This window comes from Triticum aestivum, chromosome 5A (assembly GCF_018294505.1).
Source record: "Triticum aestivum cultivar Chinese Spring chromosome 5A, IWGSC CS RefSeq v2.1, whole genome shotgun sequence".
Lineage (NCBI taxonomy): Eukaryota > Viridiplantae > Streptophyta > Magnoliopsida > Poales > Poaceae > Triticum > Triticum aestivum.
This window is the reverse complement of record NC_057806.1, coordinates 204,791,167-204,863,255: the sequence shown is the minus strand read 5'-3', so window position 1 is coordinate 204,863,255 and position 72,089 is coordinate 204,791,167. Positions and strand designations below refer to the sequence as shown.

Below are 72,089 nucleotides of genomic sequence, written 5' to 3'. Positions count from 1 at the left end.
AAGTGCATCTAGTGCCACCCCTAGTTGGTTTTGGAGTATTGACGACAAACCTAGTTGAGGGACTAATGTGTTTGTGAGAATTGCAGGATAACACAGGTAGAAGTCCCTCATTGATTCGGTTTCACTACCAGAGATGACCCCTAAAACTTTATGAAGACATTGAAGTCAAAGGTGGTATATGAAGATATTCACATTGAAGACTATGACAAGAGAAGACACGATATGAAGCCTATGGAGCTCGAAGACTTAGATATTTCGTAGTTCTTTCTTTTTTTGTGTTGAGTCATAGGAACCACCGAACTATTAAGTGGGGTCTAAGAGAACCAGTCAGAATGACTGAAGTGATGCCTAAACCTAAACCAAAAAAACCTATGTCTTCGAGTGAAGACAATGAGAGCGAATCTTGTCCAGAGTCGGACAAGTCAGCTTTGCTTGTAGCCCAAGTAAAGTTGCCATGTGAGTTTGAAATCTGACCGTTGGGACACGTGTCAGTTCCTTAGTGACCCAGGGTCATTTCGGACAAATCAGGTCGGGTTGCTAAGTGGCTATAAATAGCCCACCCCCTACAACCATCAACGGTTGGCTGCTCAGATTGAGAGTACGGCTTTTGTCGTTTGAGAGCAACCCACCTCGAAGCCTTTGAGAGAGAATTCCTTGCGAGGATAAAGCCCTAACCACCCAGGGCCAGAGAGAATTGGGCATCACTTAAGTCTTCTTGTCTGTGTGATCTGAAGACTTATTACACTTGAGGACTGTGCATCCTCCAGCCGGTTAGGCGTCGCGTTCTGAGCATCCAAGAGACATTTTGGATTGCCGGTGAATGAAGTCTGTGAAGGTTTGGGAGTCTACCTTGAAGACTTACCTGGGTGATTGGGCGAGGTCTATGTGACCTTAGCTCAAAGAGAATACGGTGAGGACTGGGTGTCCTGAGCTGCGTGTTCAGGACTGGGTGTCCGGGACTGTGTGTCCTAACGTTTAAATACCTAGCCGCTCCAACCAGACGTACAGTTGTCACAGCAACTGGAACTGGTCCAACAAATCATTGTCTTCAACGAGTCACTGGTTTCATCTTCACTTCACTTTACTTACTGTTACTCCTTGTGAAGTCATTGTATGTTTGCTCTATCATTTGTCTTCACTGAGTGACAGCGTGTTCTGTTTGGCTTCACAATATCTTCCTACCTGATCATTACTGCCTAGCTGCTACTAGTCTTTGTGCTTTCACTTCATTGAATACTTGACTATGGTTTGCCTAGTGTAGCCTACCTTCCGCTGCATGGTAATAGGTTTAATTTTATCGTTTGTCTTCAAAACTCCCATGTTCTGAAGACTTTCATAAAAATCGCCTATTCACCCCCCCTCTAGTCGATATAACGCACTTTCAGATGGGCTTGACTGTTGGTCATCTCCTCGTATGGATGCAGAGCAACAGCGACAGAGGGGGTTCAGGGAACGGCAACGTGAAGCAGAGGAGCGGCGGGGATGGCGGGGCTCGGCGCGGATCCATGGTGTCGAGGCGCGGGGTTCGCTGGACAGAGTGGACCAGGCTAACCCCATCCTGATCAAGTGGTAGAGCGGCTCGCTAGCGGAAGCTCGAGTTCGGGCGTTCATGGCGGGACTTGGGGCTTTGTTGAGGGCTCCAGCGACGGGGACGACGGGAGGCGTTAGATCTGGGGTTGGGGAATCCATTCTCGGTGACAAGATGACCTGGCGCAGCACGGGCTTGGAGATCCGGGCAGCGACGATGAGGTCCAAGGCGGCAGGGGCCTCCTGCTGGTCTTCGGAAGGAGCTTGTCTCCCTGCACCAACGAAGAGAATGGGGAGGCTGCAGAAAACGAAGGACGATGGCGCGAGGTGGTGCGGCAGCGAGGCTGATCCGGCGCGGATCCGAAGGGTGGCGACGAGGACAATCGGTGGCCATGGCAGGTCGGTTCCCTGTGAAGAAGAAGAGAGCAAGGGGAGAGCCGCGCGTAAGAGAGAGAAAGAAGGAAGGGAAAGAGCAGGGGGAGGAAGGGCGCAGGGCACGGACTGGTTTGGTGGTGGTAGTCGCTGTTGGCGTCTGGTACTCGGGCAAGGCGGCGCTGGTGGATCGAGGTGCTCGGGGACGAGCGAGCAGAGGAGGGGATCGATGGATCTGATAGGCTTGGCACGGAAAGCAAGGATGAGGAGGGCATTAGGTGGCAGCGCGGATGAACTGATGGGACAAACGGGCTAAAATCTAGGGATTAGTCTAGGGTTGCCACTATATATAGCAAGCCGGATAGGTTTAGGGGGTATAAGGTCCCTCCGATCGTAATCGGACGGATGGGAAAAATAGCTTAGGTAGCCCAAATATGGAAACGGTGATATTTTGTAGATGTTTGGGGATGATCTGAGTCCAACGGTGACAACTGTCCGGTCGGATCCCGGATAGCTTTCGGACGTGCGCGCGAGGAGGGCCGCGGGCTGACGAGAGAGGTTAGGTTGGGCCTGGCGGTGGTAGTGGACTGTGAAGAAGGCCTCAGGCTGAGAAAAGAGAAGAGAGAGACCCGGCGACTGTTTCCGGAGACCGAAAACGTCCGACGATAGACCGACTACTATTGCCGCTATAGTTTAACGGTTGGGCTATCAAACGAACTCCGAATGCGATGAAACTTGACAGGCGGTCTATCTACACTATAATAAGACCACACGTCAACTCTCATCCCATTTTGAGAACATTTTCCGGCCACTTATAGAATAATATTTCGGACGTGTCGTGGGCGCGTGCAAGTGTGTTTGGGCTCAGAACGGACAACGGACGGAACTGGGGGAACCCGGACGGATGCAAGTTTTGAAAACATGATGATGCAATGCACATGATGACATGGTAAGATGCAACACGCAAGCGAATGACAAGACAACAACAGCGAATGACAAGACAACAACAGCGAATAACTGGAGGACACCAGGCACAACTGTCTCAGGGTGTTACAGTCCATCACATCATTCTCCTAATTATGTGATCCCGTTATCAATGACATCCAATGTCCATAGTCAGGAAACCATGACTATCTTTTGATCAACGAGCTAGTCAACTAGAGGCTCACTAGGGACGTGTTGTGGTCTATGTATTCACACATGTATCACGATTTCTGGATAACACAATTATAGCATGAACAATAGAAAATTATCATGACCAAAGAAATATAATAATAACCATTTTATTATTGCCTCTAGGGCATATTTCCAACAGTCTCCCACTTGCACTAGAGTCAGTAATCTAGTTACATTGTGATGAATCGAACACCCATAGAGTTCTGGTGTTGATCATGTTTTGCTCTAGGGAGAGGTTTAGTCAACGGATCTGCCACATTCAGGTCCGTATGTACTTTACAAATATCTATGTCTCCATTTTGAACACTTTCACGAATGGAGTTGAAGCGACGCTTGATATGCCTGGTCTTCCTGTGAAACCTGGGCTCCTTGGCAAGGGTAATAGCTCCAGGGTTGTCACAGAAGAGAGTCATCGGGCCCGACGCATTGGGAATGACTCCTAGGTCGGTAATGAACTCCTTCACCCAAATTGCTTCTTGTGCTGCCTCTGAGGCTGCCATGTACTCCGCTTCACATGTAGACCCCGCCACAACGCTTTGCTTGCAACTGCACCAGCTTACTGCCCCGCCATTCAAAATATACATGTATCCGGTTTGTGACTTAGAGTCATCCAGATCTGTGTCGAAGCTAGCATCGACGTAACCCTTTACGACGAGCTCTTCGTCACCTCCATAAACGAGAAACATATCCTTAGTCCTCTTCAGGTACTTCAGGATATTCTTGACCGCTATCTAGTGTACCATGCCGGGATTACTTTGGTACCTTCCTACCAAACTTACGGCAAGGTTTACATCAGGTCTGGTACACAACATAGCATACATGATAGACCCTATGGCCGAGGCATAGGGGACGACACTCATCTTTTCTCTATCTGCTGCCGTGGTCGGGCATTGAGCCGTGCTCAATCTCGTACCTTGCAATACATGCAAGAACCCCTTCTTTGACTGATCCATATTGAACTTCTTCAATATCTTGTCAAGGTACGTACTCTATGAAAGACCAATGAGGCGTCTCGATCTATCTCTATAGATCTTGATGCCTAATATATAAGCAGCTTCTCCAAGATCCTTCATTGAAAAACACTTGTTCAAGTAGGCCTTTATGCTTTCCAAGAATTCTATATCATTTCCCATCAACAGTATGTCATCCACATATAATATGAGAAATGCTACAGAGCTCCCATTCACTTTCTTGTAAATGCAGGCTTCTCCATAAGTCTGCGTAAACCCAAACGCTTTGATCATCTCATCAAAACGAATGTTCCAACTCCGAGATGCTTGCACCAGCCCATAGATCGAGCGTTGGAGCTTGCACACCTTGTCAGCATTCTTAGGATCGACAAAACCTTCCGGTTGCATCATATACAATTCTTCCTTAAGGGAACCATTAAGGAATGCCGTTTTGACGTCCATTTGCCATATCTCATAATCATAGAATGCGGCAATTGCTAACATGATTCGGACGGACTTCAGCTTCGCTACGGGTGAGAAAGTCTCATCGTAGTCAACCCCTTGAACTTGTCGGTAACCCTTAGCGACAAGCCGAGCTTTATAGATGGTTACATTACCATCCGCGTCTGTCTTCTTCTTAAAGATCCATTTATTTTCTATGGCTCGCCGATCATCGGGCAAGTCAGTCAAAGTCCATACTTCGTTTTCATACATGGATCCTATCTCAGATTTCATGGCTTCCAGCCATTTGTCGGAATCTGGGCCCGCCATCGCTTCTTCATAGTTCGAAGGTTCACCGGTGTCTAACAACATGATATCCAAGACAGGGTTGCCGTACCACTCTGGTGCGGAACGTGTCGTTGTGGACCTACGAAGTTCAGTAGCAACTTGATCTGAAGTTTCATGATCATCATCATTAACTTCCTCTCTAGTCGGTGCAGGCTCCTCAGGAACAATTTCCTGAGCTGCGCCACTCTCCGGTTCAAGAGGTAATACTTCATCAAGTTCTACTTTCCTCGCACTTATTTCTTACGAGAGAAACTCTTTCTCTAGAAAGGATCCATTCTTGGCAACAAAGATCTTGCCTTCAAATCTAAGGTAGAAGGTATACCCAATAGTTTATTTAGGGTATCCTATGAAGACACATTTTTCTGATTTGGGTTCGATCTTTTTCAGGTTGAAGTTTCTTGACATAAGCATCGCATCCCCAAACTTTTAGAAACGACAGCTTAGGTTTCTTCCCAAACCACAATTCATACGGTGTCGTCTCAACGGATTTCGACGGAGCCCTATTTAAAGTGAATGCAGCAGTCTCTAAAGCATAGCCCCAAAATGACAGCGGTAGATCGGCAAGAGACATCATAGATCGCACCATATCCAATAGAGTGCAATTACGACGTTCGGACACACCATTACGCTGAGGTGTTCCAGGCGGCGTGAGTTGTGAAACTATTCCACATTTCCTTAAGTGTGTGCCAAATTCGTGACTCAAGTATTCTCCCCCACGATCTGATCGCAAGAACTTGATTTTTCTGTCACGTTGATTCTCAACCTCACTCTGAAATTCCTTGAACTTTTCAAAGGTCTCAGACTTGTGTTTCATTAAGTAGACTTACCCATATCTACTCAAGTCATCAGTGAGGGTGAGAACATAACGATAGCCACCGCGAGCCTCAACACTCATTGGACCGCACACATCAGTATGTATGATTTCCAATAAGTTGGTTGCTCGCTCCATTGTTCCTGAGAACGGAGTCTTGGTCATTTTACCCATGAGGCATGGTTCGCACGTGTCAAATGATTCGTAATCAAGAGACTCCAAAAGTCCATCTGCATGGAGCTTCTTCGTGCATTTGACACCTATGTGACCAAGGCGGTAGTGCCACAAGTATGTGGGACTATCATTATCAACCTTAGATCTTTTGGTATTCACACTATGAATATGTGTAACATTACGCTCGAGATTCATTAAGAATAAACCATTCACCAGCGGAGCATGACCATAAAACATATCTCTCATATAAATAGAACAACCATTATTCTCGGATTTAAATGAGTAGCCATCTCGAATTAAATGAGATCCTGATACAATGTTCATGCTCAAAGTTGGTACTAAATAACAATTATTGAGGTTTAAAACTAATCCCGTAGGTAAATGTAAAGGTAGTGTGCCGACGGCGATCACATCGACCTTGGAACCATTCCCGATGCGCATCGTCACCTTGTTCTTTGCCAGTCTCCGCTTATTCTGCAGCTCCTGCTTTGAGTTACAAATGTGAGCAACCGCACCGGTATCAAATACCCAGGAGATACTATGAGTACTGGTAAGGTACACATCAATTACATGTATATCACATATACCTTTAGTGTTGCCGGCCTTCTTGTCCGCTAAGTATTTGGGGCAGTTCCGCTTCTAGTGACCACTTCCCTTGCAATAAAAACACTCAGTCTCAGGCTTGGGTCCATGCTTTGACTTCTTCCCGGCAGCTTGCTTACCGGGCGTGGAAACTCCCTTGCCGTCCTTCTTGAAGTTATTTTTACCCTTGCCCTTCTTTAACTTAGTGGTTTTATTCACCATCAACACTTGATGTTCCTTTTTGATTTCCACCTCCGCTGATTTCAGCATTGAATATACCTCAGGAATGGTCTTTTCCATCCCCTGCATATTGAAGTTCATCACAAAGCTCTTGTAGCTCGGTGGAAGCGACTGAAGGATTCTGTCAATGACCGCGTCATCCGGGAGATTAACTCCCAGCTGAGTCAAGCAGTTATGCAACCCAGACATTTTGAGTATGTGCTCACTGACAGAACTATTTTCCTCCATCTTACAACTGAAGAACTTGTTGGAGACTTCATATCTCTCGACCCGGGCATGAGCTTGGGAAACCATTTTCAGCTCTTCGAACATCTCATATGCTCCCTGTTGCTCAAAACGCTTTTGGAGCCCCAGTTCTAAGGTGTAAAGCATGCCACACTTAACGAGGGAGTAATCATCAGCACGTGACTGCCAAGCGTTCATAACGTCTTGGTTCTCTGGGATGGGTGTGTCACCTAGCGGTGCTTCTAGGACATAATCTTTCTTGGCAGCTATGAGGATGATCCTCAGGTTCCGGACCCAGTCTGTATAGTTGCTGCCATCATCTTCCAGCTTGGTTTTCTCTAGGAACGCGTTGAAGTTGAGGACAGACATTTGATCTACAAGACATATTGTAAAGATTTTAGACTAAGTTCATGATAATTAAGTTCATCTAATCAAATTATTCAATGAACTCCCACTCAGATAGACATCCCTCTAGTCATCTAAGTGAAACATGATCCGAGTCAACTAGGTCGTGTCCGATCATCACGTGAGACGGACTAGTCAACATCGGTGAACATCTTCATGTTGATCGTATCTTCTATACGACTCATGCTTGACCTTTCGGTCTTCCGTGTTCCGAGGCCATGTCTGTACATGCTAGGCTCGTTAAGTCAACCTAAGTGTATTGCATGTGTAAATCTGGTTTACACCCGTTGTATTCGAACATTAGAATCTATCACACCCGATCATCACGTGGTGCTTCGAAACAACGAACCTTCGCAACGGTGCACAGTTAGGGGGAACACTTTCTTGAAATTATTATGAGGGATCATCTTATTTAAGCTACCATCGTTCTAAGCAAATAAGATGTAAAACATGATAAACATCACATGCAATCAAATAGTGACATGATATGGCCAATATCATTTGCTCCTTTTGATCTCCATCTTCGAGGCTCCATGATCATCGTTGTCACCGGCATGACACCATGATCTCCATCACCGTGTCTTCTTGAAGTTGTCTCGTTATCTATTACTTCTACTACTATGTCTAACGCTTTAGCAATAAAGTAAAGTAATTACATGACGTTTATGTTGACACGCAGGTCATAAATAAATTAAGACAACTCCTATGGCTCCTGCCAGTTGTCACTCATGGACATGCAAGTCGTGATTCCTATTACAAGAACATGATCAATCTCATACATCACATATATCATTCATCACATCCTTTTGGCCATATCACATCACACGGCACATGCTGCAAAAACAAGTTAGACGTCCTCTAATTGTTGTTGCAAGTTTTTACGTGGGTGCTATAGGTTTCTAGCAAGAATGTTTCTTACCTACACCAAAACCACAACGTGATATGCCAATTTCTATTTACCCTTCATAAGGACCCTTTTCATCGAATCCGATCCGACTAAAGTGGGAGAGACAGACACCCGCTAGCCACCTTATGCAACTAGTGCATGTCAGTCGGTGGAACCAGTCTCACGTAAGCGTGCGTGTAAGGTCGGTCCAGGCCGCTTCATCCCACGATGCCGCCGAATCAAGATAAGACTAGTAACGGCAAGTAAATTTACAATATCGACGCCCACAACTGCTTTGTGTTCTACTCGTGCATAGAAACTACGCATAGACCTAGCTCATGATGCCACTGTTGGGGAACGTAGCAGAATTTAAAATTTTCTACGCATCACCAAGATCAATCTATGGAGTCATCTAGCAATGAGGGAGAGGGGAGTGCATCTACATACCCTTGTAGATCGCGAGCGGAAGCATTCAAGAGAACGGGGTTGATGGAGTCGTACTCGTCGTGATCCAAATCACCGATGACCTAGCACCGAACGGATGGCACCTTCGCGTTCAACACACGTACGGTTGGGAATACGTCTCCTCCAACTTGATCCAGCAAGGGGGAAGGAGAGGTTGATGGAGATCTAGCAGCACGACAGCGTGGTGGTGGAAGCAACGGTGATCTCGGCAAGGCTTCGCCAAGCTCGGGGAGAGGGAGAAGTGTCACAGGAGGGAGAGGGGGGCGCCAGGGGCTAGGGTGCGGCTTCCCTCCCTCACCCCCACTATATATAGGACCTCTAGGGGGCGCCGGCCCTAGGATATGCAATCTCCAAGGGGCGGCGGCCAAGGGGGTGGAGTGCCCCCCAAGCCAAGTGGGGCGCCCCCCACCCCTAGGGTTTCCAAACCTAGGCACAGGGGGAGGCCCAAGGGGGGCGCACTAGCCCACTAGGGGTTGGTTCCCCTCCCACTTCATCCCATGGGGCCCTCCGGGATAGGTGGCCCCACCAGGTGGACCCCCGGGACCCTTCCGGTGGTCCCGGTACAATACCGATTACCCCCGAAACTTTCCCGATGGCCGAAACTTGACTTCCTATATATAAATCTTCACCTCCGGACCATTCCGGAACTCCTCGTGATGTCCGGGATCTCATCTGGGACTCCGAACAACTTTTGGGTTACCGTATACTAATATCTCAACAACCCTAGCATCACCGAACCTTAAGTGTGTAGACCCTACGGGTTCGGGAGACACGCATACATGACCGAGACGACTCTCTGATCAATAACCAACAGTGGGATCTGGATACCCATGTTGGCTCCCACATGCTCCTCGATGATCTCATCGGATGAACCACGATGTCGAGGATTCGATCAATCCCATATACAATTCCCTTTGTCAATCGGTACGTTACTTGCCCGAGACTCAATCGTCGGTATCCCAATACCTCGTTCAATCTCGTTACCGGCAAGTCACTTTACTCGTACCGTAATGCATGATCCCGTGATCAACCACTTGGTCACATTGAGCTCATTATGATGATACATTACTGAGTGGGCCCAGATATACCTCTCCGTCATACGGAGTGACAAATCCCAGTCTCGATTCGTGCCAACCCAACAGACACTTTCGGAGATACCCGTAGTGTACCTTTATAGTCACCCAGTTACGTTGTGACGTTTGGCACACCCAAAGCACTCCTACGATATCCGGGAGTTGCACAATCTCATGGTCTAAGGAAATGATACTTGACATTCAGAAAAGCTATAGCAAACGAACTACACGATCTTTGAGCTATGATTAGGATTGGGTCTTGTCCATCACATCATTCTCCTAATGATGTGATCCCGTTATCAATGACATCCAATGTCCATAGTCAGGAAACCATGACTATCTTTTGATCAACGAGCTAGTCAACTAGAGGCTCACTAGGGACGTGTTGTGGTCTATGTATTCACACATGTATCACGATTTCCGGATAACACAATTATAGCATGAACAATAGACAATTATCATGAACAAAGAAATATAATAATAACCATTTTATTATTGCCTCTAGGGCATATTTCCAACAGGAAGCATACACCAGAAGGGAGCTATAGTCCCCACTCAATAGTTCCCTGCATTGAATGCGTGTGCCCGACATGGATAGCCACAACAACTGCAGGGCCATCGACAAGTCAGCACATGATGCTCACTCCTATGGATGGCGGCCAGATAGGTTGTACCCTCATCTTACTTGTGTGCAACATTTATGGCTTTGTTATTCATCTAAGCATGGAAAATAGATTATCACATTTCACTGTATATTCATGCTGATCTCTTACGGGTCTTGTTCCGGAGTTAACGTTGTTCCATAGTTCAGCTAAGATACTTGTTCTTTTGGTAACGTTGTTCCATAGTTATCACCCATCAGCCAATGCTATCCCACAGGCTGGTGATTATAGTATTATACCACTTCTAGTATTACCTATGTTGTTCTTTAATACTTTTGTGTGCCATCTAGTTAATCTCGAGTACAAACGATACATATTCTGTAGCTTTCATCTGCGTTCTCCCTTTAGTTATTTAGACCTGTTGCTGCTAGTTAACCCCAGTCCTACTATTTATGTCATCTCCTACAGGCACTCATTACATAAATCTAACTACTAGTTCTCTTACATGCATGTCAGATATAATTGCACACACTAATATATCCACAAGAACCTCACGGAGCAATGTAAAGGCTAATAAACTTGATGTCAATGATACCCAATATGATGGAACATGTAAAGGCACTTCTTCAGAAGACATGCAGAAAGATGTTGAATCCTCTTCACCCCACAAGGTCCTTGCTCTAACTTGGCCCGTGATATGGGTACAACATGCATATAATGTCCTGGAGTGTATCTACTCTGTTGCAATGCCATGTGCTTAGCATGCTGATCATGCATGTAAATATGTCATGCCTTCCTGTTTTTCAGCACCTATTCCATTCATGATAACATGTTTTCAAATTCAAGTACTGTCATTCTACTCTATCGCAATGCCATCTGCTTAATTAGGACATCATGCTTCTGAATATCTTATGCATTGTTATTCATCAGTACGTACTTCATCTGTCTACCATACCATGTTTTTTTACATTGAAGTGTTGTTCTAGTGCTCTGTTGCAATGCCATCTTAGTTTCCCAATCATACACGTGTATGCTGCCTTAGTTTTTTCTATACGTATTCTGCTAGCATACAGTTTTACATTCAAGTAGTGTTTTTTACTGTGTTGTCCTGTCGTATCCCTAGCTCTTACACCATAGTCCCTCGGTCCGGATTACATGTTGCTGAAATGGATAAAAAGGATGTATCTAGAACTGAAATACGCCTAGACCCATCCATTTTTTTCCGCATGGAGGGAATACATGTCAATATGTCATGCCTTTCTATTCTTCAGTACCTATTCCATCTCTCTGCTCTAGCATGTTTTATAACTGAAGCACCATTCTTCTATACAAGGCATGCAAGGGGAAGACGACTATGTTAGAATATGAAGGGTTACAAACCAGGTCTTTGCAAAAGATCCAAATGCCAGGACATAATAAACCAACTCCGGTTTTTATAGATACTGCTCCAGCACAGAGAAACCCAACTCCTATTGATAATAAGCAGATTCCGGTGGCCAAAGAACTAGTCCGCTCCAGTCCAGCAAAAATATGTCAACTCCATTCTAAGAAGCGTGTGCGTATCCTTGCATCATGAAATTTTATAGCATGCTGATCATATTTTCTACAGGTTTCTTACCCATCTCTCTTTTAGAAAATAAGCTTAACAGATAGAAGAATTTCTGCACTGGTATCGTCTATGAGGAAAGATTCTTGCAGGAATTCTCTGTACTCCAACGCAGATGTAAGTACCTGTTGTATATCACTATATTTTTACATCAGCATGTATTTTGTTAATCGGCATGAATCCAACCTTTATCTGATCTAAATTTAGTTGTAGCAAAATGTATGATTAAAGGCCACAATATTGATTTTTGTAAGGAAAACTGCCTGGTAGTTTTGCATCCTGAGCTGCATGAGTGTACTATCTCATATCAGTGGGTTTGATTACTTTGGTTCTGCAGTGGGTTTTTAGTGTTTTTTTACTGTGTTGTCCTGTCGTATCCCTAGCTCTTACATCATACTCCCTCCGCCTGGATTACATGTCGCAAAAATGGATAAAACTAGATGTATCTAGAACTAAAATACGCCTAGACCCATCCATTTATTTCCGGATGGAGGGAATACATGTCAATATGTCATGCCTTTCTATTCTTTAGTACCTATTCCATATCTGTTGTAGCATGTTTTATAATTGAAGCACCATTCTTCTATATAAGGCATGCAAGGGGAAGACGGCTATGTTAGAATCTGAAGGGTTACAAACCAGGTCTTTGCAAAAGATCCAAACACCAGGAGATAATAAACCAACTCCATTTTTCATAGATACTGCTCCAGCACAGAGAAACCCAACTCCCACTGATAATAAGCAGATTCCAGTTGCCAAAGAACTAGTCCGCTCCAGTCCAGCAAAAGAATGTCAACTCCATTCTAAGAAGCGTGTGCGTATCCTCGCATCATGAAATTTTATAGCATTCTGATCATATTTTCTACATGTTTCTTACCCATCTCTCTTTTAGAAAATAAGGCTAAATGATAGAAGATTTCCTTCATTGGGATTGTATTCGAGGAAAACATCTTGTGGGAATTCTCTGTGCTCCAATGCTGATGTAAGTACTTGTTGTATATCACTATATTTTTACATCAGCATGTATTTTGTTAATCAGCGTGAATCCAACCTTTGTCTGATCTAAAATTAGTTGTAGCAAAATGTTAAAGGCGCCAATGTTGATTTTTGTAAAGAAAACTGCCTGGTAGTTTTGCATACTGAGCTGCATGAGTGTACTATCTCATATCATGCACATTACTGAATTGTAGTGCTGCTCTGGTTGCCCATTCATTCATTGTGTCAATGTTGCTTTCGTATTACCTTACCTGGCTGATGATAACTGTGCCATATTGTGTTAATTTGGTGTTGGCTAGTTGCCCAAACGTTCGTTGTGCCAATGTCGCTTTCCTATTATCTGACTTGGCCAATGATAGCAATGCTAGTGTCTTAATTTGGTGCAGGCTGCTGAAGATAAGAAGACAAACTCTAAAAACAGCAAGGCAACCCCATTGTTTCTTTTCAATAAATCTAGGCAGGTAATATGCCAATAACTCATGATTAATATGTTTGTTTCCCTCCTAATTTATGTTATGATGCAGTGGTTGAGACACTCCACTATCAATAATACAAGCCTACCAAAATTGCCATCTGAATCTGTTCAGTATCCTCTGTCTCGAATGCAACGGAAAAAATGTATGTTTGTGAACCAATTAATGGCTGAAGGAATGATGAAAATGGTAGAGGAATCAGAGGTGCAGAGTCGTGCGACACAACAACTGATCAATGTTTTCAGAGACAGTGTAGCAAAGTAGCATGACTTGCCCACATGCTTATGGGCGTCATCCGTGCTGAGGTTGCAGATTGTGACGTTGTAGATCGTTAGGTTCTGTTCATTTATTTGCACTAGCATCAATCTTTGATTGCCCAGTGGATGTAATTTCCTGTAATATATGCTAGATGTGCAATGTTTTTCCCTGTATGTCGTACCTTTGCTTGATCGATTTTGGTCCTATGCATAATTGCTCATCGTAATGGGCTCAAATTATCTAATTTGGCCTAAAGACATGTACGAACTTTAGTGGGCCCATTAAGTTAATGGGCCGTTACCAGACCGAAAGTTAATGGTCGGCCCTCTTAACTCCCAGGTCGTTAATAGGATGACATCGAAGCGGGCAACAAGTGGGCCCAATTGATTTCACGGGCCGTTAACAGGCCGTTACTAAGTTCGGGCTACATATGGCCCAACTATACTGTGGGCCTTTAGCAGGCCGAAAGAGACAGCGGGCTTGTACTGGACCATGAAGAGCATGGGCCGCTAAGAGGCTGAAAGTTGGGTCATATTGTAAATGGCCCAACTATGTTGTGGGCCTTTAGCAGGCCAAAAGAGAAACCGAGCTGGTATTGGACCATGAAGGGCATGGCCAGTTAAAAGGCCAAAACTCAGGTCCGACTACAAATGGCCCAACTCATTTATGGTCCATTAACAGGCTGAAAGGCACACAAGGCCAGGAATTGGCCCAACAATTAAATGGGTCAATAAAGGCCAAAACTCAGGTCCGACTACAAATGGACCAACAGATATATGAGCCGTCACCAGGCTAAAAGACACACCAGGCGGGAAATTGGCCCTACACTTAAATGGGTCGCTAAAAGGCCGAAACTCAGGTCCGACTACAAATGGCCCAACTGATTTATGGGCCGTCAACAGGCTGAAAGACACACCGGGCCGGAAATTAGCCCAATATTTAAACGGGTCGCTAAAAGGCCGAAAGATGTACATTGTGAAAATTGGCCCATCCACTGAATGGGCGGTTAACAGGTGATACGTCTCCGTCGTATCTACTTTTCCAAACACTTTTGCCCTTGTTTTGGACTCTAACTTGTATGATTTGAATGGAACTAACCTGGACTGACGCTGTTTTCAGCAGAATTACCTTAGTGTTGTTTTATGTGCAGAAAGCAAATATTCTCGGAAAGTCCTGAAACTCCACGGAATACCTTAGAAAAAATACTAAAAAATCCTCGCCAAATATGAAGACCAGGGGGCCCACACCCTTTCCACGAGGGTGGGGGGGCGGGCGCGCCCCCCTACCTCATGGGCCCCTTGTTGACCCTCCGACGCCAACTCCAACTCTATATATTTGCTTTCAGAGAGAGAAAATCAGAAAGAAGAAATCATCATGTTTTATGATACGGAGCCACCGCCAAGCCCTAAAACCTCTCGGGAGGGCTGATCTGGAGTCCGTTCGGGGCTCCGGAGAGGGGGATTCGTCGCCATCGTCATCATCAACCATCCTCCATCACCAATTTGATGATGCTCACTGCCGTGCGTGAGTAATTCCATCGTAGGCTTGCTGGACGGTGATGGTTTGGATGAGATTCACCATGTAATCGAGTTAGTTTTGTTAGGGTTTGATCCCTGGTATCCACTATGTTCTGAGATTGATGTTGCTATGACTTTGCTATGCTTAATGCTTGTCACTAGGGCCCGAGTGCCATGATTTCAGATCTGAACCTATTATGTTTTCATGAATATATGTGAGTTATTGATCCTATCTTGCAAGTCTATAGTCACCTACTATGTGTTATGATCCGGCAACCCTGAAGTGACAATAATCGGGACCACTCCCGGTGATGACCATAGTTTGAGGAGTTCATGTATTCACTATGTGCTAATGCTTTGTTCCGGTTCTCTATTAAAAGGAGGCCTTAATATCCCTTAGTTTCCAATAGGACCCCGCTGCCATGGGAGGGTAGGACAAAAGATGTCATGCAAGTTCTTTTCCATAAGCACGTATGACTATATACAGAATACATGCCTACATTACATTGATGAATTGGAGCTAGTTCTGTGTCACCCTATGTTATGACTGTTACATGATGAACCGCATCCGACATAATTATCCATCACTGATCCGGTGCCTACGAGTTTTCCATATACTGGTTTACGCTTATTTATTTTCCTACTGCTACTGTTACAATCACTACAAAATACCAAAAACATTACTTTTGCTGCCTTTACTTTTGTTGTCATTACCACCACTATCATATTACTTTGCTACTAAACACTTTGCTGCAGATACTAAGTTTCTAGGTGTGGTTGAATTGACAACTCAGCTGCTAATACTTGAGAATATTCTTTGGCTCCCCTTGTGTCGAATCAATAAATTTGGGTTAAATACTCTACCCTCGAAAACTGTTGCGATCCCCTATACTTGTGGGTTATCAAGACCTTTTTCTGGCGCTGTTGCCGGGGAGCATAGCTCTATTCTTTGAGTCACTTGGGATTTATATCTGCTGGACACTATGAAGAACTTAAGAGATCCAAAAACCAAGATCTATCCCTCAACTACGAGGGGAGGTAAGGAACTGCCATCTAGCTCTGCACTTGATTCACCTTCTATTATGAGTAAGTTAGCGACACCTACACCTGCTTCTGCTATTCATTCTGATATGTCGCATGTTATTGATGATGCCACTTCTACTATGCATGATACTTATGATGAAACTGCTTCTATGTGTGATACTACTGTGCCCCTTAGTGAATTTCTTGAAGAACAAATTGCTAGGGCTAGAGAAAGAGAAATTGATGAAACTGAATACGATGATGATAGTGATGATGAAAATATGCCTGTTATTCCTGAAGGTTATCTTTTTGATAAAGATTCTTCTTTAGCTATTTTAGCCTGCAGAGACAGATACGAGCGTAAGAGGTTATTGATTAAATGGAACAAAGAATCACTTAGAGATAAAATGAAACCTGATCCTGCTTTTGCTACTTCACCTATATGTGTTCCTGATAAAGATCATGAATTCTCTATTGATCCTGATATAATTACTTTGGTTGAATTTGATCCGTTTTATGGCTATGAATCTGAAACTGTTGTGGCACATCTTACTAAGTTAAATGACATAGCTGCCCTATTCACTAATAATGAGAGATCACGTTACCTCTATTTACTCAAAATATTTCCGTTCTCATTAAAGGGTGATGCTAAGATATGGTTTAATTCTCTTGATCCTGGTTTTGTGCGTAGTCCCCAGGATATGATTTATTACTTCTCTGCTAAATATTTCCCTACTCATAAGAAACAAGCTGCTTTGAGGGAAATATACAATTTCGTGCAAATTAAAGAAGAGAGTCTCCCACAAGCTTGGGGGAGGCTTCTCAAGTTACTTAATGCTTTGCCTGATCATCCTCTTAAGAAACATGAAATACTTGATATCTTCTATAATGGATTAACCGATGCTTCCAAAGATTACCTGGATAGTTGTGCTGGTTCTCTTTTCAGGGAAAGAACACCGGATGAAGCTGAAATTCTATTGAATAATATGTTGACAAATGAAAATAATTGGGCACCTCCTGAGCCAGCTCCTGCTCCAATTAATGATCCTATTCCTAAACCAACTCCGAAGAAGAGAGGTGTTCTATTTCTCAGTCTCGAAGATATGCAAGAGGCAAAGAAATCTATGAAAGAAAAAGGTATTAAAGCTGAAGATGTTAAGAATTTACCTCCTATTGAAGAAATACATGGTCTTAATATACCGCCTGTTGACGAAGTATATGATCTTAATCCTTTATTTACTGAAGAACCTCATGATCCCGATATCCCGACACAGGTAGTAAAGGTAAATTCTCTCTATAGATTTGATGAAGGTGATATCCCTCACCATAAGTCTGCTAGGCAATGCTTTGATGAGTTTGATAACTTTATTGTCAAACAAGAAAATTTCAATGCTTATTTTGGTAGACAATTGAAATATGATTCCGATATAATTAAATACTTGGGTGATTATATGGCTAATATTAGAGGTGAACTTAAACTTGTTAGCAAACATGCTTCTATGGTTACCACTCAAGTAGAACAAGTACTTAAAGCTCAAAAAGAATTGCTCCATGAAATGAATAGTAAGAAAAATGATTATGTTGTTAAAGTGGCTACTAGAACTGGTAGAATGACTCAGGAACCTTTGTATCCTGAAGGCCACCCTAAGAGAGTCGAGCAAGATTCTCAAAGAAATAATATTGATGTTCCTAGTTCTTCTAAAAAGAAGAAAAAGAAAAATGATAGAACTGTGCAAACTTCTAGTAAACCTATTGGTGAACCACCTGATAATCCAAATGATATCTCTATGTCTGATGCTGAAACACAATCCGGTAATGAACATGAACCTAGTGAAAATATTAATGATGATGTTCATGATGATGCTCAACCTAGTAATGATAATGATGTAGAAATTGAACCTACTGTTGATCTTGATAGCCCACAATCAAAGAATCAACGTTATGATAAAAGAGACTTTGTTGCTAGGAAACATGGTAAAGTAAGGGAACCCTGGGTTCAGAAACCCATGCCTTTTCCTCCGAAACCATCCAAGAAAAGGATTATGAGGATTTTGAGCGCTTTGCTAAAATGATTAGACCTATCTTTTTACGTATGCGATTGACTGATGTGCTCAAAACAAATCCTTATGCTAAATATATGAAAGATATCATTACTAATAAAAGAAAGATACTGGAAGCTGAGATTTCCACCATGCTTGCTAATTATACTTTTAAGGGTGGAATACCAAAGAAACTTGGAGATCCCGGAGTACCTACTATACCTTGCTCCATTAAAAGAAATTATATTAAAACTGCTTTATGTGATCTTGGAGCCGGTGTTAGTGTTATGCCTCTCTCTTTATATCGTAGACTTGACTTGAATAAGTTGACACCTACTGAAATATCTTTGCAAATGGCTGATAAATCAACTGCTATACCTGTCGGTATTTGTGAGGACGTGCCCGTTGTGGTTGCAAACGTTACTATTTTAACGAACTTTGTTATTCTTGATATTCCCAAGGATGATATTATGTCTACTATTCTTGGAAGACCTTTTCTTAATACTGCAGGGGCTGTTATTGATTGCAACAAAGGCAATGTCACTTTTCATGTTAATGGTAATGAGCATACGGTACACTTTCCGAGGAAACAACCTCAACTTCATAGTATCAACTCCATTGGAAAAATTCCATCGATTATAATTGGAGGTTTTAAATTTCCTCTTCCTACGGTCAAAAAGAAATATGATATACTTATTATAGGGGATGTGCATATCCCTGTTGAGGTAACTTAGTGTTATTCGAAATTTCTCCGGTTTCATGATTATCGGAATGAGTTTGTTAACAAGACCTGATCAACCTTGTTAGCGGATTCTTTTTGATGAGCATAAGAAGGATGAAACTAGAAGCACAACCTTTTGTACCCTCTTTATATTTTCTGTTAATTAGTAGAAATAAAGTAAAAATAGTATTTTTCTGTTTGTTTCCTGGCTTATCCGTGTAATATAAAAATATCCCGAAAATAAAAGTCCTCAGAATGTCATGCCAATTTAATATGATTTTTTCGGGAATATTTGAGGCTTTACTGTGCAAAAATTACCACGGGAGGAGCTGCCACCTGGCCATGAGGGTGGTGGGCGCCCTCCCCCCATAGGGCGCGCCCCCTGCCTTGTGGGCCCACGGTGGCCCTCCTCCACTTATCCTAGCACCCATATTCTTCCTCTGACTCACACAAACCCGAAAAACCAACTCAAGCACGAGTTCCAGCCACTTTTGCTGTGATTTTCGATCTCCTTACTCAAAGCACCTCTCGCAAAACTACTTGGGGAGATTGTTCCTTGGTATGTGACTCCTCCATTGGTCCAATTAGTTTTTATTCTAGTGCTTTATTCTTTGCAAATTTGTGCTGCATAGGTGACCATGTTCTTGAGCTTGCATGTCAAACTTATATGGTTCCAAGTAGTTCTAATGCTTGATATAGGCTCTAGGCACTTGTAGGAGTAGTTGCTATCAGTTTTATTGAAGTTGGTTCACTTTTGTTTGAAGTTACTAAAAATTTCAGAATTTTTCAGAAAATGATGAGGAGATTATTGAGGGGCTCATCGAGCCAAAGCTCGAAGGAAAAGGCACTAAAGCCTAAGTATAATTTGCCGCGCACCGCGGAGATTCGGGTGTGTGAATGTCCTTCTGATGATTTCTTGAGAGCAGCCAGTATCTATGAAGATTTTCATGAATTGGCTCACAACGCAGGCCTCACCGCTTTCCTCCACGACCAATGCGATCAGTCTCTCTTACTCACAAATACCTTTGTGCAAAACTTTTATTTTCATCCTAAGAACTCACCGCCTACGGTGGAATTTCATTTATATGATGAGCATAAGGAGATGTCACCTTTTGATTTCTGTCGTATTTGTTTAGTCCCTTTTGAGGGCAAGACAGAAGAATCACACCATGATGATGTGGAGGGATTTATTAATAATATCACTGTAGGAGAAACCAGGAAGGTTTCCGATGCACAAATCACTAGCATACATTTTCCTGTTTTACGTTACTTTGCATTATTTGCTAGTCGTTGTTTAATTGGATGCGGAAACTGTGGAAACCTTAGTATCCCTGATATAATTACTCTACTCCAAGGTTTATACAGTGATAACACTTTTAGTATGGGCGGTATTATTGCCAGACGGTTAAATATGAACCATACTAAGGGCCCCATCTTTGGAGGCATTTATGCTACACGCCTAGCCGCACATTTTAACATACCTATTAGGCATGCTGAGAAGGAAGAAAAGGTGCTGCCCCGTGTTTATCTAGATCATAAAACTATGGTAGCACATGATTTTATTGTTAAGAATAGGGCATGGGAGCTTAAATATCAATTGTTCTTTAATAAACATCATCCCGAGACTATTACCTTGCCTGCTCCTTCTTTGTTTGATTTGACTGCACGCACGTACCTTGTTCCGTTGACGGCTATTCACGCCTACCGGAACCCTGCACCCACTGAGGAGCTAGAACAGGAACCACAAAATGAGCCCCACAACAATCTGTTTATTCTTCGGAACCAGAGATGACTGTCAGCCAGTGGCAGTCAGAGTCTTCTTCTTCATCAAAATATGATCCCAACTATCCTTCTTCATCACAGTACGACCCCAACAACTATTATTATGGATATCCACCAGGCCAGCCATGGCCATAGACCAACTTAGGCCAAAAGCCTAAGCTTGGGGGAGTACGTATTTCTCACCGACATTACATTTATGTTCACACACACTCATTGCTAGATGTCGGTGCTCATACTTTTTCACTGTAATATCCATGCTAGTTTATTTTCTTTTTCCTGTTTTCTTCTTGTGTGTTTGTTAAACCTTAAGAAGAAAAATTAGTAGTAGTTTATTTTTCTGCTGTAGTAGTAATAATTAAAAAGAAAACCCAAAAATATTTCCCGTTCTTCTTTTGCTTGTTGGGAGCTTTCCCGTGTAAATAGTTTTATTTTCTTTTCTTTTCTTTGGGGGTCAGTAGGAGAAGACCATAATTAAATTGTTGAAGTGGCTCTTATATGCATTATTGTTGATTTAACCCCTGTTCAAGAATTCATCCGATTAACAAGTTAACTTGCCGATTAATCCCTACTCATAGGGTCCCCGAGTAGCCGATTACCCGATAAATCATCCGATTAATTGATTGAATGGCCGATTAACTTGCCGATTAGCCTATTAATCCCCTACTCACCAGCCAACCGAGCAGCTACCAGTTAACGATTTCCTTAACAATGGATTTAACCAATAGCCCATATTGCCTTGTCTTCTCCTGTTTATTCAATGCTCGCAGATTCCAGCTTAGTCCAATGCATGTGCACTCTTATTATTATTCACGTCGTTCGGTCGTGCAAGTGAAAGGCAATTATGATGATATATGATGGACTAACTGAGATGAGAAAAGCTGGTATGAACTCGACCTCTTTTGTTTTTGTAAATATGATGAGTCCCGCGTTCTTGATTCAGCTTATTATGAATAAACATGTTTGCAGTGACAATTAGAGATCATAGTTGCTTGTGTCATGCTTGATTAGCTATGAGTTATAATGATTTACCTTGTATGCCAACATGCTATTGAGATGATTATGATGTGGTATGATGGGGTGGTATCCTCCTTTGAATGATTTAAGTGACTTGACTTGGCTCATGTTCACGCATGTAGTTGAAACAAAATCAACATAGCCTTCATGATATTTATGTTCATGGTGGATTATATCCTACTCATGCTTGCATCCAATGTTTATTAATTTTAATGCATGTACATGGCTGTTGTCGCTCTCTAGTTGGTCGCTTCCCAGTCTTTTGCTAGCCTTCACCTGTACTAAGCAGGAATACTGCTTGTGCATCCAATCCCTTAAACCCCAAAGTTATTCCAGATGAGTCCACTATACCTTCCTATATGCGGTATTTACCTGCCGTTCCAAGTAAATTTGTATGTGCCAAACTCTAAACCTTCAAACAAACATTCTGCTTTGTATGCTCGAATAGCTCATGTATCAACAAAGGCTGTCCTTATCTTCCGTGTTAGGTGGGTTATTCTCAAGAGGAGTGGACTCCGCTCCTCACTCACGAGAAAATGGCTGGTCACCGGGATGCCCAGTCCCATGCTTTATGCAAAATAAATCAAAATTAATTGCAAACAAAACTCCCCCTGGGACCTGATGTATGTTGGAGGCACTCGTTGTTTCGAGCAAGCCATGGATTGATGCTTGTTGGTGGAGGGGGAGTATAAACTTTACCATTCTGTTTGGGAACCGCCTATAATGTGTTTAGCATGGAAGATATCGCCATCTCTTAGTTGTTACGTTGACAATGAAAGTATACCGCTCAAAATACAATTTATCTCTATTTCAAAACCGAGCTCTGGCACCTCTACAAATCCCTGCTTCCCTCTGCGAAGGGCCTATCCATTTACTTTTATGTTGAGTCATCACCCTCTTATTAAAGAGCACTAGCTGGAGAGCACAGCTATCATTTGCATTCATCACTATTAATCTATCTTGGGTGTGACTATGATTGGATCTCTTTTACCATGAATTACAATGTCTAGTCAGTCCTTGATCTTTAAAGGTGCTCTACATTTATGTTTTGTGGTCTCAGAAAGGGCTAGCGAGATACCATCTTGTTATATCATATTATGATTGTTTTGAGAAAGTGTTGTCATCCGAGATTTATTATTATGACTTGCTAGTTGATTATGCTATTGATACGAGTAATTGTGAGACCTGAGGATTATTGCAAATGTGGTTAGTTATGATCTATGCTGAAAACTTGAATGCTGGCTTGACATAGTTACAACAACAAGAGCAAACAGAGTTTTTAAAAGTTTCTCTTTCTTTCTTTCAGTCTGTCAACTGAATTGCTTGAGGACAAGCAAGGGTTTAAGCTTGGGGGAGTTGATACATCTCCATCGTATCTACTTTTCCAAACACTTTTGCCCTTGTTTTGGACTCTAACTTGTATGATTTGAATGGAACTAACCTGGACTGACGCTGTTTTCAGCAGAATTACCTTAGTGTTGTTTTATGTGCAGAAAGCAAATATTCTCGGAAAGTCCTGAAACTCCACGGAATACCTTAGAAAAAATAATAAAAAATCCTCGCCAAATATGAAGACCAGGGGGCCCACACCCTTTCCACGAGGGTGGGGGGGCGGGCGCGCCCCCCTACCTCGTGGGCCCCCTGTTGACCCTCCGACGCCAACTCCAACTCTATATATTTGCTTTTGGAGAGAAAAAAAATTAGAAAAAAGAAATCATCACGTTTTACGATACGGAGCCGCCGCCAAGCCCTAAAACCTCTCGGGAGGGTTGATCTGGAGTTCGTTCGGGGCTCCGGAGAGGGGGATTCGTCGCCGTCGTCATCATCAACCATCCTCCATCACCAATTTCATGATGCTCAATGCCGTGCGTGAGTAATTCCATTGTAGGCTTGCTGGACGGTGATGGGTTGGATGATATTCACCATGTAATCGAGTTAGTTTTGTTAGGGTTTGATCCCTAGTATCCACTATGTTCTGAGATTGATGTTGCTATGACTTTGCTATGCTTAATGCTTGTCACTAGGGCCCGAGTGCCATGATTTCAGATCTGAACCTATTATGTTTTCATGAATATATGTGAGTTATTGATCCTATCTTGCAAGTCTATAGTCACCTACTATGTGTTATGATCCGGCAACCCCGAAGTGACAATAATCGGGACCACTCCCGGTGATGACCATAGTTTGAGGAGTTCATGTATTCACTATGTGCTAATGCTTTGTTCCAGTTCTCTATTAAAAGGAGGCCTTAATATCCCTTAGTTTCCAATAGGACCCCGCTGCCACGGGAGGGTAGGACAAAAGATGTCATGCAAGTTTTTTTCCATAAGCACGTATGACTATATACGGAATACATGCCTACATTACATTGATGAATTGGAGCTAGTTCTGTGTCACCCTATGTTATGACTGTTACATGATGAACCGCATCCGACATAATTATCCATCACTGATCTGGTGCCTACGAGTTTTCCATATACTGGTTTACGCTTATTTATTTTCCTGCTGCTACTGTTACAATCACTACAAAATACCAAAAACATTACTTTTGCTGCCTTTACTTTTGTTGCCGTTACCACCACTATCATATTACTTTGCTAGTAAACACTTTGCTGCATATACTAAGTTTCCAGGTGTGGTTGAATTGACAACTCAGTTGCTAATACTTGAGAATATTCTTTGGCTCCCCTTGTGTCGAATCAATAAATTTGGGTTAAATACTCTACCCTCGAAAACTGTTGCGATCCCCTATACTTGTGGGTTATCAACAGGCCGAAATCTCTTCGGGCCGATATTGAGCCCAAATATATAGCGGGCTGTTAACGGGCTCGAACTAACGATGGACTGTAATGGTGTCAAATCTTTAACGGGCCGTTGACGGGCCGAATTGGCCCATCTTGTATGGGTCGTGGGCTTAAATGGACATGACACAAGTAGGCCTTATATGGGACAGCCTGCTGATTTTTACTGGGCCGGCCTTTTTCATCGGAATGGGCCACTGTTGGGTCGTGCCACATGTCGACCTATCATAGGCGCCTCCTGTCCAATGAGTGGATGGCATCTGTCCCAACGGTGAGGCAACACGTGTTTCCTCCGGCCAATGATGATTTTACACGTGGAAATCCCCATTGGTCTGTGCTGTTAACGGGTTATCGGATCCAAAATCAGACCTGATAGCTTAACAGCGTTCCGTTATGGTGGATGCCACGTGTCGGTCACCCTTGACGAAAGCACTTCTGTGACGCGCGATTTATGTCATGGAAGTGGACACTTTCGTGATGATAATTTTGGTAATGTCATGGAACACTTCTACGACAGCACATGTATGACTATCTTGATTATGTCATAAATTTGTCATGGATGTACATGCATGACATAAAACGTGACCTACTGTGGCAAACACGTATCATCACGGAAGTGTATTTTTTTGTAGTGCGAAAACCAATCTAGACCCGTTCCGACACTCTGCCGGAGGGGGGAATCCCTCTCCGGTGTCCATCTTCATCATCCCGGCGCTCTCCATGACGAGGAGGGAGTAGTTCACCCTCGGGGGCTGAGGGTATGTACCTGTAGCTATGTCTTTGATCTCTCTCTCTCTCTCTCTCTCTCTCTCGTGTTCTTGAGTGGTACGATCTTGATGTATCGCGAGCTTTGCTATTATATTTGGATCTTATGATGTTTCTCCCCCTCTACTCTCTTGTGATGAATTGAGTTTTCCCTTTGAAGTTATCTTATCGGATTGAGTCTTTAAGGATTTGAGAACACTTGATGTATGTATTGCATGTGCTTATCTATGGTGACAATGGGATATCACGTGATCCACTTGATGTATGTTTTGGTGATCAACTTGCGAGTTCCGTGACCTCATGAACTTATGCATAGGGGTTGGCACACGTTTTCGTCTTGACTCTTCGGTAGAAACTTTGGGGCACTCTTTGAAGTTCTTTGTGTTGGTTGAATAGATGAATCTGAGATTGTGTGACGCATATCGTATAATCATACCCACGGATACTTGAGGTGACATTGGAGTATCTAGGTGACATTAGGGTTTTGGTTGATTTGTGTCTTAAGGTGTTATTCTAGTACGAACTCTATGATAGATTGAACGGAAAGAATAGCTTCATGTTATTTTACTACGGACTCTTGAATAGATCGACCATAAAGGATAACTTTGAGGTGGTCTCGTACCCTACAATAATCTCTTCGTTTGTTCTCCGCTATTAGTGACTTTGTAGTGACTCTTTGTTGCATGTTGAGGGATAGTTATATGATCCAATTATGTTATTATTGTTGAGAGAACTTGCACTAGTGAAAGTATGAACCCTAGGCCTTGTTTCCTAGCATTGCAATACCGTTTGTGCTCACTTTTATCATTAGTTACCTTGCTGTTTTTATATTTACAGATTACAAAAACATATATCTACCATCCAGATTGCACTTGTATCACCATCTCTTCACCGAACTAGTGCACCTATACATTTTACCATTGTATTGGGTGTGTTGGGGACACAAGAGACTCTTTGTTATTTGGTTGCAGGGTTGTTTGAGAGAGACCATCTTCATCCTACGCCTCCCATGGATTGATAAATCTTAGGTCATCCAGAGGGGCGGAGACAGGGGTGCAAGCAGGGGTCAGACACCCCCCATCGCCTCGCCCCCTATTAGGTTTTGTTAGTTTCTACAGGTGTATGTATACGGTGGCTGATCTATCATAGTTATATGTCTGTTTAGCACTAATGACCTAGCATGCCAATTCCCAGCCCAAATGCCCAAAGGATCGCTTGATCGCTAGGTATAGGTGTCAGTAAAATAGGATTACATCCAGCCATTAGATCGAGTAGTTAATTCCCTACCCTTCCGATGATTACGTTCGTGGCTTCTAGGTCTGCTCGCTCCGTCCATTTTTGCGCCATCGTGCATCGCGGCGTCGCTTCTCACTGCTTTCGTCGTTGTGGTTGGGGCACAGCCGCACAGGGCAGAAGGCAATACACTCCCGGAAGCTGGGGCAATTGAATCTATGAGGGAGAGAGAGGTCACGAGTACTGGTGTGCAACATTGGCATCACACATCAACAGATCGACTTCCAAGGAATCAAGGTACACCAATGGTGTATAGTAATCCATGTGAATAAGTACAATTCGTTTCAAATCAATTATTTAATTTACTAATTAGGTAAGATTGTAATTTAGATATCTAATTTCACTTGTTTATTATTTCATGGAAAATAGATTCATTTACAAGCTCAATTGCTTTGAGCTCAAATATTACTGAGAATGCAAATCCACTTGAGGAGCAACCTATTCTACATGATAATTTAATCTCATGTTATTACTAAACATATGTTTCCATTCATATCAATTCTACTGTTGAGACTATATTTTAGTGTTGTGTCTCAGAAATGATTGTTATCTTTCTCGCCCCCCTATGTCTAAATCCTGGCTCCGCCTCTGGTCATCCACTTGAGGGAAATTTGCTACTGTCCTACAAACCTCTACACTTGGAGGCTCAACAGTGTCTACAAGAAGAAGGTTGTGTAGTAGACATCAGCTGTGTAGGTGGGTTGGGCTGAGAGGAGAGAATATAAGAGTGGCCTGGCAACATGTTTCAGAACAACGAAACGCCCGGCGTTTATCCGACTGTAGTTTAATGGCTATCAAACAGGCCCCGAATGCAATGAAATTTGTCAGGCGGTCTACCTACAATATAACAAGACCACACGCCAACTTTCAACCCATTCCGAGAATTTTTTATCCCACTTATAAAATAATATCTCAGAGGTGCAGCGGGCGCGTGCGAGTGTGTCTGATCTCTAAACGGTCAAAGGAGAGAACGGGGAGAACCCGACAACTACGAACGGATGCAAACTTTGAAAAGAATGACGACACTAAGTGTCAATGCAATGTGAATGATGCGACAATGAATGCAACAAGCAAAACACTTAGTGAGAACAAAAATAAACGGAAGGCAACTGGAGCGTCGGTCTCAGGGCATCACAACTGTAGAAGTGCTCCCCGCAAGCAACCATGCTGACGATGATAAGTTTGCATTTTTCGCCCCATTCTTTTACTGTGGATTAGTCCCCCCCTTCAGGATTTCTTTGATGATTTGATGCAGATGTATGGGTTTCGGCTTCTGAATTTCAATCCAAATGTTGTCACTTGCATGTCGGTCTTCGCCCATCTCTGTAAGAATTTCGTAGAGGTGGTGCCCAATGTTCCTCTGTTCCGTCACTTTTACTGGCCCCGGATAGAAGGCGATGCCATCTCTGGCAGTGTGACATGGATTTTGAGGTCCGCGTGGAAGGATGAATATCTTGAGGTAACCTGGCATAAGAAATGGCCAGAATGGAGAGAAAATTGGTGCTGGATCGAGCAAAAAGACTTCCTGGAGTAATGCGTCACTGCCGCCGAGAAGCTCAAAAGGAGTCCCCGTTGGTCAGACGTGGGTCCCCGAGACGAAGAGTTCGACCTCGCTCTAAGCCGGATAGAAGATCTCTTAGCTGCTGGCTTGACTCTTGAAGCAATTGGTGTTGATTTCCTATAGCGTTGGATAGCTCCACTACAGAAGAGAATTCGACTAGCCTGGGAATACAAGAATGCCGAAGACACGAGGCGGCTCCGTCCCGATCTGGCAACAACTTCGCAGTGCTGGAGCATTATTGCGTCATCCGCAAGATCTTCAACAAAGGTCACACACACAAGTTGCCGGATATGGTGCTCCCATTGTGCAATAACATCGTGAGGGACTCCATTTTGGCAATAATGCCGGCATGCAATGCCTAAGGCATTTTAGCCGACCGAAAGAGACCCGAGGAAGACGTCAAAGACAAGTTGTATGACGAGCTAGTAGAGACCCCCGAGAGGGAGGAAAAAAGATCTGATCCACCCCACAAAGGACCACGAGCTAGATTATATAACCCATAGGGTGAAAACCTCAGGGAGCATTGAATCTTCCTGGGCGGCAGGCATCGACTCCAAAGAAGGAGAAGCAGAGGACGAAGAGGCAGAGGATCCCCCTGTCCCTCCGGCTCCCAAGAACATTGCCGCAACACCTAAAGCTTCAAGAAGATCTGTCAAGAAAAAGTCGAAGCACGCTGAGCCGGCTGAAGGCGAACGCGCCGGCACAGAGACCAGCACTAAGGCTCCCCGACAACAGGTTCTCCGGTAACAGGCTCCGCCGACAACAAAGAGAATAGAGGCCTCCCAGCCACAGGCTCTGTCGGTAGTGAAGTGTGCCCGGGTGACCTCTCCTCCGGTGAAGGCTTCTAGCTCTAGAAGTCAAGCACATTGGGATATCTCTGCCCTTGATGAGGAGGAAGAAGACGAGTTAGTTCCATTTTTTCCTCTACTCCTTAGTTTTTCTTGATGCTTCTGTCGTTGATGCTTCCGTTGTTGATATAATGACAGTATTCACCAAATAGTGTTAGCTTCAATTTTGTCATTTTTGCCCAGATTACCACGGACATGATTTCTTTGTGAAACTTCATAAGCGGGTATACCGGTTGTCCAGATGTAAATGGAAAACTCGTGTACATTGTGGGACTAACCAGCTCTGACCGCCACTTCTTATGCGGGACTGTCATAGTCCACTTATTTCTTCTGTGGCGTACGTGGTATCCACATAGTGCCATATATTTACAAAGCAAACTGCATAGTGCAGTTAGTACATGCCTAATCAGTAGCCCTTCAGATCATTCAGTACAGAGCAAATAAGGTTAAACAAATGGTAACTCTGATTCTCCATATTCAGCCTTTACACTATTGTACTACATATAGTGAAAATGTCAACTTTAAATCTCCAGATTCAACATTTTTCTACAACTTAGATTGACATATAAAAATTAAAATTCAAAGTAGCAGATTCAGAGTAGCATGCACAGTATAGGAAATAACAAAATCCACAAAGCAACGACAACTTGCGCCACGAATCCAGCATGTATTAGCTCAAGTGAATTTATTCATTTGTAGTTGACAACTTTTGTGCTTCTATCTACCACCTCGGCAACTCTTCCTGTCTTCCGCCCTACCGTGTATGGCTCAACCCGAGTCTGCATCTACAAAAATTCACAAAAGATATTAAATATCTAGTAAGTGGAATTTTTGAATGACAATACTTAACATAAAGATATGTATACCAGTGAGTATTTCCCTTCCCTAAAAAGATTATTAATCTATATTGCAAAGGAGGAAAGCAAAACCCTTGTTTAACTCAAAACATAATGTGTATACTAGATGTTGACATCATAATTGCAACGATGGTAAATAAAGACAAGTTAGCAGCATACACAATTTATTTTAAGAGCGCAACTCGAAACTATGGACGTAAATAAACCAGATTTAACTCAAATGCTCCCCAAATTTACCCAAAGCTTGCTACAATTGAACAATTGATTAGCAATATTATGTAGTGCACACATACCTCCGTTAATAGTAGTGACCTTGATCAGGAGTACTCGCATGCTTATCATTACATCTAAACCAATCTTGAAGGAAGATTAAGGCTTCCATTGCCTCGCTGCACAATCTACTTCTGTAATCATTGATCAAACGCTTTCCGGTACTGAAAGTCGACTCTAACGATACGTCGGAAGCTTGTACAACAAGAACATCACGAGCTATACAAGAAAGGATGGGATACTTTGATAGAGGCAAAGGTGTCCCGATGTTTCGATGAGATGGTGGCTATCGTTTTCTGTGGGAGTCGACCTTGACAATCTGACTACGAACGTGCGAGACATCGCGCCTTAGCAATCGCTAAACCAACTTCCGAGGGGTTATTGACCACGCCGGAGCACGATCAACCTGACCACGAGGGTCCGTTTCCTGCGAGCAAACGAAGAACAAGCAAGAAACTGAGATTGCAATCTGGATATTGCGAATATAAGATGAAAGCTTTATTGATCAAGGTGGGGTTCTGTGACATCTTGGTCTAGTCGTTGGACACAAACGAAGTACGAGAAGTTGCAGCTATGGCGAACTTTTAATCTAAACAAAACCCAAAGTCTAAACGACGCCCTAAGGGCTGTATATATGGAGGAAGGGGGGGGGGGATTTCGTGGCCCTTGAGGGTGGGGTCCAAAACCAACCCTAACTCTTGTTTCCCCACACATACGGACTCTAAAAATAGCCTATACTTAAGTATTTCGAAATTACATGGGCCTGGCCCATTAATAAGGTGACGCAACACCTAGAATAGCCTATGGACGAATATTATGAAGTGGCATCTTGTATATTTCGTCCAAGGCTTCATGCACTCCTTATGGCGGCTTCAAAGTCCTGAAATCATCACTTGTAACTCCGTTCTTGATCCCCTTGCGCATGCCATCAACTCCATGCGTGTTCTTGCTCCAATGTTCATCCTTCTACAAGCTAGGCCCTTCATTTGTAAGCAAAACAAATGTATCCAATTTAGGCAGCATCATAATCTCATGAACATTAGAATCATTACCAAGAAGTGAAAGTACCTGGTAATTTAATTGGCGTGCGCGAGCTCTAGTAATTGGTCCAGTATATGTAACGGTAGGGGCTGTGGGTGTAACAATGGTATTGATGTCCTCATCATCCTCCCCTTCTTGAAATGAAGTCGTCCTCGACGAAAGCTCATCTTCCTCACCCAAATAAGGCTTCAAATCTGCAATGTTAAAAGTGGGACTAACCCCAAAATCTGCAGGTAGCTCAAGTTTATATGCATTATCATTTATTTTCTCTAACACCTTAAAAGGACCATCAGCACGTGGCATTAGCTTTGATTTGCGCAGATTAGGAAATCTATCTTTACGCAAATGTAACCAAACAAGATCTCCAGGTGCAAACACAACATGTTTCCTACCCTTATCTCCAGCAAGTTTATATTTAGCATTCATACGCTCAATGTTTTCCTTAGTTAACTCATGCATTTTTAAAATCAATTCAGAATGTTCTTTAGCATCAAAATTAACCTTCTCTGAAGATGGAAGAGGCAACAAATCAATAGGTGCACGAGGTAGGAAACCATACAAAATTTCAAAAGGGCACATCTTAGTAGTAGAATGCAATGAACGATTATAAGCAAATTCAATATGAGGCAAGCATTCTTCCCACATTTTCTTATTATTCTTCAAAACAGCCCTAAGCAGAGTAGACAATGTTCTATTGACTACTTCAGTTTGTCCATCAGTTTGGGGGTGACAAGTAGTACTAAAAAGCAGTTTAGTCCCCAACTTAGCCCATAAACATCTCCAAAAGTGGCTAAGAAATTTAGTATCACGATCTGAAATAATAGTATTTGGCACACCATGCAAGCGAATAATTTCACGAAAGAACAAATCAGCAACATTAACAACATCATCGCTTTTATGACATGGTATAAAGTGTGCCATTTTCGAGAATCTATCCACGACAACAAATATGCTATCCCTCCCCTTCTTTGTTCGAGGTAAACCTAAAACAAAATCCATAGATATATCCTCCCAAGGAACACTAGGTACAGGCAAAGGCATATATAAACCATGAGGATTGAGTCATGACTTAGCTTTTTGACATGTAGTGCAGCGAGCAACAAAACGCTCAACATCCCGTCTCATCTTTGGCCAAAAGAAATGTGTAGCAAGTATATCCTACGTCTTCTTCACGCCCATTAGTCCTCCTCCATGCGCCTCCTGCAACAACAAAAGACGAACGGAGCTAGCTGGAATGCATAGCTTGTTAGAACGAAACACAAATCCATCATTAACGACGAACTTGTTCCATGTTCTACCTTCTTTACAATTCTGCAATATATCTTTAAATTCAGCATCATGCACATATTTATCTTTGATGGTCTCCAAACCAAATATTTTAAAGTCAAGTTGTGAAAGCATAGTATAACAACGAGACAATGCATCAGCAATAACATTTTCTTTACCCTTCTTGTGTTTAATGACATAAGGGAAAGTCTCAATGAATTCAACCCATTTAGCATGTCTATGGTTCAGTTTTGCTTGACTTTTAATGTGTTTCAAAGATTCATGATCAGAATGTATAACAAATTCTTTGGGCCACAAATAATGTTGCCATGTTTCTAAAGTCCGAACAAGAGCATATAATTCTTTATCATAAGTAGAATAGTTCAGACTGGGCCCACTCAATTTTTCAGAAAAGTATGCAACAGGTTTGCCATCTTGTAATAACACACCTCCTAATCCAATTCCACTAGCATCACATTCAAGCTCAAAAGTCTTATTAAAATCAGGAAGTTGGAGTAAAGGAGCATGTGTCAACTTATCTTTCAATACCGTGAAGGCGTCTTCCTGTGCGGTACCCCAAACAAAAGGCACATCCTTCTTTGTAAGCTCGTTGAGAGGTGCAACAATGGTGCTGAAATCTCTCACAAAACGCCTATAGAAACCAGCGAGGCCAAGGAAACTCCTCACTTGTGTGTCCGTTTTGGGCTGCGGCCAACTCTCAATAGCTTCAATCTTGGCTTTATCAACTTCAATTCCCTGTGGAGTAACAACATAGCCAAGAAAAGATACTCGGTCGGTGCAAAAGGTGCACTTCCCAAGGTTACCAAACAAACGTGCATCACGTAGAGCGATAAAAACAGCACGTAAATGTTCCAAATGTGCTTCCAAAGATTTGCTATAAATCAGTATATCATCAAAATAGACTACCACAAATCGTCCAATGAAAGCACGTAAAACTTCGTTCATTAATCTCATAAAAGTACTAGGCGCATTAGTTAACCCAAAAGGCATGACTAACCACTCATATAAACCAAACTTAGTTTTAAATGTTGTTTTCCATTCATCTCCCAATTTCATACGAATTTGATGGTATCCACTACGCAAATCAACTTTGGAGAATATTGTAGAGCCACTCAATTCATCAAGCATATCATCAAGCCTAGGAATAGGATGACGATAACGAATAGTAATATTATTAATGCCTCTACAATCAACACACATACGCGACATACCATCCTTTTTAGGCACTAGTATAATAGAAACAACACAAGGACTAAGAGATTCACGTATATAACCTTTGTCGAGCAGCTCCTGTACTTGACGCATAATCTCCTTCGTCTCCTCTGGATTGGTACGGTATGGTGCACGGTTGGGTAGCGAAGCACCGGGAATTAAGTCAATTTGATGCTCAATCCCTCGAATAGGTGGTAATTCCGGTGGCACGTCTTGTGGAAAGACGTCAGCGAACTCCTGCAAAATGTTAGTGACAGCAGGGGGCAAAGAGGAAGGCACGTCCTCGAATGAAAATAATGCCTCTTTGCACACAAAAGCATAGCAAACAGATTTGCTAAAATCTAGCTCATCAATATCAGATTTGGTGGCAAGTAAACATGCACTTTTCAATTTAATTTCAGAAACAACAGTAGATGGTTTATTATTAGGCTTCATTTGGTGCTCAAATTCTTTTGCCACAATCTGATTTTCACTCTTATTTGTCTCATGTTTTGCTTTATTAGCTCTATTAATATCATCTTTCAAAATGGAATCAGGAGTCACAGGAAGCAAAGTAATATTTTTATCTTTATGAACAAGAGTATACTGATTGTTTCTACCATGGTGTACAGAATTTTTATCAAATTGCCATGGTCTACCAAGAAATAAGGAGCATGCTTGCATAGGTACCACATCACAATCAACATAATCAGCATATGTAGAGATACTAAAATGCACACGAACATTACGTGTTACCTTAACCTTGCCGCTGTTGTTGAACCATTGGATGTAGTAAGGATGTGGATGTGGTCTTGTGGTGAGAGATAGCTTCTCCACCATCTCCATGCTAGCCAAGTTGTTGCAACTCCCTCCATCTATGATCACGCGAACAGAACGTTCCTTCACAACTCCCTTTGTATGGAACAAATTATGCCTCTGATTTTGCTCAGCTTGTGTAACCTGCACACTCAAAACACGTTGAGCAACTAAACATTCATACCTGTCAGCATCTTCAAGAGCCATGTATTGCGTCTCATGATCAGAATCGTCTCCACCGTGTTCGTCACGTGTAATAAGAGCCAAAGTCTCCTCATTATAGTCACTAGCGGACTCATACCCACCATCCTCAATAACAATCATCACACGCTTAGATGGGCATTCTCTCGCATAATGACCTCCACCCTTGCAACGTCGACAAATAATATCATGTGTTTGCCCTGTTGATGCCATGGATGAAGAAGAGCTCTTTGCAGGCCCAGAAGGTGTGATCTTGGCAGATAGTGGTGATTGTGCCTGCTTTATTGTATCACGGTTGGAGGTGGCAGCCGACGGAGGCGCCGGTGTAGCAGAACGTGTGGAAGTAGATGATGCACGTGGTGTCCATGATGAAGGTCGACCTGCAGAAAAGTTAGTCCGTGCCAATGCCTGTCGATCCTGCACTTCATGTTCAGCTTTACAAGCAAGATGGAATAAACGAGTGATATTAGTATACTCCTTATACTCTAGAATCGTCTGAATCTCTCTATTTAATCCACCCATAAAACATGCAAGCATAGCTTCATTCTCCTCAACAATACCACATCTAATCATGCCAGTTTGTAATTCCTGATAATATTCTTCTACAGAATTTTTTCCCTGTCTTAAGCGCTGCAATTTTTGAAGTAATTCACGTTGATAATATGGTGGAACCCAACGAGTACGCATAGCAGTTTTCAAAGCAGCCCAAGTAGCCGGAATAGGATATAATCTACAATGCTCAGACCACCAAACACATGCAAAACTAGTGAATGCACAAACAGCAGCAGGAACACGTCTCTCCTCGGGATATTGTAAACATGTAAATCGTTGTTCAGTTTCTAACTCCCAAGTAAGATATATATCAGGAACATATCTACCCTCAAATGGTGGAATATTCAATTTTAGTTTAGGGAGATGGTCATGATCTCGTACCTGAGGGTGAGCCCTACCATTGCCATTATTTGCATGTGGACGACCTGGTGGTTGTTGTGTTGGTGGTGGCACGTAGTTCTGATTTTGATCAACCTCATCCTCATAATCTCCCACATAATCATCCTCCTCCACATCAGCAGTAGGAGCCACAAAAGTAGCAACAGCAGCACCGGCAGTTTGGCCCGGCTGAAGAGGGACACGGCTCGCTTAGCGGAGGGCTGTTTCCCGACGTGGAGGTAGTCGATGTTGTTGCTGTTGTTGCAGAGGTGCGGCAGGAGCAGCCGGTGGTGGTGGTGGAAAACGCGAAAGCAATTCAGCAAACTTGTTATCGAGCTTTGTTTCAAACGTCTTCTCCATGCCATCTATCTTCTCCATGGCCTCTTCAAATCTGTTTAGCACATCTTGCACCTGTCCACTCATCATTTGCTGAAACTTATCATGAAGCTCCTTGTTTGTCAAGTTCTCCCAGTCAGTCTCGTTGGCTTGTGATCCTGGCATGGTTAGCAGCAATAGAAACACACAAGAATATGATCCTACAGACTACTAACAAGTGGTGGTGGTGGCGGGTTTCACAAATCCGTCAAGCAAATCTCAAATTGTTACCAGTTCTTACCCAGCAGCAGGTGGTGATCGGCAACCGTTGTAGTCAAAACTCTCAAAAGCTTGGATAGAGCGATTGCCAGGGAGAGTCAAACGCACGACATATATGTATGTGGAGCTGGGAAGGCTTATAGTATCGTAGCAAAAAGGGTCAGCAATAATCAATTCAGAGATGCAAAGTTGAATAAACGCTCAACGACGGTACTGTGCTGGTCCTAGGCTAGACCGTGCTAGAGACGCGAGCCTAGAACACTAACAAAATCACGGCGCTGCACGCAAATAAGGGAAAAGCACACTCTGGAACTCTTTTTTTCGCTTTTTTTTGCGCTCCTCTTTTTTTGCGAAAAATCACTATAATGGCGAGTGTCTCAAAACTCTTCCCTCGTCAAACTGATAGGATGGGCACGCAATTTTGTTTTTCACTTTTTTTTCGGAAATCAGGGCAGCGACGATGAAAAAGTGCGACAAAAAATCACTATGATGGCACGTGGCTCAAAAGACTCGGAAAAGCCTAAAAATAGGATAGGGAAAAATATTTTTGCCCGTGAAAATTTTGGCCTAAAAACTGCCCGGGGGTCTCCAGACTCTTTTTTTTGAGACCTACGCGGCAAGGAAACACGAATCAGAATTTAGTTTGATCTCAAGAACAAACCTAATATGAGAAGAACTCGGATTGGTGGTGGATATATGGTTGTGGTATATGGTAGCGGTGGTGGTATATGGTAGCGGTGGTGGTATATGGATACAGATTGGTGGTGGTATATGGATACGGATTCAGAGCGGTGGCGGATAAGCAATGGTGGTAGATGGGCGATGATGATGGTGCGGCGGCGGCGTGACAACTTATGACCAGAACTTGAAACTCTAAAAGACTAGACTCTAAGACCAGCAACTTGACACGACGATGCAACTGCAAATTCAACAAAGCAAAAACCCTAAAAAGATTATGCAAAGGCTCAGATTGGTTCGGATATGATGAACTAACCCTAATTTTTTTGTGGCTTTTTCGTGGACTGTAGGTATGAAGAACAGACTCGATCTAATCTACGAAAAACTGTAAAATCTCACCGAGCAACCTGGAAATCTGATACCACTTGATAGAGGCAAAGGTGTCCCGATGTTTCGATGAGATGGTGGCTATCATTTTCTGTGGGAGTCGACCTTGACGATCCGACTACGAACGTGCGAGACGTCGCGCCTTAGCAATCGCTAAACCAACTTCCGAGGGGTTATTGACCACGCCGGAGCACGATCAGCCTGACCACGAGGGTCTGTTTCCTGCGAGCAAACGAAGAACAAGCAAGAAATTGAGATTGCAATCTGGATATTGCGAATATAAGATGAAAGCTTTATTAATCAAGGTGGGGTTTTGTGACTCTTGGTCTGGTCGTTGGACACAAACGAAGTACGAGAAGTTGCAGCTATGGCGAACTTTTAATCTAAACAAAACCCAAAGTCTAAACGACGCCCTAAGGGCTGTATATATGGAGGAAGAGGGGGGGGGGGGATTTCGTGGCCCTTGAGAGTGGGGTCCAAAACCAACCCTAACTCTTGTTTCCCCACACATACGGACTCTAAAAATAGCCTATATTTAAGTATTTCGAAATTACATGGGCCTGGCCCATTAATAAGGTGACGCAGCACCTAGAATAGCCTATGGACGAATATTATGAAGTGGCATCTTGTATATTTCGTCCAAGGCTTCATGCACTCCTTATGGCGGCTTCAAAGTCCTGAAATCATCACTTGTAACTCCGTTCTTGATCCCCTTGCGCATGCCATCAATTCCATGCGTGTTCTTGCTCCAATGTTCATCCTTCTCCAAGCTAGGCCCTTCATTTGTAAGCAAAACAAATGTATCCAATTTAGGCAGCATCATAATCTCATGAACATTAGAATCATTACCAAGAAACGAAAGTACCTGGTAATTTAATTGGCGTGCGCGAGCTCTAGTAATTGGTCCAGTATATGTAACAGTAGGGGCTGTGGGTGTAACGATGGTATTGATGTCCTCATCAACTTAGATGAGTGAAGATGCCGCCATTGAAGAATGTTGAAATCATCCGTGCGACTGAATGTGTCTTCTTCTAAGTATCTGGCAAGCTCGCTAGCAGTTTCGCGTTGCTTCTTTTTCAAGTGTTGGTCCCAATCTGCCGACGGATCATTCTCTTCATTCACAACCTCATCAAATTTTTGTCCAGGTGTTGACTCATCCAATGCATCTGTCATTTGTGAAGAATATTCTTTGAAAAGGCTATCAAGAGCTCCTTTCACTGCAACCAAGTGTTTTTCTACATCTGGACCAAAAGCTTGTTTTAGTCGAAACTCGATGAAGAAAAATTTAAATAGTGGATCAAGGATCACAACTATACAGTTTGGCAAATATGATCACATCCAATACTTATCAAACTTTTTTTTGCATCTCTCCAACCATTGCTCGAATAAATTCATCCTTTGTTGATGCTTCCTTCTGTAGCAATAACCACACATTCCAGATTTGATGAAAGTACAATTTTGAGGTATAATAACTTGAAGCAGAAAGTACATTTGTGGCTGTGTGAAAAACTTTTAACATAGCACAAACGGTTTCAACATTTTTCCACTCTCCCGAGGACGGACAAAACAAATAATCCGTGTCCTTTTGCACCAAAGCATGAAAGGCTCTTCGAAAGGGGAGCACTGACTCCAACATAACATAGGTGGAGTTCCAACGTGTTGGCACATCAGCCGAGGGGAGTTTGCAAGAGATACCAACTTGTGCAACTACTTCTTTGAACTTGCCAAACCGAGAGGGAGAACTCTTAATGTACTTCACACACTCTTTGATATCATATATCACACCTTTCATCGTTCTCAACCCATCTTGGACAATCAAGTTTATCACATGGCATGCACAACGGATATGAAGTAATTGACCTTTAATAGGCAACATATGCTTGCTGTTCATATTTTTCTTAGATGATTGACCATTGTACCATTAACTGATGCATTATCTAATGTCATACTAAAGACTTTGTCCTCAATATTACAATCTTGCAAACTCTTTAATAAAACACTAAACATTGTTACTCCGTTATGTGGAGTCTCCACCATAAAAAAACTGAAGATCCTCTTTTGCAAAATCCATTTGTTGGTGATCAAATGGCAAGTGGTGCATAGATAGGACAAAGTCTGATTAGATGTCCACATGTCCGCTGTTAAAGCAACTCTACCACTGTATTTCTTCAAATGTTCAGAGAACACTAACCTCTCTAAATTATAGTGTTTCATGCACTCCTCTTTAATAGTATTTATAGAAACATTTTTGAACAAAGGAATTCAAACTTTCACAAAGTCTCTAAAACCACTATACTCAACTCTTGAGAAAGGCAACTCATGCATTACTATCATTCTGGCAAGCAAATCTCTAGATGTTTCTTGATCAAAGTTCCATTGCTTAAGCATAGAGGCATCAGGAGATGAAACCGAGGACTTCATCTTCTCAACAAAGAGGTGTAAATCTGACCTTTTTTCGCAAGCAGCCAAGTGCCTTCTTACACCACTTGTGCCAACATCTCGTCCGGATTGAAACACTTCATGATAGTGCTTGCACTGAGCATTATCTTATGACGATAAATTGGTTCAAAATCTCTCCAAACAGCAGAAGTTAGTCTTCATGTCTTGCGGACTCTTAATTGGCAAGCAAAAAAATGTCAACTCACAAGAACATTTTAAACTTGTAATTACATAGAAGTGTAATTACAAGAGAGAAAAAACAAAGCCAACTCACCACGTGGATGATTAATTTTTGAACCTCCAAATGGAGTGGTCATCAGAGAAGGGGATCCTAAGATAGAGGGTGATCTCACGGACGGATTTTTCTCTGTTCTCCAAAGGGGAACTATCAATCCCCATTGAGGGAGACCTGCCCCTTTTTGAGGCTGCAACTCTTGCTAGAAGCCCACGGGAAGATCTCCACGTGTTTGCCACCGGTGAACTTACCAATGGAGATCTGGCCGCTCTTTGACTATGTGTCATAGGCGGAGAATCTCGTATCTAGATAATAAAACACCGAAATTCAGAACATGCTATCAATTTCAAGAAGGTATAGAAGCATATTTGTGTTATAGAGTGAGGTTTAATAGAGGAATCCGAAAAGAATAACCTATAGCTCCTCTCTTGTAGCTTCTTGAACAAATTTAGAATAGTTCATCGAACGAGCATGTTTCCTCTTCCCCTGCAACTCCTCCTCCTAGTTTTCCCCCTTCTTCTCTTGCTTCTTCCTCTTCTCTTCTCTCTTCTCTTTCCTCTTCTCTTTCCTCTTCTCTTCCAGCCTTTCTTTTTGTCGCCTTATGCCTTCGTTTTTCCTTCTGCCCATCTAATCTGTAACGCAAGCATAGGGGGTCAAAAAAAATCAAAGAATACAAGTAATGTCACAGGGAAACATAGGAGGACCAGATACTTACTTCCTTTGCTCATCGATAGCATTCCACACATGTTGTTCCTGCTCCATGGCTTCCCACTTTCCAGCTTGCTTGTCGATCATCAACACCATCTGGTCGTCGACGTCACCCATGGTCACTTCCATCAAATCTGCATTGAATGTCGAATGAATGCTAAATTTAACTAGCAATCAGAACAAATGGACGCAAACGTATAATTATTCTATTTGCTTTCTTCAGACATTCTCACACTTCAAATGTTCAAAAAACTTGCATATGAATTTATTTCATAGAAGATCAGACTCTTTAACATGGCCTAAATTCACACATGACAAATTCACAAGTAGTAGCAACATTCACAAGTAGTACTACAGTAGTTTACACAACCTGATCTGCAGCTACACAACATTCACAACAACACTATCCAACCTTAAGGCTCAGGAAGACCACAATTCACAAGAAGGATCTATGAACTGTCCGGGGGGGGGGGGATTTTGCATACCTTGGGGGAGAAGAGGAGGAGGTGGGGGAGCAGGGGCCGAAGAGGCCATCACCGGGATTGGGGAGGGAGCAGCCACGCAGGGCTCGACTTGGTCCTCGGCTATTCCCTTTGACGGCGGCGGAGGAGCAGGAGCTGAAGAGGGCATTGGCAGGATAGGGGAGAGAGAGCAGAGAAGGCATCCTCGCAAGGCTCGGCTTGGTCGCCCGCGATGTCTTTGGATGGCGGCCTCTTCGAGAAACACGACGGCGACGACGACGCCATGGAATGAAGGAAGGATTGGAAGCGGGGAGGTGGTGCGGTGGAGATGGCGGCGGCGGCGCCCTAGCCTACGGCATGGCGATTGACTGGGGAAGGACGCGAACGAGAATTGTGGACTGCCGTTGGCTTGATGGACTTTTCTAGGCTATCGACTTGTGTCGATTAATTTTCCTGGGTGTACACGAACACCACTTAACGTTTTTTGGTGGATGACATATGTGGGACTAGTGGGACCCAACACCACTTACATCCTGAACCGGTTGGTTATGTATATTAAAATATCAGATTCTTTTATTTCTTACTAGTATGTATTTTAATTTTACTATTCATAAGGATACACGTGGAACCAGGTTCATCAAATACGCGTCCCCTAACTTACTCGTCATTTTTTTTCTTTTGATGAAAACCACCACTAATCCAGTCCGGAGAGATCCAAAATTGTCACGAACCAAACGCGGTAAAAACGCCGTAAAACCCTGCAGCCGCGAAAGAGCGGGAGGAGAATCGAGAATTCCCAAATCGCCGAAACTCTGAAACACCCGAAATGCCGGAGCAACCCCACGATGCCGATTCCTCCTCCTCCGCCAGCCAGACGAACTGGCGGAAGGAGGTGGATGGGCTGCTTCGGCGGATGCACTCCCTCCTCTTCGGCGCCGACGCCGCGCTCGAGCGCGGGGATGCGGCGGCGGCGCAGGTTCTCGTGCTACGCCTCCTCGGCTTCCTCGATTCCCAGACCCTCTCCGCCTACACGGGCCCTGAAGCCGCCTTCGTCGCGCCCATCCGCGCCGCAGCCTCTTCCTGTCTCGCCGCTGCCTCCCGCGTTGGCGCCTCCGACTCGGACCGGTACAAACCCTACCTGGCGTCTGATTCATTCAGTTTGACGTTTCATGCTTAGTTCATGATAGACGCAAGGATTTTGGCAGCTCCATCACTATTTTATTATACAAAAGCTGAATTGCTATTGCTGAGGTCCAATAAATGTTGTAGTTACTGACCTTTAAGAATATGCAAATCGGAAGGGTGGTGGTGGTGGTGGTGGGGGGGGGGGCAATACCTTGCTGGCGACGGCTGCGGAGACAAGAGGAGTCCACGGGATGGCGAGGCGAGTCCAGATGGGGGCGAGTGGATCCAGGCAGCGGAGGCGGTGGCGGCAGCGCGGCGACGAACTCTGCGTTCGCCGCTGAATCCTTGATCCAATCTGCTGCACAACAAATGGCAAGAGAGAGCGCTAGTTGTTTAGGGTTACGACTTTGTGAGTGCTGGAGTGGGCCTGTACTAGGCTTCGGCGCCGTCCCGGCATTTTTTTTTTTGTTTTAGATCGAAAATCATGATAAGCCAGGGATACCCGTATCATGTGTATCGCCGTATCGGTGACGTCCTGCATGCCGATACGGCACATTTGAACGTATCGGTGCTTCAGAGGCCGCAACAAGTGTGCGAACAGTGGTCATATGGGCCACATGAGCAGAAGTCTCATCGTAATCGCGGCCATGCTCCTGCTGAAGCCACGAGCCACAGGACGAGCTTTGTAGCTCAAGAGAACTATCAGAGTGAGTCTTAACCTTGTGGATCCACTTACAAGTGATGGGACAAACCTGGGGAGGAAGAGAAACAAGATCCCACGTGGCAGTGTGCTCAAGAGCAGCAATCTCCTCTGCCATTCGGGATGAACAACAACATCACGATAAGAAGTCAACTCAAGAAAAGCGTCCCAGCGCTAGAAAAACCATAGCGGTCAACTGGCAGAAGCGGGCGATGACGCAAGCCATAGGTAGGCTGAGATGAGGAATATGGGACATTAGAATTGGATGGCTGGGCAGTAGGCTCATCCACAACACACGGACGAAGAGTGTAATAGTGAGGAAAAGAGGGAAGAATACGAGGAGGAATCACCGGCATAGACTCATGAAGCCACCAAGGATGAAGGGGCAGAATCCCGTTGTGGTACAATTTCTTCTGGGTTTTAACTTCAGATATCTGTAATGGTCTATGCGACATCATTTCAATGGATATAGGATAGGAATTAGGAAATATAATCAGTGAGAGTTCTGAAATTGAGAGATCTTTTTTCTTCTGTGCTGATGAAGATATAACATTTTATCATCACTTTATATTATTAAGAAATTTCTTGGATTTATTGTGAACATATAAGTCACACATCTAACCAATTTAGTATTGACGTCATGTTATCTGCGGGAATGTTCAAGTTTATACTTTATAAGCATGCTATCTTGGGCATATCTTAGTTTGGTATCAATCCTCACTTTGGATGTGTTTTGAGCTCAGTGCAGCGTTTGAGCTCGCAAAAAAGAATGCTGGTTGTGTTTTTCCAAAGCAAGGCGACGTTAGCAATGAAAAGATGAAGTGTTCAAAGTATTTTCAGGCTTTTCATGAGAAATCCAAAGGAAATGTTGCTGATCAACAGGTATGATCTAGTTTATATTATTCTTAAAGCGCATCTTCATCACTCAAACTCCTTTCCCTTCTCTATCTCGTTTCTACTTTTCTCTGGGGCGCATCCAGTCGGTGACCCTTTTGCTTAATTTCCTTCCATTTCTAATTTTTCTTAAGGTCAAAAGACACACCCACACGTACGCATGCCCACACACACACACATCTTGATTATTCACAAATAATGGTGTTTGCCTGCTAATTTTTGTTGCCATTTTTCTCTCCTTGGCATGTATTTAATTCAAAAGAACTCAGCTTGCGAGAAGTTCACGATTCAAGGGGGTCCACATATTGAGGAAAGCCCAGCTGGCATAGACAATGAGAAGCTTAGCATTGGGGCTTCAAAATTGATGGCACAATCAAAAATAACATCATTGTACGGTAACAAGTTCTTGAAGGCAAATAGTGTGTCAGACAAGAATATGTTCAAATCAGAGGGGAACATGTCTAAAGAGTTTGCTTGTGTTGAGAATGAGATCAGAACAAATAAAAATGATAACACACGTCCTGCTTATCTGGGGGTTGAAGAGGATAAGAAACATTGTGGGCCATTGCAGACTTCAAAACGAAAGCATACAGGGTTCAGAAGTCCTATATGTGAACATGCGGATTCTCTATTAAACCAAGATGAAGCTGATGCTCCTGCCAATGGGTTTGTGACTGCTAGGATAAAGTTGGTACGTGCACTTGTCAAATTATGCACTTAGCCGTGCTGCCAATACTGGTTCAAAATTTTCATTCCCTGCTTGATAAGCATTTTAGAGAACGCTCTTTTACAGGAATTCTTTTATGTTCCTCCAAGAAAAGTGGACATGCCATAATCACCTATGGTTTATAATAGGTTGCTACCGGTCTTTACCATTCAAGCTTAACTCATATGTAATGAGTGACTTCTGTCTTCACAATTTTTCATGTCATGACTTTTGTTGTTTTTTGCACATTGCATAGAATATGAGATAGTTTCTTTGTTTTATTCATTTTCTTTGTTGTGATGCACGATGCTCTTGCTGCATGGCCCACACCAACAATAATGTCAGATGGCATCACTATCCTTTTAGCAGAAGACACTTTTATTCCATTAAATCCCTAAATTACAAGGGTTGATTAGGCTTATATCCACTTCGGTTAAAGTTCAATATATCTGTACTTGCTGTAACCTTGTTCGGTGGGTGCCTTTTGGCTTTTGCTTTGTAGGCGATGGACACTGTGCAAAAGCATGGGCATAATGGCCACCAAGGTGCTTCTGTATCTCCGCAATGTGATAACAACCTTAGTACACAGAATTATGGTGTGAGGCCAAGCTGGAATTCTCGTCGTGGACCACGTGGTAATTTTGTCCCCCCTATCCGAAACAATGGTGGATCTGCTTGCAACGCAATCAACTCACGAGGAGTTGCTGGAAAAAATGATGATTCCATGGAAGATTCAATAAAAAAATGGTATGTAATTCAAACTTAATTGTCTGATAGCATTTGAACCAATATGGAGTGCTGAATATCTAGCGAGTTTGTTTGTCATTTTAGCGTCTGGTTTCTTGCTTAGTGATGGTAAAAAGCAGCATTTTGTGGAGATAGTCTCTGTCTTCAAATATCAACCATTTCTATGTTAGGGAAAAAAGTGTTACCCCTCCCTTTCCTGGCAAAGACCCCCTTGAATTGCGCATTGCTATCATTCACCTCAAATGTTAATTGACTTAAGTATCAATAAATGTAATTACTGGTTTGTCTAATGTTAAACTAATACATGAACTTAAATTTGATCACTTAACTAAATGTACATTAGTAAAAGCCGTTCAAATCATGAGCATGCAAATAACTATTACAGTTTCTTGCCATTAACTGTATTTTGGATCAATTTATATGGTATCCAATCTGGCTTTTGCATGCATGAGTAGCCTTAAAAATATATGTGTATGTTAAATATATTGGTGGTGCTTGCTATCATATCTTACTAATAAAAATCACCACCATCAGCTTAGAAATGCTTTGTGGCCCTGATGGTGAGCTTCCTGAGAAGTTGAGGAATTTGGAACCTCGCCTTATTGAGCATGTTAGTAACGAAATAATGGATAAAGACCCTAATGTTCGCTGGGATGACATAGGTAGGTACATATCTTCCTAGTTCTTCAGATTTTTTTAATGTATTTTGTGTAACTAATTCATGCCAACTTGCAATAGCTGGTTTGGATCATGCAAAGAAGTGTGTGACAGAGATGGTTATTTGGCCCCTACTGCGTCCAGACATCTTTCGTGGTTGTCGGTCACCTGGAAGAGGACTACTACTATTTGGACCTCCTGTGGGTACTTATCTCATCTGACTGTGTTGTGCCTACCCTTCTTTCTTAATCTTAATGCATGCACACTTATTCCCACAGGGAACAGGCAAAACCATGATTGGAAAAGCAATTGCTGGTGAGGCTAAGGCAACATTTTTCTACATATCTGCAAGTTCACTCACGAGCAAATGGGTATGTCTGGCACTTGTTTTGATTTTTCAATACTGACACATTTCTCCCATTTTGCAGTCGTTTTCTGTTATGCTATGTTAATATCTTTGACATACTAATGAGGTGTTACAACTGAATTGATTTTTCTATCTGCTAACTGATGTTTGTGATATGTGATAATAAGTTTGTCATTGTCCATGCTTCCAAGCTTAATAACAAAGAACTTGAAGCAGTATACAGTAGGGTGTGTAAACATGTTTCTAAGCGTATCTGTCCTGTATTCTTTTGACAACCTGCTCCTAACTTCCTACACAAATAATCTTGTGGCAGGATGCAGTTTTCTGTGTTCCTCAAAAGTATTGATAGTTGACAACTCGAGATCAAATTTATTTAGAATGAAAATGGGCAAACATATGTGTTCCAAAAATTATTCTTTTGGTATTGTTAGTTCATTCCCATGTTTACGCCGCATTGACTGACTGCATTATGCATGCGAGTGGTACATGTACCACTCCTGCAATGCATTGCTCAACTAAACAGTTTTGCACAGGTTCTTGAGAGGCCTTGGCACTTTCCAGCTCTATGGAGCATATTGTTACCAATTCTATATATTAATTTGATTCCTAATAGATCTAGATTAGCTTAATTCTGATAATGCTTTTCCTGTATATTTCATCTTTCATTGTAGGTTAAATGATAAAAACACTTACAAAATGGAAAGTGACTTATTTGGGCAGTTTAATGTGATCAGTGTTTTGTATACGAATTATTTAGACTTGACATAAATCATTTATAAATACCTTGTAGGATAAAACTTGGTAAAATTTCTAATTCTTAAACCCAGTAAATAATAAAAGGGTCTGTCTTGCTGAGATTCCTGTAACTGTATAACTGCTGGACTAGCCAAGAAATACATGGAATATTGGTGTCTATTGTAGCTTTAAGCTGTATTAGTCATGAGAACATAAAGTGTATTATTTTTCTGTCAAAGGTATATCCTCGGATATCTGTATCATGTCTAAAACACTTTATTCTATGGTCATAGAAGAAGTGGAAGATTTTTTGCGTTAAAAAATCTGGATAGAGATTCTATTTCTGCCTGTATGTGGCTGCCTATTTTGGGGAGTTTGAACATGCTTACTTCACAGTCAAAATCAGCATGCTGATTGTCCTAGTCTTGTATGGAGGGGACAGAAGGCGAAGGTGGTGGAGGATACCAGCTTCAAGCTGTGGTACTCGGGGACAACTACAAACAGAAATGGAGCAGGCATCTTGATCAACAGCCTCAAGTATGGAGTGGTAGACATCAAGAGGCAAGAAGAGGCTAGGGAACCGGAGTACTTGGTCAAGCTGGTAGCTGAGGATTTAGTTATCAATGTTATCAATGCACATAGGCCACAGTGAGAGCACAAGAGGGAGTGGCGAGAAGCTCTTCATAGGAGGAGACCTCAATGGCCACACGGGTGCATCTAACACAGGTTTTGAAGCGGTGCATGAGGGCTTTGGCTATGGCATCAGGAATCAAGAAGGAGAAGATGTCTTAAGCTTTACTCTAGCTTATGGCATGACTGTAGCTAACACCCTCTTTAAAAAGAGAGAATGCCATCTAGTGACTTTTGCTAGTGGTCAACACTCTAGCCAGATTGATTTCGTTCTCTCGAGAAGAGAAGACAAGCGTGCTTGCCTAGATTTTAAGGTGATACCTGGAGAGAGTGTTGTCCCTCAACATAAGCTTGTGGTGGCTGACTTCTGCTTTCAAATTCGTGCCTGGCGGGATAGGCGGGCCAAAGTTGCTCAAGGTGGAGGCAGCTCAGGCTTTCAAGGAGAGGGTTATTAAGGAGGGCCTTTGGGAGGAGGAGGTGATGCAAACAATATGTGGATGAAGATGGCGACTTGCATTCGTAAGGTGCCTTCAGAGGAGTTTGGGGGTGACTGGGGGAAGTAGAAGTGAGGCTAAAGATACCTGGTGGTGGAACGATGATGTCTAGAAGGCTATTAAGGAGAAGAAAGACTTTCAGACGCCTACACCTGGATCGGACAACATAGAGAAGTACGAGGTGGCAAAGAAGGCCGCAAAGCAAGCTGTGAGTGAAGCAAGGGCTTGGGCGTACGAGGACCTCTACCGGCGCTTAGACATGAAGGAAGGCGAAAGGGACATCTATAAGATGACCAAGATCCAAGAGAGGAAGACGAGGGATGTCAACCAAGTTAAATGCATCAAGGACGGAGCAGATCAGCTCCTGGTGAAGGACGAGAAAATCAAGCATACATGGCAGGAGTACTTAGACAAGCTATTCAATGGAGAGAACGAGAGCTTTACCATTGAGCTGGATGATTCCTTTGAAGATACCAACATGCGTTTTGTGCAAGAATCCAGGAGTCTGTGGTCAGAGAGGCTTTAAAAAGGATGGAAGGAGGCAAGGCGATGGGCCATAACTGTATCCCCATTGAGGCGTGGAGAGGCCTCAGAGACAACGATAACATGGCTAACTAAGCTTTTCAACCTCATATTTCAGGCAAACAAGTTGCCAGAAGAATCAAGGCGGAGTATATCAGTACCAATCTTCAAGAACAAAGGGGATGTTCAAAGTTGTGTACTAATATCATGGAATTAAGCTGATGAGCCATACAATGAAGCTATGGGAGAGAGTCATTGAGAACCGCTTAAGTAGAATGACGAGCGTGACCAAAAAACAGTTTGGTTTCATGTGAACCATGAAAGCCATTGTCTTGGTATGACAACTTATGGAGATATACAAGAAGCAAAAGAAGGATCTGCATATGGTGTTCATTGACTTGGAGAAGGCCTACGATAAGATACCGTGGAATTTCATGTGGTGGGTCTTGGAGAAATACAAAGTCCCAACAAAGTACGACATGTACGTTAATGTTGTGACAAGTGTTTGAACAAGTGATGGCGAAACTGATGACTTTCTGATTAAATAGGACTGCACCAAGGGTAAGCTTCAAGCCCTTATCTTTTGTGCTTTTGTGATGGATGATGTCACAAGGGATATTACAAGAAGATACCCATGGTGTATGCTCTTTGCAGATGATGTGGTGCTAGTCGGACGGGGGTTAATAGCAAGTTAGATCTATGAAGACAAACTCTGGAATCGAAAGGTTTTAGGCCTAGTAGAGCTAAAACCGAGTACATGAGGTGCGGTTTCAGTGCTACTAGGCACGAGGAGGAGGTTAGCCTTGATGGACAAGTGGTACCTCAGAAGGACACCCTTTGATATTTGGGGTCAATGTTGCAAAATGATGGTGATATCGATGAAGATGTGAGCCATCAAATGAAAGCCGAATGAATGAAGTGGTGCCAAGCTTCTGGCGTTCTCTGTGACAAGAGTGCCACAAAAGGTAAAAAGAAGGTTCTATAGGATGGCAATCCGACCCGCAATGTTGTATGGCACTGAGTGTTGACCGACTAAAAAGCGACATGTTCAATAGTTGGGTATAGCGGAGAGGCGCATATTGAGATGGATGTGTGGCCACACAAGAAAGGATCGAGTCCGGAATGATGATATACATGATAGAGCGGGGTAGCACCAATTGAAGAGAAGTTTGTCCAACGTCCAACATCGTCTGTGATGGTTTGGGCATATACAACACATGCCTTCAGAAGCTCTAGTGCATAGCGGACAGTTAAAGTGTGCTGATAATGTCAAGAGAGGTCGGGGTAGACCAAACTTGACATGGGAGGAGTCCGTGAAGAGAGATCTGAAAGACGGGAATATCACCAAAGAACTACCCAGGGACAGAGGGGCGTGGAAGGTAGCTATCCACATGCAACCATGAGTTGGTTTCGAGATCTTATGGATTTCAGCTCTAGCCTACCCCAACTTGTTTGGGACTAAAGGCTTTGTTGTTGATATTGATTGTTAATTTGTCTTCTATGTTGATATTGATTTGTTAATTCTTTTGCTGGTGCAAGATTGGCGAGGGCGAAAAGCTAGTCCGGGCACTATTTGGTGTAGCCTGTTGTCGTCAGCCTGCTGTCATATTTGTGGATGAGATTGATTCACTACTATCTCAGGTTTTGTTCTATGTGTTGTTTTTGTTGTGCCCATATCCATTGCATGTTTTGACACTTGACAGCCTTAAGCATGATTGCAGCGCAAATCAGATGGTGAACATGAATCAAGTAGGAGGTTAAAAACACAGTTTCTAATTGAGATGGAAGGTTTTGACAGTGGAAACGAGCAAATTTTACTTATAGGTACCTCATGCATGGAAAGGTGTACTTTCTTATATGATATTACAAGTGTCATTCTAGGATTTGCCTTATGGGATTGAAGCATCAACAAAGTCTGCATTTTTCCTCTCCGCAAATTTGCATATGCACATTTGCTTAGAGCTATGTTTTGAAGTTCTACCACATAGCCCGTGGAGTGATGTTGAATATCATATTGTGATGAACGACAATAGCAGAGCTTACCAACACACCCCTAATAAACAGGCTTAAGCTCCTCCATGGGTTGGGACTTATGACGATCATTACTTGTTAGACCTGTCTTCGTTGCAGATCCGCTTTTTGCTCCATGTATTTTTTAGTTTGGGATCAACAATTTGAACTTGGAACATCAATCACTATGTGTTGTAGCATATACTAATATCGTGGAGTAAAAATGATGGCAGGAGCAACAAACAGACCTCAAGAATTAGATGAAGCAGCACGCAGGCGACTGACAAAGCGTCTATACATCCCCCTTCCTTCATCAGGTAATGCTCTATTTCTGTTCTATGGAATAGCCGTAGAAAACTGACTATTTCATGGTTGTGAAGAAGCACGTACTTGGATAATTCGCAATCTATTGGAAAAGGATGGCCTTTTCAAGCTCTCAGAGAAAGAAACAGGTGTCATCTGCAAGTTAACAGAAGGTGCACAGAATCATTCAGCTTTCATCATGTTTCTAAACCTAGATCATTATGCCATTTTACTGAATTTTCCTGTTGTAAGATTTAAACAATGTTCTCTGTTATTTCCAGGTTACTCGGGATCTGATATGAAAAATCTTGTGAAAGATGCCTCAATGGGGCCACTGAGAGAAGCTCTCCAACAGGGTGTTGAAATCACAAAGCTCAACAAGGAGGAAGTGCGTCCGGTGATGCTCAAGGTACTAGTCATATCGTATTTGAGTTCAGACAGTGATGGCCTTCTGACCACTAAAAACGTACTCCCTCGGACCTATAATATAAGGTATATCAGTTGTAATAACAACTTATATTATGGGACGGAGAGAGTACTATTTTCCCCTAGCGATCAATATGAAATGTTTATTTCTGACAAGCTTCTGTGTTATGAATCATTCCCCTAGATGGTAATGTTCTAATTCTGAACGCTTATTTGGATGACAGGACTTTGAGGCTGCTCTGCAGGAGGTCAGACCTTCTGTTTCCACAAGCGAATTGGGGATTTATGAAGAATGGAACATGCAGTTTGGCAGCCTATCAATCTAATTTGTATGGGGATATTCTCAAGTACTACCTCCGGCCCATAATGTAAGACGTTTTTGCAAGCTATGATAGCTTGCAAAAAACGTCTTACATTGTGGGATGTAGTAGTAAGTACAAATAAAATCATCACAACAGATAAGTGGCTCAATGATTTCACCATGAATATTACCACAAATAAGTGGTTCATTGATTAACCCACAACATTACACTGTCATTAATAGTGCTGCCTGCCATGCACCTCTTCAGTATCACCTTAAGTGAAAATGAACTATGGAAAATAACAGCTAACCTGTTACATAAATTTCAAGTTACAATATGTTTGTGAGCCTCTATGCTTCATAGCAGCACTACACTTCCTAAATGACAGGTGGTTTATTAGCAAGAAGTCCATTTTAGACCCTGTTAGTTCAGGCTATGAACTGACCAAACATTTCAGAAGGAAATGGAAAAGTAGCGAATTTGGGTGGATCAAATCGATGAACTCAGTGCGATTTCGGATACTCTTATAGGCTAGCTGGAACAACGATGGCTAGGATTACACCCAATACAAGATAAGCTACCTACTCAGATCCAGAATGGTGGCTTTTATAGACTTACAACCCAAGCAAATGAAGAAAAGGCGATAAAGCAAATGAACAGTAAGGTCTTTTTTTTTGAGATAACAGTAAGGTCTTTTGCTGGAAAGTAAATAGCGTCAGCTAGGTAGACGGCGGCAGTTGGATGGACGGCCTGTGACACAGGTTGAAGCTCGCCACGCGAAGCGATAAGGAGAGCTGGAGACCACGGGATGCAGATCGGACGCCAACCACGCCATCAGAACTTGGTACAAAGCTGTAAGTGTCCAAAAGGACCCCCTGGGGACAGAATTGCCAAAAAGGACCACTCGTCGAAAACATTGACAAAAAGGACCCCCTCATTAGTGGCGGCAGGCGTGACACGTGGCACCTGCAGCCACGCCTGGAGGCGGCGGGTCCTGCCGCCATGGCAGGAGGTGGCCGTGCTGGTGTAACGTGTTATGTACAGTACGTGGAGCCAGGACGGAACGGGCCAGGCGAGGTGGGCCATGTTGCCATCGGGTGAGGCGGCCTCTGGTGCCGCTGCCGCGCCCAGGCCAACATGTACAACTGCACGTGCGACGAGACGATAGGCCATGCCACCACCGCAGTAGGCGGCTGCACTGTTTCTGCTGCATGCGGCCCAACAGACTGCGCTGATTCGCACGCATGCGGAGGACGATGAATTTCACGGGCGGGCTGTTGCAGAGTGGGCTGATTCTCACGCGCGGAGGACGACGGATTTCACGGGCGGGAATCTAATGAATGACAACGCTGATGCCCTGCTGCTACTTGGGAATCACTCCGGTTTTTTGCTTTTTTGCCTCAGCGGATGCGACGACACTGCGGGAATCACTCTGGCTATTGCTTCAACGGATGCAATGGCACTGCGGGGATCACTCACTCGTTGCGGGAATCCGAGGCTGCGGGAACCTGTTGTGCCGAGGAGTGCGGGAATCCAAGGCTGCGGGAATCTGTTGTGCCGACGAGTGCGGGAATCCGAGGCTGCGGGAACATGTTGTGCCGACACTACAAGGAACCTGTTGTGCTTTTGGTCCGTGCGCAAGCACACTGGCCTCCTCTTCTACCCTCTGAGTGTGTAAGAACAGATAGAAAGAAAAACTCACTAGGCATTTTTAGGGTGATTTAGAGTTAGATTTTGAATATGTTGAAGATGAAGAAAAGATAGATAAAGGTAAGATCTATTCATTTTTGTTGGTTTTGTTTGCATGCATGATGTTTTTACTCTTTTTGTTTAGTTCATAAGTATGTGTTCTCTGTTTTGTTAGGCATTATTTTATCACGTTTTGGAGTCATTTAGAGCTTCAGGAGTACGATTTGCCTAGCAAAGTGAACTACAAAGTTGAAGATTAAGGTATGAGCTTTGCAGTACATTGATCTTTTTATGCATGCAGGGTGGTAATTAGTTAATCTTTTAACTCGTCATTAGCTATGCGATGTTAGTGCTTAGTGTTGAGTATATGTGTTATGTGCATATTGTGTTTTGGGCCCGCCTCCTAGTTTTTTATATAGTTGAGGTCTGTCGTCCACCTTTATACATTATATATACGTGCCTATGCACGAAGAGCAATACATCATGCAATTCACATATTTTACATGATATCAGTTTTTAGGTTCTAAACCCTAGCCTTCCGTCGCACGCCTCCGCGCCGCCGCCTCCCATCCGCTGCTGCCGCCTGCGCGTCAACCGCGTTGGCCGCTGCTACCCTCTCGCGTGTGCGCTCCTCTAGCCGTCGCTAATCCCGTCAGCCGCCGCTAGCCCGCCCGCCTGCTGCTACCCGCCCGCATCTCCTGCCGCGCGCCTCGCCTCATCCTCTCGCAGCCTCGCTAGCGATCGCGACCGCCTTTCGATTCCATCGCTCCCTCTCGCGACCACCGTTGGAACCGCTAGTACTGCTGTCACGGCACGCGCATCGCCTGCCGCCTCACGCACCAAAACCGCTGTCACACGCATCGCCTGCCGCCTCAGGACTCTAGTGCATAGCTAGTGCTGCTGCTGCGTGTTGTTCCGACCTGCACCGTGGCTCTGTTGGACCGTTAGTGCTGCCACTGCATGTTGCTTCGAGCTGCGCCGCAGCTCTGTACCCGCTAGTCCCGCCCGCCCGCTGCTTCGCTCGTCCCGCCATTAGCCTTTGCCAAGCCGCTGCTGTTGCCGCGCGTATCGTCTGCTGCCGCCCAATTGCGCCGATCGCCGCCGTCGGACCAGCAATGGTGTCACCAGGCCCGTCCGCTGCCGCCTCTGCCGTCCCGCCGCCGACGCCCTATGGTGCGGCCCCGCCGCCATACGGGGCGGTCGCCACCTACGACGCGCCCGTTCCCACGTACGGAAATCCTACATACGTGACTCCGCCCGCATCCACGTATGGGTCTCTGCCTGCGTATGGGGCTCTGCTCGCGTACGAGTCTCCTGGATACTGGTGGGGGTCGTCAGCTGGCCAGCACTCGCCTGCTGGGCAGCAGCCAAACGGCGCCCAACACCTGTAGCATCTGTCAGTGGGCCCATAGTTTTTTCGGTAAGCCATCCGGCCTATCCGGCACCGTAGTTGCAGTCGGGGCTGTATGGAGCATACCCATCGCCGCCGTTGAGCGGCGGCTCCGGCTTCCCTATGGCGTCTCCGCCCCCCTCGCCGGCCGTGCCGCCGGCGCCCTGGGACCCGGTGCTCCTCACTGGGCTGGATGCCGCTCCTACGTCGAACAACTACATTGGAGGTGGTGATTGGTACATGGACACTGCTACCTCTTGAGCACTGCGTTGGATTTCCCTGAAGAGGAGAGGATGATGCAGCAAAGTAGTGTAAGTATTTCCCTCAGTTTTTGAGAACAAAGGTATCAATCCAGTAGGAGGCTACGCGCGAGTCCCTCGTACCTACACAAAAACAATAGCTCAACGCAACCAACGCGCTTAGGGGTTGTCAATCCCTTCACGGTCACTTATGAAAGTGAGATTTGATAGAGATGATAAATAATATTTTTGGTATTTTTGGTATAGAGATGCAAAGTAAAAAGTAAAAGCAAAGTAAAAGCAAAGCAATAATAAAGTGATGGAGATTGATATGATGAGAAAGAGACCCGGGGGCCATAGGTTTCACTAGTGGCTTCTCTCAAGAGCATAAGTATTTTACGGTGGGTGAACAAATTACTGTTGAGCAATTGACAGAATTGAGCATAGTTATGAGAATATCTAGGTATGATCATGTATATAGGCATCACGTCCGAGACAAGTAGACCGACTCCTGCCTGCATCTACTACTATTACTCCACTCATCGACCGCTATCCAGCATGCATCTAGAGTATTAAGTTAAAAATAGAGTAACGCCTTAAGCAAGATTACATGATGTAGAGAGTTAGTTTCATGCAATATGATAAAAACCCCATCTTGTTATCCTCGATGGCAACGATACAATACGTGCCTTGCTGCCCCTTCTGTCACTGGGAAAGGATACCACAAGATCGAACCCAAAGCTAAGCACTTCTCCCATGGCAAGAACAACCAATCTAGTAGGCCAAAAAGGATGTATTTCCAAAATTATATGAACAAGTTTGTGTTGGGGAAGGCAAGAATGTTGTCGATGATAACATAAATCATTGAGGGGAAGGATTGTATTTCCCCTCATTAATTTGTTTGATATCCTGAAAAAGCTCAGAATGTTGATGATGATCATGACACATTTGTCGAGAGATTCCATGAAGATGTAATTGATCGGCGATGACATCCAGTCAAAGGAATGATGAAGCAAAAGGTTATTGAAACCATGAGTACGACACAAACTCGAAATTAAGCTTGCTGTTCAAGGCGAATGATAAGATGAGGAAGATCGACGTAAGTTTAGCTCATCGTCGGAAGTTGCTCCGGGCATAAGGACCAGGTAGCACAGTTAAAAAGTTGACATGATAAAAATATAGCCGTTCAGGCTAGGAATGATGCGGTGGGGTATAAAGCTTCCCAGTATCAAGTACTAGGTGTAATCCCAGAAGGTAAATCGGAGTAGAGGTTGGGCGGGGGAATGATTTGCAGAGGATAAGTAATAGTAACTTACCCAGTAAATGGGATCAAGGAGGAAATATGGTCGGGACCATAACTATAAGGGATCCAATTCACGATACCAGAAGAATTATTCAAATGATTAAATATCCTTGCAAGAAGCTTTCATGATAAGTCCCACACCGTGTCCGTGGGCATGAACACAAGGTTCAGGGTCGACTCCCACTTCTACAATGCATAACCTTTCATTATACTTCTCGCTCTTGATGAAGTTGTAGTATTGAAAATTTTATCTGACAAAAAGCCAGTAGAGCATAATCCGCATAACTTTCGAGTTCACACAGATTAGGGAAGGCATAGATTCAACCCATCGGGGCATCTTAGGAACATATATCATAAATTTCAAGAATAATAACACAAGCTCGGTAGTAGAGCATGCTTGAGAAAGCGGAGGATACAATTTACTAGAAGCATTATGTAACCGAGGAAAAGGCTACAAGGTTACTGAATATGAAGGACGTTGCCGGATAAAATCCGAAAAAGGGGTCTGGTGGTCCACAAGGGATCTGATGTGAGCATCAGTACTCAACCAGAGGAAGAAAGAATGCAAGGAGATCAGATTATAGAAACAACTGACTAACTCAAAGCCCAATTGCAAAGGAATTATGATTTCCAAGAGAAGGGATCAGAAGCAATGCTCTGATTAGGGATGGATAGGTAGAATAGCCTTAGGGGTACAATCGATGGCGATTTGATTGATCGAGATTCAGCACATGTTAAAATGACATCTGAGTCAGAAGGATGAATTCTAGGATCTGATTGAGGATTGCGAGCATTCGCAATATATTGTATCAACGGACTCAAAATGATAATGACAAAGGATGACAATAAGATTACTAGACTTATGGTATTAACCATAATGCAAGCAAGCAAGAAATTCAAGAACAATAGGCTGTTGAGGATTTTCACAAGAACGAATAGTATTTCGAAGATTTTTTGTGAAACACTCAAACAACTGGGGATGAAGAATCTTCGGTAATAGAGAGGAATTATTCGTAGGGGTATTCAGATGACAAGGAATTGCAAGGCAGTAAGCTCAAAGGATCCTCGGAACAAAGGAGAGTAGTTCAGGGCATCTGGTAATAACAAGATCAGTGGGATAGAATGTAAGATTGGCAAGTGTGTGTAGTTATCCATTAGGATATTTCGGTGGTAGGGAATTGCAAAGCAACAGGCACAAAGTCTCGACAGAATATCATAGAGTAACTTCGGAATCTTTTGATGCAGCAATCGATCATCTGAAATAAGGGGCTCTCCGGGCGGATGTGAACACGAGATCCTAATGTTCGAGTTAGTAAAACCATTTAACCCGAATAGAAGAGAGATTAGAGTCCCAGAGTATAGACGAGGAATAAAAGATCCTAATACCACCCAAATGGCGACGTGGGCCCGTAAGACACACAACCATGTTAGTAAAAGTTTTCGTAGTGACTAGACTCAACTTCGGCCAAGGAGTTGGAAAGGGGGATCCTACAGGCAGTCAGCTCTGATACCAACTTGTGACGCCCTCGATTCAATCGTACACTAATCATACACGTAAATGTGTACGATCAAGATCAAGGACTCACGGGAAGATATCACAACACAACTCTAGACACAAATAAGAATAATACAAGCTTTATATTACAAGCCAGGGGCCTCGAGGGCTCGAATACATAAGCTCGAATACACAAGAGTCAGCGGAAGCAACAATATCTGAGTACAGACATAAGTTAGACAAGATTGCCTTAAGAAGGCTAGCACAAAAAGCAACAACGATCGAAAAGGCAAGGCCTCCTGCCTGGGAGCCTCCTAACTACTCCAAATCGTCAGTGGTCTTCAAGCAGTAGTAGGCATCCTCCGGGTAGTAGTAGTCATCGGTGGCGTCGTCTGGCTCCTGGGATCCGTCATCTGGTCGCAACAATCAGGTATGGGGGAAAAAGAAGTAGCAAAGCAACCGTGAGTACTCATCCAAAGTACTCGCAAGACTTACTTCAGATCTAAACTAAGTATGCATCTGTATCAAACGAATGGGTTGTATCTGTGGACTAAACTGCAGAATGCCAGAATAGAGAGAAGGCCTAGTCCTATCGAAGGCTAGCATCTTCTGGAAACCACCATCTTGCAGCAACAGGAGGGAGTAGAGTAGCATAAAGTAAAGTAGCAGTAATGTTATCAACCTCGGCCAGAGATCCTTTCTCGACTCCCTGTGAGAAAGCAATCCCAGAGCCATACTATCCAAGTGTCATCACAATCCAATTCTCATCACCATCCAGTTCTCATCACAAGTATCTAGTTCTAGTTGTATCGATCGGGATACAACTCCAAGTGTTCGTTACCGTAGGACAGGCTATCGATAGATGTTTTCTTCCCTGCAGGGGTGCACCAACTTACCCACCACGCTCGATTAACTCCGGCCGGACACACTTTCCTGGGTCATGCCCGGCCTCGGAAGATCAACACGTCGCAGCCCTACCTAGGCACAACAGAGAGGTCAGCACGCCGGTCTAAATCCTATGGCGCAGGGGTCTGGGCCCATCGCCCTTTGCACACCTGCATGTTGTGAACGCGGCCGGAAGCAGAACTAGCCCCCTTAATACAAGAGCAGGCTTACGGTCCAATCCGGCGCGCGCCGCTCAGTCGCCGACGTCACGAAGGCTTCGGCTGATACCACGACGTCGAGTGCCCATAACTGTCCCCGCGTAGATGGTTAGTGCGTATAGGCCAGAGGCCCCTCAGATCAAATATCCAAATTGTAGTGGATTAGGAACACGCGGTAACGAGCAGAGACTCACGATCGATGTGACCCCGTCGCCCCGTCTCGAGTACTTGCGGCAAGGGCTAAGAATGCCTGGCCACGCCTCGTAAGTATCTCGCGGGCACCTTCCAGGTCAACCCGACTCCACATCACTCGCAATTAAACTCGCGCGGGTACCACTCAGGGTCAACCCGTCTTTAGTCACATGGTTCAGTGCAAAGTCATAGTAACCATAGTAACTGTGTGTCTAACACCAAGGGGAAAACCCGAGGAATCACCCCCGGTGAATTCCACTCGATGTTGTCATCAAGGTGAACGTAAGAGGATCCACCCTCGAGGTTCACGTTTGATGGGTTGCACGACAGAGCCGTAACAGAAGTGGTTAAGGAGGAAATCACCCTCGATGACCTCGACCGTAAAGCTACACTACGAAGATCTCATCAGGAGTGATGTAAGAGGTTCCACCCTCGACACTCGATGGTAACTCTACAGAGTCGTACAACTAAGGGGGGGGGGTGATGTGCGGTGTCGGGCCCTGGGCATCGATCACGTTGGTCGAGTCATCGGACATAAAAGCGGGGCAACTGGGACAAGGTGGGGGTCACTGATGGATCACTAATCATCCTATACTAAGCAGTTTAGGATAAGCAGGTAAGGTATGAAAGCAGGTAACAACAACAGGCTATGCATCAGAGTAGGATCATACAGAAAACAATAGCAGTTCTAATGCAAGCATGAGAGGGAAAGAAATGGGCGATATCGAAATGCTCAAGGGGGGTTTGCTTGCCTGGTTGCTCTGGCAAGGAGGGGGTCGTCGTCGACGTAGTCGATCACAGCGGCAGTGGTCTCGGGGTCTACCGGAGAGAAGAGGGGGAAGAAACAGTAAATACCTAGCAAGCAAGTGCATAACAGGACAACATGCAGAGTTAGACGTGTTCTAACGCAGTGCTACACGATACCGGTGAAGGGGGATAGCATCCGGGAAAGATTTCCCGGTTCCGGACCCGTGTCACACAGATGACCGGAGGGGGAATGTTCCATGTTCAGATAGTTAGAGGCATCTGACAGGTAAACGGACCACGTATTCGGATTCGCCTCGTCATTCTGAGCAACTTCCATATAGAAAACATTTTCATCCGAGCTACGATTATTTTTCTATGATTTTTCAAAGATCTAAACAATCTTTTGGAATTTTTGGGTTTTATTTTTAATCCGAAATTAACCACTGAAATTGCTAAGTGTACCCGGAAGTACACCCACCGAGGGCTGACTGGTGGGCCAGGTCAACTGCTCACTCAGCAGTTGACTAGTTAACTTTGACTAGTCAAAGGGCTAACCGGGGTCCACCTGTCATTGACCCAGATAGTAACAGATTGATTTTATTATGTTGTTAACATAAATAGCAGGTGGAGCCCGGTGGTAAATGACAGTGGCTAAACTAATGTTAGTAATTAATCTACCTAACCTAATTAGCAGGGGGCACATGGCCGTGGGCCATTATTTTCTAATCTAACACACACACACACACGGATATACACAGGGCCGGCCAAGGCATAGCCAGCCACCATGGCTGGGCACGCACGCTCGCGTGCGGCGGTGTCAGGACCCCGACTCAATGCCACATCGATCTAGCATGTAACACCTCATATCACTTTGCGGCCTCACGCACGGTATTCCCACGGGTGTCGCCTTACCTTTGCCGGGACCGTTTGCGTCTTTTGGCACACGTATATGATAGTGTCGCTAGCATCCATATGATAAGGAGCCCGGGCTGACATGGCTAGTCGTAAACCCAAAGTGGCACAAACTTACAGGGACATGCATCCATGACCCAACATCGAACGTGTCGGTCATCAGCGAGTGAATCCGGGCTGTAGCACTGGGCTAGCAGGACTCCGGTGAACCGGGCTGTAGCGGGCTAACAGGACTCCGGTATTCATCGCGTGACATTTCCCCGAAGGGACAGACACAGGAACGAAGAAGGACACATGCCGGCCAGCCTAAGTGTTCCAGAGCAGTAGCAAGCTACCATGGCTCAGTGGAAACACTAGGAGAAATTTCCCGGTAAGAGAGGCTACTAAGGATAAACAACTAGATAGTCAGATCCCACACATACCAAGCATTTCAATAACAAACACACAATATGCTCGATATGTGCAAATACAACATGGCATCACAACATGACTCTACGACTCAAGTATTTATTCAATAGGCTCCGAGGAGCGAGATATTACAAACATGGGTCTCATGACCCAACACTCAGAGCATACAAGTCAAAGCATAAACGGAAGCTTAACATGTCTGAGTACAGACATCTATAAATGAAAAAGGCTGAGAAGCCTGACTATCTACCAGATCCTGCCGAGGGCACAAGATCGTAGCTGAGGTAACAAGCTAAACGTCGAAGTCCACGTGGAACTACTAGTGAGACTGAAGTCTCTCTGCAAAAACATAAATTAAGCAACGTGAGTACAAATATACCCAGCAAGACTTACATCAGAACTAACTACATATGCATCATTATCAACAAGGGGATGGTGGAGTTTAACTGCAGCAAGCCAGCTTTGACTCGGTGGCTAACCTGAACTACGACTGCAAGTAACTCTTTTGAGGTGGCGCACACGAGTCCACATATTCACCATATCAATACACCACTATGGATCCGCTCCCGTCTCCCTACGAGAACGCCATCCATAGCACTCACGCTTATCTTGCGTATTTTAGAGTATCCACTTTCATTTGTCTATGAACTATGCAAGGGGTCCAAGTTTCCATATCCGAGGAATCCGGCTATTCGAATATATGATGTTAACCCTGCAGGGGTGTACTTCTTCACACACGCTCTCGCCACTTACCGCCCTGTACACGTCATGTACCTCGGCAACCTTCAAGCGGAAGCCGGGCGAGGGAGTCGGCCACGACCTGACTAACCGAACAAGTCTCTAGTCCAGGTTTATCGCCTATTCGGGTTCCATCCGCAAGGAGATCCGGTCGGGGTGTCGCTCACGGCCCCAAACGATGTGTGCAGGGTTCCCAAGCCCACCTCGACGGGTGGATGTACGCTTGGTACACCGTGCCACTGTGCCTAGTCTGTCCCAAGCCCACCTGTACCGGGTGCCACTTGGTAGACTACTAACACTACCTACAAACACCAGAAACTAGTTGCAACTCCTGGACAGAGATCAAGTTGATTAATAAGTCGAGAGAGCTTGGAGCGCCCGGAGCCCAATGTGTGGTAGTAACTGATCATGGATCACAAACACAGAACTCAGTTACTGAGGACGGCTGCAATGAGATAACCCACCATGTACTCCTACATGGCCTCTCACCGCTACCTTTACCAAATCGTGTTCACACACTTAGCTCACACACATTAGGACATGTTCACACGCCTCTGATTCATCCCCGATGAATCAGACCTGACTCAACTCTAAGCGATAGCAGGCATGACAAACAAGCATGAATGAGTAGGCACATCAGGGCTCAAACAACTCCTACTCATGCTAGTGGGTTTCATCTATTTACTGTGGCAATGATAGGTCATGCAAAGGATAAAGGGGTTCAGCTACCGCAGCAAGTAACAAATATGTCGTTGTTGTCCTAATGCAGTAAAAGAGAGCAGGAGCAAGAGAGTGGGATTTTATCGGAATGAACAAGGGGGGTTTTCCTTGCCTGGCACTTCTGAAGATAATATAGCTCTTCATTGGTGTCATCGATCACATCGTCGGTATCACATCTATCGAAAGGGGGCAACCACCGGCAACTGAGGAAAAACACAATCAAATGCAATGCACAATATGATGCATGAATGTGACATGGCAATATGCTGTGTTTTGTGCTAATGCAACTAAAACCAGATTAAATGAAGTTGGTTTGAATCCAAGATTCAAACTCAAACTCCGTATGTGGATATTTAAATGTCATTAATATGATTTGTGCTAAACAGCACCTATAAGTTGTTCTAACATGTATGAAAATGGTACAGATGGATTCCTTGAATTTTTCTGATAATTTTTCATATATAAATTATTTAATTTGGAGTTACGGTTGAATTTCTATGAATTTTAGAAGTTTTAGGCATTTTTTGGAATTTCCTGAATATAAATAAATCCAGAAAACATTACTGCGTCAGCCTGATATCATCATGACGTCAGCAAGTCAACAGGGGCTGGTCCGGGTCAAACCTGACGTGTGGGGTCCACACGTCAGTGACACGGGTTAAACAGGGGGGGTTTAGTTTAGTTTAATTAAAGATTAGGGGCACTAGGGCCCACATGTCAATGAGTCAGTGGCTTAATTAAAATTAGTTATTAACTTAACCAAAGTTAGCAGGGGACGGGCCCACACGTCAGTGACCCAGGGGGGTCAAATCCCTGGTCAACCGGGGCTAATCCACCGGCGGTTCGTCGCCGGTGGCAACAGGCGCGGCGGAGGGCTCGGGCTCGCTCCTCCGGCGTCCAAATGGACGGAGGAGAGCGGCTACGGAGAGCTGGAGCTCACCCGCGCCCGTTTCAGCAAGCAACAGCAGCTAGGGCGGCCGGAGACGATGGCCTCGAGCTCGGCAGCGGCGGCCGGAGCTCGGACGTGCTCGGGTTCGGCGTTACATGGCACGGCGAGATCAGCTGAGGGCCTCTACGGGTTACTGGGGTCGTCAGGAGCACTCGGAGGCAACGAGCGCAGGTGGAGGAGCTCGGGAGCACGGAGCTCACCGGCCATGGCGGACGGCGGCTTCGGGTGCTCGTGGGGCGGCGGCTACAGGGCGCGCGCGAGAGAGAGAGAGGTGAGGGGAAACGATGGCAAGCTCACAGGGAGGCAGCAGGGTGGCTCAGTGGGCTCGGAGACGCGCCAGACGTCGCGAATCGACGGCGGTGAGCTTCGGTGGCCGGCGATGGGAACGGCGATGGTGGCGGCGTTGCAGCGCGTCCGGGACATCGTGGCTCGGTGGAGAGGAAGAGGGGGTCGAGGCGGAGCCTCTGGGCTAGTCGGGGAAGCAAGGGAGGCCCGGTGGCCGTGGTGGCAGTGGACGGCGGCGACAGGCGCGCTCGGGCGCGAGAGGGGGAGAGCAGAGAAGGGAGAAGGGGGTCGGGAGAGAGTGAGGGGCGGTCGAGGGGGAGTGCGTGGCGTCGCGGAGGAAGTCCAGGGCGATGAGGGGGCAGCAGGAGGTGGAAGCAGGAGGTGGTGCTCGGGCGCGGGCGCGCCGACACGCCTCTGCCTACTGGCAGAGGTTGAAGACGGTGGGGAGCTGGGCTGGGCCTCAGCCGCATTGCTGGGCCAGGTGGGGGCGCTAGGTGGGCTGCGGGTAAGTGGCCCAGGTAGGCTTCTGTTCTGTTTTATTTTTTTCTTCTGTTTTGTTTTATTTAATATCTTTTACCATTGTTTTGAATTTAAACAAATTCAAACAATGCCAAAAACTCCTCTGAATATTTTTATTTTGCTAGATGGACTTTTTCAAAAGCTCATAAAATATTTCAGAGGTATTTGAAATTATATTCTAATTATATGAATATAATTCAAATTCAAATAGCTAATGATTTAAATTCAAAGTCCCAAAAATAAATCCTTTTAAAATGTTCATTATTTTTGGTTTGGATCAAAACCCTTGCCAAAAATATTAAACATCTAAGAAGAGCATTTTGGAACAATGAATGAGATTTTAGGGGTTTTGCCCTTCTTTTATTTAGGGTTTTGAGGCTTCTGAATTCCTCAGTTCAAGTTTCAAAAATTTAAACATGATGCACAGATGGAAGCAAGCATAGGTCAGGCCAGACCTAGGGATGTGACAACTCACCCCCACTAAACAAGAATCTCGACCCGAGATTCAAGTGTAGGGTAAGACGATGGGGAACGCAAACTAGCACAATCTTCACGATCCAGGTTGCACTTCATAGGAACGTTGATTCGATCACCATCATTGTCTTGAAGTCTTGCTCTGAGAAATCCTGCCAACATGACATGGAGGGAAGAAGGAGACTCTAGAAGGGTCGATCTTCTTGAAGATCGAACAACTCAGGATCAACTCATGGGATGAGACATTGACACATCTCTCGAGCTGAGACACGAAGCATAGATCTGAAGAAATGGAGTGAGACAAATGACGAGGGTTCGCTAAGTAGACAACAATTCCACACCTAAGAAGGTGGTAAACGATTGTCAACGTAGCGAGGAGTTGAGTTGCCATGATACAACGACGAAACATCCTGGAGGAGGGTGATTCGTAGATTATTACCTTAAGTGGCAAAAAGAATTACCTTTGATATAGAGATCATTGAGACTCTCCATATCAGCCTAAGGCAAATCACAGCAATCGATTGGCGGGGGTCGGTAGAATGGCAAACTCGGACTTGGATGATGTGGATTACCTTGTTGAAGACAACGTAATGGATGAATTTGCTTATCACCGAAAATGGAAGAGACCCATGGTAGAATGGCACATTGGCGGTGCAAGCTGGGAACAAAATGCAAATGCTGGGAATGATTCTGGTAACTGGGGAAGAACCCAACAATAGAGAGTGAATTCACTGTTTGAAAGGTCGTAGCATTGCCGAGGAAACTGAGAGCACTATACAGTTAATGCCAACGATCAAACCTAGCACTTGCGCATGCTCTCAAGAACTTGAGCATTTCCATAATCATCAAGATTTTACCAATATCCGTGTCAAGGATCCTGGCAACACAACTTGCTACCATGATGAATGATGATGGATAATGCAGATGCAAAGGAAGATAACACTTCTCAGATTTCACCTTAGCGAGGCCAAGGAAACAAAATCTGGATAATCGACCGAGAGACATTTAGCACTCCGCTTCTAATGTTCTCCTTGATGTGCTAGTGTATCCCATTCATAGAAATGGTCTGGTATCTAGAACATCAAGTAAAGGTCGGACTTCGGAAACACAAAAATCCATAAGGAACAGCTAGGGAGTAGATCCTACGAAGTCCTTATGGGGAGGTGGCCAACTTTCTCAATCCAAATACTACAATAATGGTTCTTCCGGCTGGATGTGTTGGCCACGACATCCACCTTACGGGTTATCGAGGGACCGATATTATAGTTCTTGGGAAATGTTCCAACCATCATATCTGCCTGAGATTCAGATCTGGTTGGTGTCAGGATATTCCAGACTCATCGAGTCTAGGAAGAAAAATGAAAGTTTGCAACACAATTCGACGAGATAACGTTGCGAGATTCTCGGGAAATGAACTATGATAGCAAACTCCAAAACATGAGCTGGTTATGCTACACACATGTGAACACGGTGTCCTAGACAAGCATGACCACGTGGTAGTCTTACAATAAAACACTACCGAGTTCTGGTTGGGAACCATCAGCGAGGATATCGAAGTTCTTTCATAAGTCCGGATTAGCTCTTATGAAGATACTCCTTCTCCTTGAACAAATCAGTCAGTGGCTTGGTGTGCTAGGATACACATATGGAATGAAGATGATCAGTCTATCAAACCACAGAATACTTCGCACGTGCATAACTGACTTGGGATGGTTCCAGAGGAGGTAAAAACATGCTTTCTCGAATTCACGGCGGCAACTTACATCAAATGCACGTGAATCAAAGGAAGTCACTTCTTTCATCCAAACATATGCTTCATGAACTAGCATGAAGAAATGCTTTCAAAAGTTTCCAACACTAGCTTAATGTTCAACAAAATCATGGATGAGATAAGGATGTTGTCAATGGGTTCAACAACAATTCATCGGAATTTCCATATCACTGGACTTCCACCATCATGTGAACACGGTGATAGTATTGCTCATACCAAAGGATGTAATGGTATATGCTCGAGGGATCAACCATGAGTAAGACAACATTACGAACATCATTGGTACTGATTTGATTTGACGATAGCCCACACTCAAATCAAGGATTGATAAGACAATAGTTCCAGCAACTGATCACAGGGACCAATCGATGAAGATATCATCTTTCTTCAGCACACACTACACAAGATATCCCTTAAAATGAACTAAATCGGACAAGCTTTTATCTTCCAACTCTCCAAGTTGTTGTTTAGCTTATCCAACTAGCTCAGGGGTATCCAACACGAATTCTTGGAGAGAGGGGTGGTTTACAGGATAAACCAACTTGATCACGAGCTCAACATAGCGGTCAGGTGACAACCTGGTAATACTTCTGAGAAGATATTCAGAAAATCACGAACCACCGGTATGTTACTAAGCTCGAGAGCAATCTTTCTTTTCAGGGCAAGATGATATGATCAAATGAGTGAGGACTTGACAAAATCCTATCTCATCAATCGAGGAGTGCACCAGGAAAATGGACTAGGTAGCACGATCAGTCTTAGAAGGATGATTCAAAAACCAACACGCTAAGAATGAAATTATTGTCCTTTAACTACCAAGCAACAAGGTTGCTAGGAGTATTGATTTCACACATCACGATTCACTTGTCGACTTTCCGGTTACAATAACACAGGAACCGAGGAATGAACAATGATGGCAAGAAGTATCACTACCAAGAGTTCATAGGATGGTGTGCAATTCCTATAACAATCCCGATATAAAGATGGTAATACCTCAAGGTAGAACAGACCAGAAGCTGGATTGCATTTTGATCTGCGAGGTACAACTACTTTGACCAAATCCTAGATATGGATGAGGTACTGGAGTTTGTTTCTCCTAGTCATTCCGGAATAGAATGGCTTGACAGACCACAAGAGTAATAGGCATCGATGAGCGAATGCACACATAATCTTGACTATCAATTGATAGACGAGGGTCAGAAGACAACTAGAGCGGGACAACTCAAAGGAACATACGATTTTCTGAGTTGTGGATGCATGGTTTAGCATGTCGAACAAAGTTCAACATATTTCTTCCGGATAACCCATGCAGAGAGGTAGAACTGGCAGATTCACAATATAGAATGGAGAACTCATCAAAAGCACTCTAGTTGTGATCTTTTGGTTCAAAGAACTCCTGCCAAGAATGGTTCATGGTATTTGGAAGAACGATATACCACGGACCTCGAGGACTATCGCAAAGGTTACTAATAACCTAAGGGAACTAGCAAACACTATCAACATGAAATAAATAGGGTGAGTCTCGGGTTCAAAACCCAGAAGTGAAATGCCTACTAACTAAGTGGCATCACGGGATGCTTACAAGAATGATGGCCGGAATCATCACTCTGGGACACAAATCATGGCTAATTACTAGATGATCCCCTGAGACACCTAGGGTCATAATAATAACTCCAACATATATGTCGAGGCAATAAGGTACCTCAACTCACTAATTTGTGTGATTAATCTGACCAAAAGGACATCGGGAACGGGAAGAAGGGATTTGCAAATGCATCAGACTATTTAGAAACCTGGGATGACTCGGACAGCATAACGGCTGTAAATGCTCAGAAAAGATTTGAGACATTCACAAAAATGGTGGCATAACCACTCAGAAGCACAATATCAAAGTTTCGAGATCAACAGTTAACATACAGAAGTCGTAGGAACTGAACTCAAGCTTAAATCCAACAATCTTATAAGTCTACGGATGAGTAACACGTGATCCTGATAGAAAGAAGAGATAGCCTAGTTCTTAATCCCCGTAGAAGAGAAGATGATGACTCAGATCAGAAGGCCATGAGGTATAAGGAGTAAAAAGAGCCTTACGTTCCATCCCACAATCAATTCCCTTATATAACTAAAGAATTTCTAGACTCAACTTCGACCAGTTTGGCTTGGTAATCCTACAGACAGTCAAGCTCTGATACCAACGCTGTCAGGACCCCGACTCAATGCCACATCGATCTAGCATGTAACACCTCATATCACTTTGCGGCCTCACGCACGGTATTCCCACGGGTGTCGCCTTACCTTTGCCGGGACCGTTTGCGTCTTTTGGCACACGTATATGATAGTGTCGCTAGCATCCATATGATAAGGAGCCCGGGCTGACATGGCTAGTCGTAAACCCAAAGTGGCACAAACTTACAGGGACAGGCATCCATGACCCAACATCGAACGTGTCGGTCATCAGCGAGTGAATCCGGGCTGTAGCACTGGGCTAGCAGGACTCCGGTGAACCGGGCTGTAGCGGGCTAACAGGACTCCGGTATTCATCGCGTGACATTTCCCCGAAGGGACAGACACAGGAACGAAGAAGGACACATGCCGGCCAGCCTAAGTGTTCCAGAGCAGTAGCAAGCTACCATGGCTCAGTGGAAACACTAGGAGACATTTCCCGGTAAGAGAGGCTACTAAGGATAAACAACTAGATAGTCAGATCCCACACATACCAAGCATTTCAATAACAAACACACAATATGCTCGATATGTGCAAATACAACATGGCATCACAACATGACTCTACGACTCAAGTATTTATTCAATAGGCTCCGAGGAGCGAGATATTACAAACATGGGTCTCATGACCCAACACTCAGAGCATACAAGTCAAAGCACAAACGGAAGCTTAACATGTCTGAGTACAGACATCTATAAATGAAAAAGGCTGAGAAGCCTGACTATCTACCAGATCCTGCCGAGGGCACAAGATCGTAGCTGAGGTAACAAGCTAAACGTCGAAGTCCACGTGGAACTACTAGTGAGACTGAAGTCTCTCTTCAAAAACATAAATTAAGCAACATGAGTACAAATGTACCCAGCAAGACTTACATCAGAACTAACTACATATGCATCATTATCAACAAGGGGATGGTGGAGTTTAACTGCAGCAAGCCAGCTTTGACTCGGTGGCTAACCTGAACTACGACTGCAAGTAACTCTTTTGAGGTGGCGCACACGAGTCCACATATTCACCATATCAATACACCACTATGGATCCGCTCCCGTCTCCCTATGAGAACGCCATCCATAGCACTCACGCTTATCTTGCGTATTTTAGAGTATCCACTTTCACTTGTCTATGAACTATGCAAGGGGTCCAAGTTTCCATATCCGAGGAATCCGGCTATTCGAATAGATGATGTTAGCCCTGCAGGGGTGTACTTCTTCACACATGCTCTCGCCACTTACCGCCCTGTACATGTCATGTACCTCGGCAACCTTCAAGCGGAAGCCGGGCGAGGGAGTCGGCCATGACCTGACTAACCGAACAAGTCTCTAGTCCAGGTTTATCGCCTATTCGGGTTCCATCCGCAAGGAGATCCGGCCGGGGTGTCGCTCACGGCCCCAAACGATGTGTGCAGGGTTCCCAAGCCCACCTCGACGGGTGGATGTACGCTTGGTACACCGTGCCACTGTGCCTAGTCTGTCCCAAGCCCACCTGTACCGGGTGCCACTTGGTAGACTACTAACACTACCTACAAACACCAGAAACTAGTTGCAACTCCTGGACAGAGATCAAGTTGATTAATAAGTCGAGAGAGCTTGGAGCGCCCGGAGCCCAATGTGTGGTAGTAACTAATCATGGATCACAAACACAGAACTCAGTTCCTGAGGACGGCTGCAATGAGACAACCCACCATGTACTCCTACATGGCCTCTCACCGCTACCTTTACCAAATCGTGTTCACACACTTAGCTCACACACAGTAGGACATGTTCACACGCCTCTGATTCATCCCCGATGAATCAGACCTGACTCAACTCTAAGCAGTAGCAGGCATGACAAACAAGCATGAATGAGTAGGCACATCAGGGCTCAAACAACTCCTACTCATGCTAGTGGGTTTCATCTATTTACTGTGGCAATGACAGGTCATGCAAAGGATAAAGGGGTTCAGCTACCGCAGCAAGTAACAAATATGTCGTTGTTGTCCTAATGCAGTAAAAGAGAGCAGGAGCGAGAGAGTGGGATTTTATCGGAATGAACAAGGGGGTTTTGCTTGCCTGGCACTTCTGAAGATAATATAGCTCTTCATTGGTGTCATCGATCACATCGTCGGTATCACGTCTATCGAAAGGGGGTAACCACCGGCAACTGAGGAAAAACACAATCAAATGCAATGCACAATATGATGCATGAATGTGACATGGAAATATGCTGTGTTTTGTGCTAATGCAACTAAAACCAGATTAAATGAAGTTGGTTTGAATCCAAGATTCAAACTCAAACTCCGTATGTGGATATTTAAATGTCATTAATATGATTTGTGCTAAACAGCACCTATAAGTTGTTCTAACATGTATGAAAATGGTACAGATGGATTCCTTGAATTTTTCTGATAGTTTTTCATATATAAATTATTTAATTTGGAGTTACGGTTGAATTTCTATGAATTTTAGAAGTTTTAGGCATTTTTTGGAATTTCCTGAATATAAATAAATCCAGAAAACATTACTGCGTCAGCCTGATATCATCATGACGTCAGCAAGTCAACAGGGGCTGGTGCGGGTCAAACCTGACGTGTGGGGTCCACACGTCAGTGACACGGGTTAAACAGGGGGGTTTAGTTTAGTTTAATTAAAGATTAGGGGCACTAGGGCACACATGTCAGTGAGTCAGTGGCTTAATTAAAATTAGTTATTAACTTAACCAAAGTTAGCAGGGGACGGGCCCACACGTCAGTGACCCAAGGGGGTCAAATCCCTGGTCAACCGGGGCTAATCCACCGGCGGTTCGTCGCCGGTGGCAACAGGCGCGGCGGAGGGCTCGGGCTCGCTCCTCCGGCGTCCAAATGGACGGAGGAGAGCGGCTACGGAGAGCTGGAGCTCACCCGCGCCCGTTTCAGCAAGCAGCAGCAGCTAGGGCGGCCGGAGACGATGGCCTCGAGCTCGGCAGCGGCGGCCGGAGCTCGGGCGTGCTCGGGTTCAGCGTTACACGGCACGGCGAGATCAGCTGAGGGCCTCTACGGGTTACTGGGGTCGTCAGGAGCACTCGGAGGCAACGAGCGCAGGTGGAGGAGCTCGGGTGCATGGAGCTCACCGGCCATGGCGGACGGCGGCTTCGGGTGCTCGTGGGGCGGCGGCTACAGGGCGCGCGCGAGAGAGAGAGGTGAGGGGAAACGACGGCAAGCTCACAGGGAGGCAGCAGGGTGGCTCAGTGGGCTCGGAGATGCGCCAGACGTCGCGAATCGACGACGGTG

The 72,089-nt window shown here is 44.2% G+C and overlaps 1 protein-coding gene across 2 annotated transcripts; it reads left to right on the top strand.

Annotated features, from left to right (window-relative positions):
• The first annotated feature begins 41,789 nt into the window (after positions 1–41,789).
• LOC123102791 (ATPase family AAA domain-containing protein FIGL1) lies at positions 41,790–51,922 on the top strand. 2 transcript variants are annotated; one of them, XM_044524217.1, is made up of 13 exons: positions 41,790–42,194; positions 43,638–43,776; positions 44,051–44,479; positions 44,997–45,241; positions 45,776–45,903; positions 45,980–46,098; positions 46,177–46,269; positions 50,186–50,287; positions 50,368–50,470; positions 50,890–50,973; positions 51,037–51,132; positions 51,241–51,368; positions 51,610–51,922. In XM_044524217.1, the coding sequence occupies exons 1-13, from the start codon at positions 41,896–41,898 to the stop codon at positions 51,709–51,711; spliced, it is 2,067 nt and encodes a 688-aa protein (XP_044380152.1). In that variant the 5' UTR covers positions 41,790–41,895; the 3' UTR covers positions 51,712–51,922. The 2 variants fall into 2 exon arrangements, with proteins under 2 accessions (XP_044380152.1, XP_044380153.1); XM_044524218.1 differs by having other exon boundaries at positions 41,791–42,194; positions 43,643–43,776.
• The last annotated feature ends 20,167 nt before the right edge of the window (positions 51,923–72,089 follow it).

Bases quoted from the DNA above. Each gene is read 5' to 3' on its own strand.
- LOC123102791 (XM_044524217.1), top strand. From the start codon at position 41,896: ATGCCGGAGCAACCCCACGATGCCGATTCCTCCTCCTCCGCCAGCCAG. The intron at 45,904-45,979 runs GTAGGTACATAT...AACTTGCAATAG, and splicing joins TGTTCGCTGGGATGACATAG to CTGGTTTGGATCATGCAAAG. The intron at 51,369-51,609 runs GTACTAGTCATA...TTTGGATGACAG, and splicing joins TGCGTCCGGTGATGCTCAAG to GACTTTGAGGCTGCTCTGCA.